Below are 72089 nucleotides of genomic sequence, written 5' to 3'. Positions count from 1 at the left end.
AAAAGAAAAAAGGAAAAAAATGGAACGTGGAGGAAACTTATTTGAAAAAAGTTGGTCTAAATTAAAAAATGGGGTCATGATTTGAATATTTTCATAAAATTTTAGGCCAGTAAACATTTTTATTAATTCTTCTATTAATCTGGCTAGAGAATTAAATGCAGTTTGATCCCAAAAACCAGGTGCTTTTACAATTTTGCATCCTTGTGTTGCTTACATTTTTAGCTGTCCTAAGTCTTCCTAGGTATATATTTTGCTTATAGAAATATAATCTGAGCAAGGTGATCCCTCCAAACCAGTGAAGTACTAGTGAGAAAGAATCGACAATGAGATGTTTGTTATTGTCAAGCCAAACCACTGAATTTGTCTCTTTGTTTTTTTTTTTTTTTTGGAAGCACATAAACATGGAGAAAAAAGCTCTGTAATTCTTTGCCAACTAAGCAAATCATTTCACAATGAAAGATGGTCCTTTTGTGTATTTACTTTGTAATTCCAAAGGCTGAAAGCTTCTTTTGTGTATTGACTTTGGTCGGAAACCAAATTGTGGATAAAAGATGGTCCTTCAACCTTAATAGATTTTGTAGATTGGGTGGGTTTGTGATAAGGGAAAAGGTTTTTTGTTTTTCCTTGTTGTTTTGAGTCCTTTTGTAAGGGGGTGAGTGTCTCTATATTGCAATTTTGTGGGTCGTTATTTTAGCGCCTCATTGCAATACAATTCTTTTGCTTATTGATGAAAAAAAATAAAATTTGCTGACTCACAATGAAAGAGCATCCACTTTCACTTATAAAAATGTAAAATAAAAGCAAAAAAAATTCCTGATTGCACTGGCCCCCCAACCCTCCATTGACCAACATTTGTCTAAATGGGTTCACAGATGTCTCTCCAAAGTAATGATCCACTCTCTCTGACTGAAACTTAAACATAGCATATGTATGAAAAGTTGCTATAAGATTTGAAGGGATACAGCAGTTCTAGCCTTTTGATTTTTAGGCAGAGAAGATCCAAATTCATGTGGATGCCAAACATGAAAAGAGTAGTCATACCAACAAGTGAAGACAAACAAAGGATGATCCTGTTTTCAGTGTGCAATCCTTGAACATCTTGAAAGAATATATTTGCTATATGATATAATTTTTAGTTTTAACTATTCAATATAAACTATACTTCTGTTCTCATTTTTAACTCTAAAAGGTAACAAGCAATATTAAGATTGCCCTGATGGGCTAGTTACTGAAGAAAAAAGGTAAAAAATATGCTGATCAACGGCAACATTTGTTTAAATGGTTATTGATAAATGTGTATTTTGTTCTAAAATTAATAGCTTGTTTATAAATGAGCTGGAGTTGAATGATTATTGTGGAATGATGTTTCTAAATTCTTTTCCTTTGCAGGTTATTTCTGAAATTATTGAAACTTCTCAAATCAATTCTATAAAGATGATAGGAGAAAACACACATAGATAGCTAGTGAAAGTACAATAACCCAATTTCACTTATGTCACACTTCAGCCAACCTCAAAGATAGTCGTAATCTTGCTATAGGACAATATGCATATTATAGGGTTTATACTCACAAAATGAGAAAGTCAATCTATTTATCCTTTGAAAGAATGCGAAAAAATAAGGCAGGGGACATTTCATGAAACTCCATACAGCATAAACTATTGCTTAGTCATAAGGGCAAGTCATTTTATATTATTTTTACAGTTCAGTTAGAAATTTCAACTTATCGAGAAAAAGAGAAATTTCCAGTAAATATATATAAAAGAAAGAAAAACAAAAACACAAATTGAAAACATAAAAAAATAACATTGTTACTTACAGATGTAAAATTTTACAAGAACAGCAGTACAGCATAACCTCCACCCTGGTTATCTGTTTTCTCTTTGAAATTACAGTGCACACCATCAATGGAAAGTTACCTTACACAGGTGAAAATTCACCCAAAAAAACAAGAGGAATAAGGTGGATGGGGGACATGGGGGTTAGTGCGTTGTGGCGATGCTGTGTGGGGATGATTTACATGCCAATGGCTAGCCTTGTCACAGTCAAATCTAAAATATGGCTCTACTCAATTTGTGATTGACATACCAGGAATTTGAGGAAGAAGAATTCTTCATCACAATCTTCATCTTCCATTCTTTGTTCTTACAATATCAAAACCACTTCATGTGCATCCATATTATTGTTTCTTTTATACAGATCAGGTGTTGTGGATTCTCATGGCTCATCCACTAAATAACACAATACAAACAGAGGAATGGAAAAAACGTATATCAAAAGGTATCTGAAAAACAATGTAAGTATTACATGCACAAGGTTGCTTACTTGATATGAACTGTCTCAAAAGTAACTAGATTGGGCTTGCAAGAGCTCAAGTTGTGCCAGTAACTTAGCAATTGTTGATTTCAATTTGGGATCGCCCTTCTGTGCCAGATCAATGAGCACTACCTGAGCAGATTCACCATACTGTACCCTGTGAGCCTCAACCCTAAAAATCCTCTCTAGTATCCACAGTGCCTTTTCTTGAGCTTTGACAGTCCCCAATTCCAAAACCTTTATAATAGGCTGAGCGCCTGATATTTTGGTAATGCAATTGATTCCATGTTCCCAAATTTCATCCTGGGCAAGAGTTGCAAGAGCACTGAGAGCAGCTTCATCTCCTTCTCTCTCATCACCTTCCAAGATTTGGACCAAGTGAGAAATAGCACCTGCCTTAAGTAAACAAAATGTACTTTTGACAAAGCAGAAACCATCGTGAATTTCACAATATGCATCGACAGAAGGAGGAACACAAAACCATCTCGATGATCTGGACTTCAGAAGAGATAATGAATTCTGTGACAGCTGAGCTAGTGAAGTTGCAGCTCTACATTTAGCAACTGGTGATCCACTTGAAAGCAACTTCACAAGCAAAGGTATTACTCCATGTTCTGCTGAAAAAAGTTGCAATTTCTTATCAGAAGGAACTGTAAACCGAATGAATACACCTGCAATGCTCTCCACTAACCAGCAGGTTGTGGGGGTTGAAGTTGCAGGGAAGGAACTCATTATGGAGACCAAAATTGGCAACAAATTTGCCCTCTTAAGAGTATCTGTCGCTTTTTTGTCATTAACTGGGAGATTGCTCAGTATGCCAACAGCAGCAGCCTTTTCACTATCAGATGTTGATAATGAGATAATATTTACAATAATATTGAGATGGGTCTCACTGAGCTGCTCTGTGAACTCAGCTGGTAAATATTTGGAGAGAGTGTATAGTAAATTCAAAGCACAAGTTCTGGTCTTAGTGTTGGTTTCACTCAGGAAGGGGAGGAGAAGCTGAATTGCACCATTTTCCTTCATTTTATTTCTAACTTTGGACGCACTGGAATGAGCAGCGATGCTATTCAGTGCCTGTAAGAGGTGATATTGAATTACAGGACTGGACAGGTTTAGAAGTGAGAGCATTTGTTGAGCCACATCTTGGTTGACAAGAATAGATTCGGACTGAGCTATCCTTGCCAGAATAGCAGATGCTGGCTCCCGAAGTGTCATGAGCACAGATGTGACAGAGAAAAGGAGCTGAAGCAAAGCAACTACGATCCCTGAACTGATCAAAAGTTGGATGTTCTCAGTCAACATGGACAAATTTTGCAATGCGCTTAAAGCAGATAACTTGGATTCAAGCTTCCCAGCATTAAACATTTTCACAAGGGGTTCAATTGCCCCATCTTTGCCAAGGGAACCTCTGCTTTGATCTGTGATCTCCATTCTTGAAAGTGCTGTTGCCATGAGAATTTTACTCATGTCAGAACCTGTAGACATGGTAAAGGAAAATTTAATCACACTCGACAATAGGAATTTCCTGAGTTCAGAACAGTGTGAGACCTTTTAGATTAGAGTGCCACTAGAGGGTCAAATTGTTAAAATCAAATTGCTAAAGGTGAAAGATAGAGAAATCAAAATAACATTTACCTAATCGGCCTTGAGAACGACTACACATCTTTAATAAAGATTTATGGTTATTAATTAAAATCACTACATATTTACAAACAGTTTCTCTGGTTATGTAAAATCACACAAGCTAAAAAAAAGGCAATATGCTATCAAATCTACCAGTCAAGCTCCAACTTCATCACCATGATCAGCAAAACACATCAAGTCAAATAGTTTTCTGTGAGCATACAACTTCTCAATCTATTGAGTCTGTGCTTTTGCCACTGTTTGCTTTCCTTCTTGGTTTCAAACAAAAATAAAATAAAATAAAATGAATGAAATACCACTTAAAAAAAAAAAAAAAATAGAAGAAAGGAATAAGGGCTCATTTTCTTAGGCCATCCACTCCTTAAGATCAAGGATACACCATGCTTGGTACATTGACCCCAGCATATATTGTGGTTCAATCAACAGAGAATAGACACCAGCCCCTAATCCCAAATGTCGTGAATTTTGAGGTTTATATGCAATTTCAAAGTTTCATGTAACTAAATCCACGAATTCATTTGCGATGACAAACTAGGACACTAAATTGGCAATGGAATCATAAAATAATTAATACACATCAAAAGGAGGGGAAAAAAAGGCAAAAGTAAAGGAAAAAGAGATGCAATCATTATAGTCACCTTCCTTTAAGTAATGCACTAATGGCTTAAAGTACCCAGCCTCAGCCATATGAAGAGCATTCTGAGTATTACTAGATAATGCGCTTAACAACTTCCCTGCATCACGTGAAGCAACTGGATCTTCTCCATTAAGAATCGCAACCAACATGACAATACACCCTTGAATTCTACCAATCCGCCTATGAACTGCAGGAAGGTCTGAGAGGTCAAGCAACAGCCCCACAGCCTCCCTCCGCTCCTCGACATCCCGAGTCAAAGATTTCACAATGGTTGACAATGAATTTGGGTCTGCCAACTTCTCCTACACATTACCTGAAAATGTAAGATCAACAACAACATTGGAACTATAATCATCAGAATTAGAATGTCATATACCTTGTTTTTAGCATTCTCCACAAGGTTGCGCAGCATTTGAATTATAGTCAACCTATTGTTTGGCTTGCTCGAACCCAATCTATTGGATAGGATTAGAACAACCCCTTCATCGTTAATCCATTCATCATCCACCATTTGGTCCCTAATGAGTGACCTCAATCCAGAAAGTGCGAATTTGAATTCTTCATCATTACCATACTTCAATTGTAGCACAACATCATCGATGTCAAGATTGATAATCTCCTCCTCTATCTCTTCTATCTCCTCCACCTCCTCCACCTCCGCCACCTCCTCCGCTATCTCGTCTTCTACTCCGAACTCATTTACAAATTCTGTTTCGCGATCAAACTCAGATTCTTCGCGGTTGGGGCTCGAGCTCGTATCAAATTTTGCATTCATCTCCTCCACTATCTCGTCTTCTACTCCGAACTCATTTACAAATTCTGTTTCGCGATCAAACTCAGATTCTTCGCTGTCGGGGCTCGAGCTCGTATCAAATTTTGCATTCATCTCCTCCACTATCTCGTCTTCTACTCCGAACTCATTTACAAATTCTGTTTCGCGATCAAACTCAGATTCTTCGCGGTCGGGGATGGAGCTCGTATCAAATTTTGCCTTCATCATTTCCTTATGCAATGCTCCAATCTTTTCTTTAACATCTACTGACAAAAAATCAAGACTAGCAGACAGAACCAGGCCCAGAGATCGCCCCAGACCTCGAGTCAATTCCTCGATTTGCTTAACCGATATTTTGGGGTTAGGGCTTTTCATCAAACCCCTAGCTCGACCAAGCTCTTTCTCCAGCGACTCCACCGCTTCTCGAATCGAAGGCGTGTCCATGACCTTGTTCTCCCTCAAATCATCGAGAATCGGTCCGAACTTCGCAACCAGAGATGCAAATTCAGCCAAAATTTCCTGCTCCGTCTCAGAGTCCTTTGACAGAGACGCAACCTCGCCGGCCGACGCCTGTCGCTCCGCCAAAAGCTCCGAGAACGTCTTAGTTTTGCTCCCCATGCTGTGAAGAATCTAGACAGAAGACTGAGGGAAAGTGGGAGCCAATATTCTCTTCTTGGTTTGAAGACTTTGAAGATAGGTTGGATTGAATTTGAAGAGAGTGGGAGTATGGTAGATTCTAGGGGCATTTCGGGGGATTTGTCGTGTTTCTGCGTTCTTTCTTTCGTTCTCATTCTTGTCTCTGGAGAAGACGAAGTCAAAGCTCACACGCTCGTTTATATCCGCCTCTTTTATATTCATTTATTTTTATTTATTTATCGGCTCTCTCTTTCAAGCGTTGCCTTTGAAAGGCGATTTGGGGAGTCTCCTGCCTGCCTGTTTTTGCGTCAACGTTATTTAAATTATTATTATAAGCTTTTAAATCCTTTTAAACTATATTTTAATTTATACACGCAGCACCCCCCACAATCACTGGCGGAGCCAACTAGTCTTATTCCCCTCCCCCCCCCCCCCCGCCGCCTGTATTTGTTTGAAGGGTTACCCTCCTTAAATTAACTTTGGCTCCGCCACTGTCCACTATTGGCATAAAGAAAAAGCTTATGGTTTAAGGTAGAGATACAAAGATCGAGGAAAAGTCGAATGTTTTGGGACCTGATAGTTATAACAGTTATACTAGTTTTTGTCCTATCATATTCTCTTTTGTATACCCTCCTTAAATTAACTTTGGCTCCGCCACTGTCCACTATTGGCATAAAGAAAAAGCTTATGGTTTAAGGTAGAGATACAAAGATCGAGGAAAAGTCAAATGTTTTGGGACCTGATAGTTATAACAGTTATACTAGTTTTTGTCCTATCATATTCTCTTTTGTATATTGGAATGTTCTCTCTTGTATGTAAAAATAGACATGGTTGATCGAACCATATTAAAATCTCGTGTACTTTTATATATAATTTGCTTTATTTTATATTATTTCCTTAATATATTTGTATTAGAGCTTCTGCATGCGCAACAAATAGTATCAAAGCTTTCATTTGCCCAAGATTAATAAAAGTATTTGAGGATAAGAGATGTACAATGATGGAGTAGGTGGTGATATAAAAGACCATGTTATATGAAAGGATTATTGCGCATGAAAAGACCATGTCATTGGATGGACCGTGAGTATGAAGAAATCATATCATAGAGTAAGGATTTGAAGGATCAAGTATTATAGACCTACAATTGGAGATAATGGATGTGCATTTAGTTTTTTTTTTTCATTCAAAAACTTAAATTTTTGCTTAGTGTGATTAGGAAAATTTTCCAATCTAGCACATTGGGTGATGACCTTGATTGTGGCTTATCAAAGGAGTTTTGTGCATTGATAAAGGTTTATATGAGGAGAAGAGATATATAGTGATGGAGTGTATTGTAGTGAAATAAAATATTGGTTTGATGAGATTTGTGCAGGAGATTGTTGGAAAATATCTTAACATATGAAAATGTGTCAGATGGCTATTGACAATATAAAAAATGGTCAAGTTAATAATAAAACCTAAATGTTTATAAATTGATGAATTATGTTCACTTGACAAATTGTAGAATCTCATCCAACAATTGTTCAATCTAAATTGAACTATTTTGCAAAGGAAGTGTAAAATAAAATAAAACTAGTGCTCTAAAAGCTTACCCTAGTTCCATTTTTTTTAATAAAAAAAATAACTAAATTATTAAATTTATGGATATTGATTCAATGAAGAAGCAAAATTACTATTTTGCCCCTTACACTTCAAGTTATTTTTCATGTGAATACTTGTTACACATTTTATTTTGTTAAGTTATCATTTCACTTATTTTTTATGCACACTTGATTTTCTTTCTTTGTCTTGTTGTTGTAAGAGTCTCATAACATCACTCTTTTAAACGTTAAAGGCCCATGATGCTAGCTGTTAAACTTCAACCTCTTTCCTTCATAAAAGAGTTATTTATTTATTTATTTTCATGCTTTTCATTGAAGAAGTTTGATTGGATGATTGAATCAAGACAACGATAAAAGAGGAGGGCAACCAATGAATGATTGGGTTAGTAGATATAATGGAAGAAATATTAGGCAATTTATCCAAAGGCAGAAACTTATTCTTATATGTTGAATATTATATCTATGTATATATATATATATTAACAAATGATTCATAATAATCCCAACACTTAGGTTGTACAACAATTATATATCACCCATGATTCAAGGCTTCTATAAAAAGGATTACATTAATGACATGTTTGGAATGATGGAATAGAAAATGAGAATAAGAAATTTGTTTTTTAGAGATAGGAGTAAAAATAAAAAATTCATTCTCATGAAAATTAAAACTCATTTTGTGAGGTTTTGATTTTTTTCTTCCATATGATATTGTGATTTACTTTCATTCCCATCTTATTTTCATTCCTATTACCACATACCAAATACACCTTCGTTGTGTTGTCCAAATTCAAGAAAATTCACACAATATGGAAACTTAATTAGACTTTGATTTCGTCGTATGAGAAAGTTAGCATTGTGATCCTCATGGAAGGAGAACTTAATCATGAAATGAGATTCCTATCATTTTTCTAACCAACTTAATGCCAAAACCATAAAGAATAAGTTTTATTAATTAAGAATGGGAAACAAAATACTCTGAAAAATCTTTAGAAAGAGATTCAATATATAGGTACACTAAATGATTACATGGATGTTTGTTCATGAATGTTGCATTGTTTTCTTTTCCTATATAATACATGTATTATATATTTTGATGGGTAATTATTTTTATATGTCCAAAAAATTGCAAATTAAAGGCTCTTAACAAAAGGAATAAAAAATAAAAGTATATCCATAGTATGAAAAGTTGGGGACTATCTATGAGGATATTACAAAAACCATGGTGGATGCTTAGTCTTCAATGTCTTAGTCCTTTAAATATTATTGGTAATGAAGATGTGGCTAGCACGGGTTTTGAGCTAATAAAAAAAAAATAGTTCAAAGATCATGCTAGCTATTTTCCTCATTATTATTAATACATAAAGATCTCTATGTTAGGGGTAAGAATGAGTCATGATCACCATATTATCCTCATAGATGCACCATGACTTATCTTGTAATAAACATATTTATTTTGATATTTTTTTTTATGAACATATATGAATTAATTTTATTATCTATAAGTCTATAATAAACACAATTCATTTATTATAGATTCTAATAGATAGAAATTAAGATTGCAAACTAAAAGGTCTCATGGTACAAAAAATTGGGGAACACATGTACTAGGATACCATAATATCATAATATGGTTTCAAAAGGTGTTGTCGTTTGGATATAGACACGACAATCTACATTTGGGAAGTCTCAATTAAGTTGCCTAAACATTACCCCAAACTTTATCTACCTTTTTCTGCAAGAAAATAAGGAGGAAATCTTAACATTAATTTCCATCTTTTTTTCTTTAGTGTATTTACCTTTTTTCTATGGTATCTAAATATAAGAAACAATTTTTCTTAGCATTGCATTTCCCTTTTTAGTAGCTTTTAGGAACCGAATATAGCCTAAAGTTTATTAATGCATGATTGAAAATGTGGCTTGTTCAAACCTTGATTTAATAAGAACATTTAACTCAAATCACATTAGTTATTTGTTCGTTGTTTTTAATATATGAAATCTTTTGTGTTAAGAGGAAGATTATGCCTTTGCCATAAAGATTTGAAAGATCAAATAATGTAGACCTATGATTAGAGATAATAGATACTTATTCAATATTCTTTCATTCAAAACTTAAATTTCTACTAAACCTAATTTGAATAAGTTTCCAATTGAGGACATTAGATGATTTCTTAATAATGGCATATCTAAGGAGTTCTATGCATTAATAAAGATAATTGAGAAGAAGTTGGATCAAAAGGCAGATTATGGAGTTTTTGTTGGATATAGCAATCTCACCAAGGGTTTATCAACCCTTGACGAAAAAAATTATAGTAAGCAACGATGTCAAATTTGATGAAGTTGCAAGATAGAACTGGGATAAGCCTGAATAAGAACAGGTTTATGCAGAAGAAAAAGAACCAGAATTGCAAGTTGATGATGTGATTGATGATAAGCTTATAAGAGGTACTAAGTCACTTACAGCAATTTATCAAAAGTGCAATGTGGTTGTGTTTGAACTTGTAGGGTATGATGAGGTTGTTAAGGATCAAAAGTGGATTGCAACAATAATGGAGGAGATCGAGATGATTTATAAGGATTAAACCTGAGCGCTGGTGGACAGACCACTACACAAGAAAGTTATTGGTGTGAAATAGGTTTATAGAACCAAACTTAATGTTGATGGTTCCATAAACAAATATAAGGCAAGACTAGTTGTAAAAGGGCATGCTCAACTATTTGGTGTAGATTTTTCTAAGACATTGCACCTGTAGCAAGGTTGGACACCATTGGATTGCTTATAGCACTTGCAACATAAAAGCAGTGGAGGATCTACCAGCTTGATGTAAAGTTGACCTTTCTAAATTGCTATTTGGAGGAAGAATTTTTTTTTGAACAACTTGAGGGTTTTGTTGTAGATCCAAAGGAAGTATACTTGTTAAAGAAGGTGTTATATGGATTGAAGCAAACTCTAAGAACTTGGTACAGTAAGGATTGATGAGCATTTGCAAAAGAAAGGCTTCAACAAGAGCATAAGTGAATTAGCTTTGTATATCAAAGTTATTAATGATGAATTGATAGTTGCTTCATTATATGTTGATAATTTGCTTGTCACGGGAAGCAATGCAGAATTGGTAAAGCAATTTAAGGTTAAAATAATGCAAGCATTTAAGGTGACTAATCTTGGAGAGATGACATTCTTTCTAAGACTAAAAAATCAACAATCATAAAAAATGATCTTCATTAGAAAACAAAAACATGCCAAGGAAGTGTTGAAGATATTCAATATGGAGGATTATAAGTCATTATGTACTCTTTTGGCTCAAAATGAGAAATTTAATAAAGATAATGGTGCTTCAAAGGTTGATGAGGGATTATGCAGGAGTATTATAGGTTATTTGATGTATTTGATATCAACAAGACTTGATATAATGTTTTCTATAAGTTTGTTGTCCAGGTATATGCATTGTGTAAGTGAGTTGCACTATAATGCTGCTAAGAGGGTGCTTAGGTGCATCAAGGGTACTCTGGATCTTGGAATAAAGTTTGAGAAAAAAATAAGTTAGGTTTGCTTGGTTTTGCATGGTTTTGTTGATAGTGATTGGGCAGGATCAGGTGATGATATGAGAAGCACATCAAGCTACTTGTTTAGTCTTGGATCAGGTTGTTTTTGTTGGAGTTAAAAGAAACAGGAAATTATAGTTCAATCTATTGTTGCGGCTAAGTATGTTCCAACTGCTGTTGCAGTCAATCAAGCCTTATGGCTAAGGAAGCTCATGACAAATTTGAAGATGCTTCAAGACGATGCAACTAAAATTTTTATTGAAATCACTGCGAAAAATCCAATGTTCCATGGCAAAACAAAACATTTTAAAATTAAGTGCTATTTTGTTAGAGAAGTCCAAAAGAATGATGAAGTGAATTTGGTGCATTGCAATACAGAACCTCCACTTGCTAATATTTGACAAAGGGACTATCTAAATCAAGGTTTGAATTGTTGATGAAAAATTGGTGTTTGTAGCAAAAATAGCAAGGAGTAATGATAAGTGCTATATTTATTGTACGATTTGGGTTAAAATAAACCAATAAGGTTGGTATTCTATTAAGAATATTCTGCAAGATTGTAGGAGCAATTTTTTATTTTAGTTTGATTTTTTTAAATTTATATTTGATTTAGTAATACTATTAGAAATTTGTTGAAGATATGTAGACAAATTTTTTGGTTTTGTTTGTTTATTTTCTTGTATAAATTCAGATTTTGTAGCAGTGAATGGATGTATTTTTTAGCCCTAAAATTTTTGTGTTTTCTCCAAAAACCTACTCATTCACTGTGATCCAATAATATGATGTATAAGTTCAATTTTCTCTTGAAAGAGGAATCTAGTTTGGATGGAGGAAACAACTCCTCTCTTAGTGGTTATGATGCTTAAAAGTCTAGAGGCTTGGGATTTTGTGAATTTGAGTCTACTGAAAGGGTTCTCCGTGCTTTACACCTATTGACTAAATTCCAATCATCAAGCATTTGGTGAACCATTGAAACTGGCATGCATGGAGCATATCTTTATATTAGAAAAGACTGTAGGGTTTTGGCTCTCTAGCTTCATCATTGAAAAATAGTCCATTAGAAAGTGAAGAGTTGTCTCGAGAGCCTCAAGATAGCCTAGATGAATCTCCCACTAGTATTCTTTAGATCATGACATCATTTCCATTGCATGGAGACCCGTCATACACTTCAAAAGATATCACCAAAAAGTTGGTGGTGTTTGAATTGAGATAGACATTAATCATTATAACCTATGCGTGTAACACAAAGAAAGAATGGTGGCTAGACATGGGTTTTTTTACCCAATTATTGACTTTGCATTAGTCTTAACATTCATTCACATGTCTTTTGGAGACTTAGAAGATTAATTTGTTTGAAGAAACGAAGATGAGCTTCATAGAGAAGAATGGTATTTAGTTCATGATGGATGGTTTATTGTGATCAATGGAGGAAACTAACACCTTAGTGTTGGGTAATCCCATTCATCATAGCATATGCCTTATCCCATTTCTAAATTCCAAAATGAAACCTACCATGGTCACAATCTCCAATATTTTCAGCTTAAGAATTCCATTGTAATGAAAGAGCCTCATTTTTCCAAATTGGTAAGCGTTATCGGGTTTGAGTGCCTTATCATGAAAAGTAAAATAGCTTGGCAGAGTTTGGTATGCCAGACAATTGACAGGTCAACTGTGTTTAATAATGAGAAATGTGTAGGAAGAGTGTATAATGAAAGAGAGTGTGCTTTTGGTGTTTTTGTTTGTCCCACATAGGAAAAAGAGCAACACCTTAAGTGGGTATATGTACTAGCCAACTTTCCTTAACCTAATGGTCTTGTGGAGAGGTGTATGGGAAGCCTTGCGAACTCAAGGAGCCCAAACCTATTTGAGTGGGGTTTCAGGCCAGAATACCTTAATGCAAGTAGTGTCCACACACGCATCCTATGAGGGGAGGGAGGTCTCACCTTATGTGCACCTGCGAGTTCAGCTACTTTTTACAAAATTCAAAATGAATTTTTTTTTTTAAAAAAAAATTATTTCTTTATTTCCTGTTTGACTAGTGGGTTGTTTCTTTCGGGAGACTAAGTAGCCAATCTCAAGTTTTGTGCGATAGTGGCTCTGTGGTTTCGATTCTATAGGAGAGACTTGTTGGGACTTTTCTTATAAAAGCATATCACCCTCTCAATTCTCAACACAATCATTCTATGTTCTTCCCCATTCTCTATTCTACATGTGGAGCCTTTCTGCGTTCTTTGTTGCATACCCCTACATTCGCCACTATAGTAACCTAGAGTCTACACTGACCACTGCAACAGCCCCGAGCATGCACTCTCCACTATAACAACCACGTTCTTCACTATGGTTGCTACACTTTCTGCACCTATCTGGAGGATTTGTTAAAAACATGAGCTATATAATTCTCGTCTACAAAGTGCACCCAAGGTGAGATCCACTGGCTGTTGAATCCTGGAGGTAGGCCACTAGTTCCCTAGTTTCCCGAGATTGTCTTCAAGGATGGTAGATCTACTTTAAGGACAATGCATCATCACGCCTCAGTCAACCATACCGATTAGTTTCCATTATCTCTGTATGTTCTTTAATTTCATGTTTTGGGCTAGATCAATTCCAATGCTTTCTTGATACCCTTAGAATAACAATCTTAAAGTAGATCAATGGAAGTTTCTCTAGTTCACTCACATCCTGACACCTTTATGATTGATTTCTTCAATGTGACATTCTTCAAGAAATGACATAAAAGGGTCTTCTTGACAATAAATGTAGTGAACTTAAGACATATTTTGACTGACCCAAAACCATAAGATAATTCTAAACTTTTACCTACCTGGGAAATTGGAAGTAAACAAGTTAGGCATGCTATTCTTAGTACTCTTACAAACAAATTATTTGTTGTTTACTGTTAGTACAAAATTGCAAAAGAAATTTGGGATGCAATGCATAAAAAATATATCTTGGAAGATGCGAGAACTCAGAAAATATGCCATAGGGAATTTTAGAAAGTTCCAAATGACCAAGGATATAGATATATCATCTCAAATCCATGATTACCACTTGTTGATTAATGACTTAGCTATTGAAGACATTAAATTACCTGAATCTTTTGTGGTTGGTTACTTAGTAGAGACTCTTCTAGAGTCTTGGAAAGACTACAAAAATAACATAAAACATAAAAGGAAACAAATGTCCCTAGAAAATGTCATAATCCATATTAGAATTAAGGAACAAACCAGAATAGGGACAAGGTTGAGAAAGCTAAGGAGCTGTCTTATAAAGCTAATATGGTAGAAAAAAAAAACTAAGCCTAAAAACAATAGGTCTACAAAACAAACCTCTAAGACCAAGCCCAATGCAACAAACAAGGTCCAAAACCCAACTATTAAAAAGAAGGATAATTGTTTCGTTTGTGGCAAACCTGGACACCATGTAGCTCAATGCTGCTAGAAGAAAAGAATTGAGAAGACCAATTCAAAGGCAAACCTGGCAGAGACAAAGGTAATCGCATTAGTAGTCTTCTCTGAGGTGAGGATTGTCACCAATGTGAAGAACTGGGTGGTAGACTCTGGGGCTACCAGGCATATTTGTGGCAACAAAGTACATTTACTTCTTATACCATGGTAAAGGAAGGAGAAAAACAAGTGTTCATAGGCGATTCTAGATCTTACCTAGTTATTGGCAAATGGAAAGTTCTCTTCAAGCTAACCTCTGGAAAAGTGCTCGCCCTTAGTGATGTTCTTCATGTGCTAGATATTCGCTAAAACATGGTGTCAGTACCTCTACTTGGGAAAACAAGAATAAGGATCTTGTTTGACTCTGACAGAATAGTTTTAAACAGAAATGATGTTTTTGTTGGCAAAAGTTATTGCAATCAAGGTCTTTTTATGTTGAATGTTTCAGAAATTATTAATAATAATGATTTTTCTTCTGCTTACTTAGTTGAATCTTGTGATATTTGGCATGGTAGACTTGGACATGTGAATTTTTTTTATGTGAAAAAAAATGGTTGAATTGAGTTTAATTCCTAAGCTATCCTTAGAAAACCATGGAAAATGTGAATATTGTGTAGAATAAAAAACCACAAAGAAAACTTGAAAATCAATAAAAAGAGAATTAGAACTACTAAGTTCAATACATAGTGACTTAGGAAACCAAAAAATACAATGATCAGAGATGGTAAAAGATTCTACATAACTTTCATAGATGATTACTCAAGGTATACAAGGATATAGCTTTTGAGAGAGAAACAATGAAGCAAGAAATGCTTTCATCAAGTACAAAAATGAAGTGAAAAATCAACTAAGCAAGAAAATCAAAAGGCTTAGAAGTGATAGGGGAGTAGAGTATGAGTCCAACCCTTTAACTTTTTTTGTAAAGATCATGGGATCATTCACGAAACTACTCCTCCTTATTTCTCTAAGTCCAATGAGGTAGCAGCATAGTTGTGAAAAGCGCGCCTAGGCTCCGGGCAGTGCGACGCCACTCTCTAGCACCTCGCCTGAAGGCAGGCAATGCTCCTTCATGAATGCGCCGCTTAGGTGTGCAAAGCACTACACGGTCGCCTGACTCACCTCTGACCAAGTACGCTCTCCTTTTTCTTGTTCTTGTTTTTTTTCTTCTTCTTCTTCTCTTCTTCAATCGCCGTCGGGTTGTAGAGGACTAAGGACTGAGAATCCTTTTTTTTTTTTTTTAGGACCAAAACGACGTCATTTTGACCCTGTTTTCCCTTTCAGCCCCATTTTCTGGTATTTTTGAACCTGACACCACTCCTAAATCATGCCCTAACTCCAACCTTGCAGTGGAGAAAGGAAGAAGATGAGGAAAAATATGAGAAAAATAGAGGAAAAATAGTCACATACCTTCCAAAACCTCGATATTTTTCTCTTTTCTTTACTTTTCTACATTTTTTTCCATTCTTATCTCATAACTCTCATTGATAATTTTTTTTTTAAATATAGATATTGTATTTTGACATGAAAACTTTACTAAATAAAAATAAATAAACAAAAAACACTCATGTGCATATTTTTTGTTAATGTGATATGCATATTTTTTTTTTCAATTTTTTTCTTAATTTAATTATAATTATTTTATTGTAGTATAAAATTATAAATATAAATATTGTATATTGTAGTATAAATATAAATATTGTATTTTGACATGAAAATTTTACTAAATAAAAACAAACAAACAAAAAACACTCATGTGCATATTTTTTGTTAATTTAATATGCATTTTTTTTTTCAATTTTTTTCTTAATTTAATTATAATTATTTTATTGTAGTATAGATAATTTGTTTGCAAGATAGATAATGAGAGTGAAACTCAAGTGGACTTTAGTGCAAGTAGAAAAAGAGATCCCAGATGGAAGTATGCTCATTTGGTTAATGAAAAAGATTTGAACACCATCATATGCATTTTTTGTGATAAAGTAACTAAATGAGGCATATATAAACACAAACAACATCTTGTTGGTGCATATAGAAATGTTAAAAAGTGTAGAAAATGTATGGAACATGTTAGATAAGAAATTGAAGAATATACGAGTTCCAAGAAAAGTCAAAAAGAGCAAATGAATATGGGGAGCGAAGATGTTAATGAAGATTTGTTTGAGTTAGAATATAAAGATTTTGGTGAGGAGATTAATAGTAAAATGAATGTCACCAACATTTCTAGTGAATGTAGTAACCGAGGAGGAAGTGGTGGTAGGATGTCTTCAAAAAAACCAAGACAAAAAGGTCATATGGATCATTTTTTCACTCCTAATGCAGAGATGGTTGTTCAAAATCGAAGGAGTGTGAAGATGAATCAAACTACCATCAATGATGCCTACAAAAAGAAAGCAATAGAAAGAGCTTGTATGCTTATCACAAGGTGGATGTATGAAGCTTCTATTCCATTTAATGCAGTCACATATCCGAGTTTCCAACCAATGATTGAGGCTATTGGCCAATATGGTGTGGGTATGAAGGGACCAACTCTTCATGAGGTAAGAGTCACTAACCTTAAGAAAGAATTGGTTCTCACAAATTTTATTTATGAAAGATCATATGGTGGAATGAGGAAAAAATGGATGTTCAATTATGTCGGATAGATGGACTGATAGGAAAGAGAGAACTTTGGTGAACTTTTTGGTTAATTGTTCAAAGGGAACCATGTTCATGCAATCTATTGATGCTTCTTTAATGATTAAGACGGGAGAAAAGATGTTTGAGTTACTTGACAAATGGGTAGAGTAATTTGGTGAGGAGAATGTTATTCAAGTTATAACAGATAATTACTCAAGTTATGTGATGGCAGGTAATAAATACTATTTCTTGGATTTTTATTTACTTTTAAATTTTGAATTATTTATCTTGAGAACTTATGTAAATTTATTATCTACAATGTCACATAGGGAGGTTGTTAGAATTAAAGTGTCCGCATTTGTATTAGACACCATGTGTTGCACATTGTCTTGACTTGATGTTGGAAGATATTGGAAAGCTACCAAACATCAAGAGGATATTGGAGAAGGCTATATCACTAAATAGGTATATTTATAATAGCTCAGGGTTACTCAACATGATGAGGCGGTTTATTGGACAAAGGGAAAATTGCTTAGGCCTGCTAAGAATCGGTTTGTAACTGTTTTCATCACATTATCGCGATTACATGAACAAAAAAACAACTTGAGGAAGATGTTTACAAGCTTGGATTGATCATATAGTAAATGGGAAAAAGAGCAGAAGGGGAAAACTATAGCCAACATAGTTCTAATGCCTTCATTTTGGAACACTATTGTGTTTTGCTTAATGGTTTCGGGTCCCCTAGTTTGTGTGCTTTGTTTGGTTGATGGTAAAAAAGAACCTCCTATGAGATACATCTATGAGGCCATGAATAGAGCTAAGGATACAATTGTGAGAAGTTTTAATGGAAATAAAGATAAGTACAAAGAAATCTTCAACATCATTGATAAGAGGTGGGATATTTAGCTTCATCGGCCTTTGCATGTAGCAGAGTACTTTTTGAACCCGGAATTCTTCTATGATAAATGAGAAATAGATCATGATGCAAAGATTATGAGTGATTTGTATAAATGCATCTTAAGGCTAACAAGAGACCCTACTAAGCAAGAAAAAATTGTGGCCGAAGTGAGTTTGTACACAAATGCCCAATGATTATTCGAGAATGAGTTAGTTGTTAGGACAAGGAAGACTAGAACACCAGGTTAGTTATTTAGTTTTGTTTATTTAAATGATTAGATTGTATTTTTGCTAAAATAGATGAATTGTTTCACTATTGTTAATATCTATACTACAACTGAATGGTGGGTTGCATATGAAGCTTCAGCTCTAAATTTGCAAATGTTTGCAATGAAAGTCCTCAACTTAACACATAGTGCATCAGGTTGTGAATAGAATTGGATCATCTTTGAAAATTTAAGTGACCAAAATAATTACAAGTAATAGTCTAATAGAGTCTTGAATGTAACTTAAAGGTTAAAACTTTAAAATATATTTATGAGCTTATGAATTTTTGCAGATTCATAGCAAGAGGAGAAATAGGTTAGATCATCAACGTTTGGATGATTTGGTATACATTAAGTATAATCGAGCTTTGAAGAGAAGATACAATGAACGTAACACCATCGACCCAATTTCTTTGAAAGATATAGATGATAGCAATGAATGGTTGATAGGTGGAAGATGAGGTTTCTCATGGAGGTGCATAAGATGATTTTGTATTTAATGATGATAATTTGACATGGGGTGATGTTGTTAGAGCTACTGGAGCTGAGGAGGCCAGGTTTGATACTAGAGCTAGAGTTAGAGAAAGCTTAAGCATAATACCACCAATGAGGGGGATAACTTCAAGTTCTAGAACTTTTCTTTTTCATTCACTAATAGATGAAGATGAAGATGGAGACATGGTTGATTCAACAGATGAAGAAGATTGGAAAGACTACAAATGTGATGATGGAAATGATGATGATGATGATGATAATTTTGTTGATTTAGAGGACGGGTGATGATTGCTTGTTGTGGACAAATTTGTTATTTAAGTGTTTTTTAATGATGTTTTTGAATTGTGGACAAATTTCATGTTTTTGTTTGGAAACTTTGGATTTGGATATGTATTAGGCTATTAGCAATATGGATTTGGATTTATTTTTATGCTTAGAGTTCTTTATTTTTATGTTTTTTGTTGATTAAATTGAAGTTTTGGATGATATTTGATGATTTATGTATTTAGGACAAATAAATGATTTTTAAATTTGATTATATTATATAAAAATATATATGTAAATTAGGGTGTGCCTCACTTCACTAAAGCTTGCGCCTTAGGTGCGCCTTGCCCCTCAGGCTCCAGGATTACTTTGCACCTTGAGCCTTTTAAAACTATGGGTAATAGAAAGGAAAAATATGACCTTAAAAGAAATGATGAATGCAATATTGGTAAGTTCAAGAGCACCCTTGAACTTGTGTGGGGAAGTTATCCTCTTCGCTTGTCATATACAAAATAGAATACCTTACAAGAGAATTGTTAAAACACCTTATGAGTTGTGGAAGGGTTATGCACCTAATATAGCACGCATGAAAGTGTGGGGTTTTTTGGCTAAAGTTCTTTTTCTTATTAAACCTAAAAAATGAAAACTAAGTCCTAAAACCTTTGATGCAATGTTCATTGGCTATGCAAAGAATAGTGTAGCATATAGATTTCTTGTTGTTAAGTCAGAAAACGGTCTTGCATAAGTAAACACCATTATAGAAACAAAGAATGTGGATTTCTTTGAAAATATCTTTCCTATGAAATTGAGTGGTGAACAAAAAATTCATAAAACAATTAGAGATGACTCTATTGAACCATTTGAACCTAAACTAAGAAAGAGCAAAATAGATAGGAAAAAAAACAAACCTTGGAGATGGTTTCTATACCTTCCTAATAGATGAGGACCCTAGAATAGACAAAGAAGCTATAACTTCTTCTAATGCACCATTATGAAAGGAGGCTATTAATAGTGAAATCTAATCAATCATGTATAATCATACATGGGAATTAGTAGATTTACCTCCAGGTGCGAAGACTATTAGTTGTACATGGATTTTTAAATAAAATTCAAACAAGATGGGTCCATAGAGAAGCATAAAGGAATAATGTAGATTACTTTAACATTTTTGCCCTTGTGACTAGAATATCCTCAATTAGAGTACTTATTGCCCTATCTTCTATTCATAGCCTAGTGATACAAAGAATGAAAACAAATTATCTCATTCAATCATCACAAGTAATAATAAAAAGGGAACATACATGCATCTCTTGGCCATAGGATAATGGCAAGACAGAAAAAAAATATGTTAGCACACCCTAAATAAAAATATAAGCATGCTTATAAGATTATACTTTGATACCAGTTGTTGGCATCTTAGATCTAAGCAACATAAGCAATACCAATTTATAAATAATAAAAAAAAAATGATCTTTTAGGATTTAAGTACTAGCCTTTAGGTTTGGATGTTCCCAAATCTTAAATTCCAAGTGTTGAAAACGACCTTGAAGTTGTTGAAAGTCTTGTAAATCCACAATCTTCTACTCAATAACTCAACCTTGTTATTGGCACACTTTTGATGGGTAGGAAATGAGGATGAAGACTATGACTCTCTTTTTATCTAGATGGTAGAAAACAAAAGTTATGGAAACCTTAACCCCTATGGGATATTTATAGGGTTCCTAAATGGGCTTAAGTGACTTGAGCCCACATGGGCTTAGGTTACTTAATCTAGCCCAAAATGGGTTTTAATTGATTAATTAACCCAATGGGGCCTATTAATTAATCAAGTAACCCAATCCAGAGACTTTGTTCACTTACCCCTATGCAACCTTGCGTAATTAATAAAATGCACTTATGCACAAAAGTGAACCTAGAGTCAATCCGACCATCATAATCCATGCCAACAAGGTATATAAGCTCAGAGTGGGGACCACTAGAACCAATAGGAGTACTAGTTTCCTCAAAATCCAATTCTGAAGTTGATTCAACATCCTATTATAGAGAATCAACAGAACTCCAATATCCTATGTAAATAACAATGAGACATTATGTGCTCAGGTCCGTGACCTGCTATCCATTATATTCAATCTCCTCATGAACTAGTGTCTATAGTCTAACAAGGTGAAAAATATCAGCCTTTCAAGACTACCTTTACTATCATTGAGTTACAAATCTTCTTATTAATTGTATATTCAATTGACATGTTTTAGTCCACAAAGAGCTTATGTCAAGTTCCTCTTAAGGAACTACTATAGCCATGTTTCCATGAAGATACATTGTCTCAATTCCATGAGATATCATGGTGTCTTTATTGAGAATACCTATTAATACCAGTTTTCATCAATAGTGACCCAATCCATAGGAAATATATGATCAGCTTACAATCTCACCCGTATGTCAAACCTACTACTAACTTTAGCACAAACTCAATATTCTCTCAAGGTTGAGAAACAACAAGATGTAGCAACTTTGTGAGATCATGACTACTTGATAGCCTTAATTCATGACTCACCATAGCTCCTATCCAATGTATAACCATACACATTAGTGCGCTCACCATGGGAAGCTCATCCCGGTAGCTAAGACCAACCATGCCTCCAATTAGGAGGTGGTGTGCTACAACCTTTAATGGGTTGCCTAGACCCACAAACAGGTTGTGAACAAGTAATATATTTGCAAGGAATCCATGACTTAGATTTTTTGTGTAACTCCTAATGCACCTAAGTAACGTACAATGCAAAAGATGCAGACAAGAATGCTCATAAAGTATAATACATAGAATAAGGATAAATAAAAGTAAAACTGGAACATCATTAAATAAATAACTAGTTTCAAATTTATTACATCATCTCATGCTTTTAAGGGTTTTATCGTAACACAAAAAACTAAACCATTTTCCTTACTTTGAGCTAGCCATTCTATAAAGTTTGTCATGGTTAAAGAATGATCATCTATGTAAAGTTTGACCCATTCCAAAAAAAAAAAAAAAAACCTCACAAAAGATAATTTTTTGTTTTGATTGTTCCAAGTTTTACAAGGCCTTTTTGTTTCTTTCATTTCACAACATCTAAAACATAGACAAAGGAGTTACCCTCTAATTTTTTTCTTTTTGTTTCTTCCCACAAAAAATCCATACCAACTCAATAGAGTGCATCACCCATACCACACCAAATAAAAAGAACAATTACTATAAAATACTTGCTTTAAGGCAATATGAGAGCAAATGATTAGTTGATTCTTCTTCTATTTTGCACATATAATATCTCTTCAACATTATCCTTTTCTTTTTAAGTTGATTGATCATCAAAATTCATCTCCATGTTGCTTCCCATGCAAAAAAGCTTAACTCCACAAGAGTATAATAATTCCACATCAATGGAAAAATAATATCTTTTTCCAAGGATTAAGGAGTCATTAAAGGTTTTCATAAAAAAAAACCTTTCACATTTGACTTCTTCAACCCTATTTTATCATCATTTTTATCTCTTAATTGAACTTGTTTATAGTTTCTGAAGAAAAAAAAAAGTTGTCATCCCAATTATGGAATTGTCTTGAAAAGTAAGGGTCTCACCAACCTCTTTCCCCTAACTTGCTCCCATATTTTTGCTACTCATGAATCTTTTGTCATGGCTATAGAAAATAATGATAGAAAGGCCTCTTCCAAATATACATCTTCACGCCATTATTTTTCAAAATTTGATCATTCTTCCATTAGCAATTGTTAGCCCAAGGGTTCTCCTAATCGGGTTTTTATGATAACAAACCATGGTTAAGTGACTGATTGGTTTAATGGTTAAGAATCTCAAGCATAAACTCGAAAATTCATCAAAGGACCAAATGGATACAAGATCGAGACGCTTGGAAGACTTGTGATCATAGGAAACTAATGTAAGATGAATGCATGAGTGCACTTAGGATTTTCACACGTTTCATGCAACTTAGAAAACTCGGTTTATTCTTTAAAACTTATTTTTCATTAAAACCCGAGTTTTTAACAAATGTACCTTAGGCAAAATGTTTTATAATAGGCTTAATAATTCACCTAAAGACCTTGCTTAAGCGTTAGAAAAGAAAGGAATTGAAAAAGATAGGTTTTCGGGGCCAAAAGGCTCAACCGGTTGAGGCTATGGCCAACTGGCTCAACCAGTTGAGGAACCGGTCGACCGGTTGCCTTCATTCTGTTGAGGGATGCACAAAAACTTTCTCTATCTCCCAGTGGACTTTTATTCCTGGTCGAGGTGATTATCTTCCCGGTTGAGGTCCGGTCGAGGCAGCGGTAACCTATCAAGCATTAAATGCTCCAATGGCTAGTGAACCGATCAACCCCTAGCTCGACCGGTCGAGGTTACCTTTTGTTGTTTTTGACTCCCGAGCTTAGAAACCAATAAATTGAGAGCTCCACTTCATTTATTGATAAGAGAACACTTGCAATCAATTGTCTACCTACATGTTCTTGATCAAAAAGCTCTCATTTCTTTCTTAGTGCATTAAATCATCACTTGCATATCCTTTAGTGCACTCTTGTGTGTTATCCTAACTTTGTCTTGTATTTGAGCTACCCTTAATCTAGGTTGAGGGATTCTTTTTTGTAAAATCTGAGTGTTAAAGCCTTTAAGAGGTTTGAATCTTGAAGAGACTGTGTAAGAGCCTATTGGAGTCGGAATCCAAGTGTAAGAAGATTGAAAACTTGGTTGAAGCTTCAAGTTAGTGGAACCCTTACTTGGTTAGGAGATTGAGGAGAGTGGACGTAGGCAAGGAAGTGTCAAACTACTATAAAACCCGAGTTTGAATTCTCTAACTCTACCTTTTTATTTTGTTTATATTGTGCTTGAACTTCTTGTGATTGAAAAGATTTAAAAAACCCAATTCACACCCCCCCCCCTTTTTGGGTGTTTTTCTTAACTAAGCATAGCCTTTATTTTCTCACCAATTATGAAGTGGGATCTCCTTTTATAGATTTCCACTCATTTTTAATTGTCTTCCGCACGCCCAATATATAGCCATCCTTCACACCTTTTGACCACCATCCACCTTCTTCTTCAATTGTTTGAGTTATAACTGATTTTTATAAGGACTCCCTCTCAATTGTAAATTTCAAAATTCACTTGCCAAGGAGAGCCTTATTTAAAGAAGGGTGATATGTAATGGCAAGACCCCCATATGTTTTCTCCAAGTAGGTCATTAATCAATTTACCAAATGGTTTTATTTTTATTTTTATTTTATTTTATTTTATTTATTTATTGTTGTTGCAAACTGGGTCTCACCCCAAAGGAAGTTTCTTTGGATATACTTTAATCCTAAAGCTTACTTTTTTGGGGATAACTAATAGAAACATAAAATAAATTGAAAGACTAGATAGGGTACTTATGATTAAAGTGGATTTCCCTATTTTAGATAGATATCTCTTTTTCCACATAAGGAGCCTTCTTGAATATCTCTTCTCCACTATGTCCAAGATCCTTACTAATTTAAAGGGAACTCCTATCAATAGCCCTAAATAAGTAAAGAATGAATGTCCTATCCTATAATCAAGAGTAGCAGCTAGTGCCTCTCATTTTCAACACCCCAATCAAATTAGCTCATTTTTATTCAAAGTAATTTTCAAACAGGAAATTGTTTTGAACGACATGAAAGTCCTGCTCAGATTTTCCATTAATTGCTTTGGACTTGTGTTGTAGAAGATTAGGGTATTGTTAGCAAACAATAGATGGGTCACATTTTTTGCCCCACATTGCATCTACCACCCACCTTGAACCAAGAGATGAACCCTCATTCCTTAGCCTTCATAGAATCTAAGAGCTTCTATGGCTAAAATAAGGGGAAAGAGGGTCTCTTTGCCTCAACCTGTTGGAGCTCTGAAAAAATCCAGTCAAAGCCCATTTACTATAATGGATGTAACATTTTCTGAGCAAGTAAATGATATTCTAAAAATGGCATATCATAGGGGTGTTTGATGGTTCATACTTGTGAAGCAATAAAAATTTATCAAGTGGCACATATGAGCCTTTTCTGTTGCATATGCTAGGGTTCAATCCCAATCCTCCCACCTAATGCTTGATGCCCATCTGGGTCAGATGTCATATGCTAGGGCATTATGTCTCTAAAGCCATTCTACTCAGAAAAGTGCTATGTGACAAGGCATTGGCATTGCCCTGATACTCGACACTGTTATGGGTTAAGAGCATAGCTCAGAAAACCTTTAACAAAATGGGCGTTTGCAGGCAATAGATGAATGGACCATAACAAGCCTTTCATTTTATCTAGTAGAGCCAATGTTTAATGTTTTTCACATTACCAGTGATTACCATTGAATTTTTTATTACATGAGCGTGTCTTTCTTTGCTTTGTGTATTCAACTGTGGTTTTTGGAGCTAGTTGTTGGATATTTTGGTAATTATGGGCCTACATATTAACACATTGTACATTAAGCTATCTTATATTTGGGCTTAATTAAATATGATCAATTAAGTTAATGATGAGCCTTTATAGCATCTCTATATATATGGACTATATGGGCTTTGTAATGTGTAGAGACTAATTTATAAAAATAATAAGGGGAATAAATAGGGTTATGGTCCCTAATCTAAACGAGATGAGATAAAAAAAAATGTTAATTATTCACATCCCATCAGTGAGTGATTTCAAGGCTAGAATACTCATTTTAGACATGGAAGATAAAACCCAAGTACATAATTTCAATGAATTCAGATATGTCTTCCGATATTATTATCCTATAGATTTAACATGAGATTTTGACATATATATTGTGTAGTTGATAAGATTTTATAATCATTATGGATGATTTGTGATTTCCCAACAAATGGTATCAAAGTCATTCTTGTTAAATCTATTAGGTTTTAATTAAAGTTGTTTGGATGAAGTTTTTTTTTAATATGATTCCCATTCATTCATCCACATTTTTTTATGGGTTTGGTTGTAAGGAAAATTTTCTTTAATCCAAATTCCTCATATTTTCTATTGAAAATAATTTTTATAAATCATTTTTTCAATAAATATCAATATTTTTATCATAAGATATTTTCTCTCGGATTGTTTGTATATTTTTCAAGATAAAATATAAGTTTTGTTTTTTAGAATTTTGGTGATAAAGATGAAGTGGTTAGGTGATAATGACCTTTTTTTCGTCATTATCTTGTTACTTTTGATAAGTCTTTTAATAAGGTCCCTTAAACATTGGGCTTAAGTCTTTTAATCCATAAGGTCATTTGGACATTGGGCCTAAGTCATTATATTGGGCCATTTGGATTGTTGGACCCAAGTCTATTTAAGTTTGGTCAAGTAATGGGTAGGGTCAGACCTTTAACTGACCTATTTGACCGATCTAGTTGGATCTTTGATTGACCCATTTGATCGACCCAATTGGACTTTTGACCGACTCTTTTAACGACTTGTTTGACCGATCTAGTGAACTGTTGACTTTGACTATTGACCAAAAAATAATAATAATAATAATACTTTGCATGTTTAAAATCCAATATTTCAATATAAATTAAATTGAAATTATAGGTCACCAAAGTGACCTCTATTATGTAAATTTATTTATCTTGGAGTATGTGGATTTTATTTTGGAATTCTATGAGTAGTATCTAAATCTATACATAAAATAATCGACCCAAAGGAAGGTTATTCTTGGCCAGATTTTAGACACTTATGGTAGTAAATATATGATATTTTGGTGATGTCCATGCATGCAATAAGTCGATCCAAAGATAAGCATATTGTTGGTAGGATTTGTTATCAGTATTTATTAACTACTTTTTTTTTTAATTTTTTATAATAGTACCATTTACAAATTGTTATTTTTGTCTGAAGACTAAATATCAATGTTGTGTTAGGTATATTATAAGAGCCCATCTTATTGCTTTTATGTCATATGCATACATGTAGTTAATTCTTACATGCTTAAAGTAAATGACATTGTTGTTTCTTGTGAGCTTATTATTTTATTTTGTATACAATTAATGTTTTTGTTATATCTGCCAACATAAACAACATTCTAGTGCTTAATGGCACTAACTTTGGAAAATGGAAAGAATGTATTATTATTTTACTTGGGTGTATGGATCTAGACCATGTAGTTCGGACTAAACGACCTCCTGACCTTACTAATGACAATACTGCGAAACAAAGGGATAACTTTGAAATGTGGGAACATTCTAACCGCATGAGACTTATGATCATGAAGCACTTTATTCTAGATAGCATTAAGGGTGCAATGCCTAAGGAAGAAAATGCTAAGAGTTTCCTAAGCCAAATAGCAGACTGATTCATTGGATCTGAAAAGGTCAAAACAAGCACCATTTTGTCTAAGCTTATTTCAATGCAGTACAAAGGCAAAGGGAACATAAGGGAGTACATTATGAAAATGTCTAATCTTGTTACTCGACTGATGACACTAAAGTTGGAGTTGTTTGATGACATCCTTGTGCACCGGTCTTGATCTCGCTCTCTGCACAATTTAGTCATTTTCAGATAAGTTATAATACTCAAAATGAAAAATGAACCTTTAATGAGCTCATTGCTCAATGTGTGCAAAAGGAAGAGAGATTGAAACAAGAAAAGATAGAAAGTGTTCACTTAGCTACTACCTCTCCTGACAATGTTGCTAATAGGAAAAGAAAAAAGAACGATAATAGTAAAGGAAAATGAACTGTAGGTAGTGGGACCTCACAGCCTAAGGTGCAATAGAAACAAGATAAAGTTATCACTTGTTTCTTTTGCAAGAAAGGTGGACATGTGAAGAAGGATTGTCCTAAGTATGCAAAATGGCTCATAAAAAAGGGTAAACTTCTCAAGTTTGTTTATTCTAAAGTTAACTTGGCTTTAATACCAAATCACACTTGGTGGATAGATACAGGTGCAACTACTCACATAAGTGTGACAATTCAGGGTTGTCTAAGGAGTCAAGTGTTAATTGACGCTGAAAGATTCATTTACATGAGAAATGACAACAAAGCTCTTGTTGAGGTGATTGATTTATTTAGATTGCAATTAGAATCTGGTTGTTATTTGGATTTGGATGAGACTTTTTATGTAGCATCATTTAGATAGAATTTGGTATATGTTTCTAGTTTGGACAAATCTGGTTACTCTTGTTCATTTAGAAGTGGAAAAATGAGTATTTTTCATTATTCTAATATGATTGGTACACGTTCTTTGATTGATAATCTATATAAATTGGATATTAATGTCTCATATATTAATGAATCCTTACATATAAGTAATTGTGGTGCAAAGCGTAAATTAACTTATGAGAATTCTTCCATGTTATGACACAAGCATTTAGGGCATATTTAAAAAAAAAAATGATTCAAAGACTTGTGTTAGAAGGAATTCTTGATTCCCTTAACTTTTCATATTTGAAAATATGCATTGAATGCATTAAGGGAAAACATACAAATGTCAGAAAAATTAGTGCCAACAGGAGTTCAGGTGTCTTGGAATTAATTTATACTGATATTTATGGTCCATTCCCTATGGCTTCTTGGAATGGTCAATAGTATTTTATTACTTTTATAGATGATTATTCTTGTTATAGATACCTATATTTGATTCATGAAAAGTCTCAATCGTTGGATGTTTACAAATCCTATAAAGCTAAAGTTGAAAATCAATTTGGAAAGAAAATTAAAGCTGTTAAATCTGACTATGGTGGTGAGTAATACGATAGATATGATGGATCAAGTGAACAATGTTCATGCCATTTTGCGAGATACTTATAGGAATAGGACATTGTTCCTTAGAACACAATGCCAAGGACTCCAAGTCAAAATGGTGTATCTGAAAGACGAAATCGGACCTTGAAGGATATGGTAAGAAGTATGATAAATCATTTTACTTTGCCAAAATCACTTTGGGGAGAAGCCATAAAAACTATAGTTTATATCCTTAATTGAGTTCCAAGCAAAGCAATAGCTAAAACCCCATGTGAGCTATGTACTAGAAAGAAGCCTAGTATTAGGCATCTTCATGTTTGGGGTTTTCCAGCTGATGCAAGACCATATAAGCCTAACGAAAGAAAACTGGACTCAAGAATAGTAAGTTGCTACTTTGTTGGATACTCATAAAGGTCAAGGGGTTTTAAGTTTTATGATTCATCGAGCAAATCTTTTTTGAGACGGGAAATGATAAATTCATTGAGGATGTTGAATATGGTGGGAGTAGTGGACTCAGGAGCTTTGTCTTTGAAGATGATTATGTTATTATTCCTATAGTTGCAACTAAAAATGATTAGGTAACTATGATTGGCATTATTCAGGAGGCAAATCCAAAAAATCTAGACACTCTTGAGTTACCTCCTACTCATAATGAAGAACCCTTTTCTATTCATGAGGAGGAACAACAACAACATCAATTGGAAGTGCCATTAAAGAGATTTACTAGGGAGAGAAGAATGGGGATTCTAGATGATTATATCTTATATCTCCAAGAACATGAGTTTGATATGGGACTAGAAAATGATCCAATATCTTTCAGTCAAGCAAAACAAAGTGTAAACTCCCAGAAATGGATAGAAGCCATGAAAAATGAGATGAAATCAATGAAAGACAATGATGTTTGGGATCATGTCGAATTGCCTGAAAGAGTAAAACCGATTGGTTGTAAATGAATTTATAAAACCAAGCAGGGTTCAAAAGGCAATGTCGAAAAATATAAGACACGTCTAGTCACCAAAGGTTTCACTCAAAAGGAAATCATTGATTATAAAGAGACTTTCTCTCCAGTTTCAACGAAAGACTCTTTTAGAATCATTATGGCACTTGTAGCTCATTATGATTTGGAGTTACGTCAGATGGATGTGAAGACTGTGTTTCTCAATGGTGACATTGAAGAAACCATATACATGGTGCAACTAGAGAATTTTGAATCCGAAGAGTCAAAATATCTGGTATGCAAATTAAAAAAAGCCATCTATGGTTAAAGCAAGCATCTCATCAATGGTATCGAAAGTTTGATCAAGTGATTACCTTTTTTTGTTTTAAGGAAAACATTGTTGATCAATGTATTTATCAAAATATCAGTGGGAGTAAATTTATTCTTCTGGTGTTATATGTCGACAATATTCTGCTAACAAACAACAATATAGACATGTTGCATAAAACAAAGAGATTTCTTTTAAATAATTTTGAAATGACAGATCTTGGTAATGCATAATTTGTGTTGGGCATACAAATTTATCGAGATCGTTCTCGTAGTATTCTTGGCTTATCACAAAAGGCATATATAGATAAAGTGCTTAGTAGATTTGGCATGAAGGATTGTGCACCAGGAGATACCCCTATTGCTAAGGGTGATAAATTCAATTTGCTTCAATGCCCAAAAAACAAAATTGAGAAAAAAAAAAAATGGAGAACATCCATTATACATCAACAGTAGGGAGTCTCATGTATGCTAAAGTTTGTGTGAGTTCGGATATTGCGTATGTAGTTGGTATGCTTGGCAGATATTTAAGTAACCCAGGAATGATCCATTGGAAGGTAGCAAAACAGGTCATACAGTATTTGCAGAGAATAAAAGATTTCATGCTTACATATCGGAGATCTGATCATTTAGAGATCATAGGATATTCCAACTCTGACTTTGCTGGTTGCATTAATAGCAGAAGATCCACTTTTGGCTATGTTTTTATATTAGATGAAGGAGCTATCTTATGGAAAAGTGTTAAGCAATCACTCATAGCTACTTCCACCATGGAAATAGAATTTATAACTTGTTATGAAGCATCGAACCAAGCAATATGGCTGTAGAATTTTATTATTGGATTATGTATTGTTGATGGAATTGAGACACCATTAAGGATAAATTGTGATAACAAAGCTGCAGAATTATATTATAAGAACAATAGAAGCTCATCAAAATCAAAGCATATTGACTTGAAGTTTCTGGTTGTTAAGGAGAGAGTTCAGAGTTTTCAGGTGTCTATTGAACATATTAGTAAAAACTTCATGATTGCGAATCCGCTTACCAAAGGTGTACCACCTAAAGTGTTTCATGAGCATGTAGCTCGTATGGGTGTGGTTCATCTTGGTGATATGCTTGTATAGTGAGAGTTTGTTGATTAATGTTCATTAATTAATGACATGTTTTTCTTATCAGACTTAAGTATTATTCTTATTTTGCTTATTGAAAACTCTAAAATAAAGTGATATTCTTTCAATTGCAGTTTTGCATAAAGTTTGAAAGTGCGTTGAACTCTTTTGAGTTATAAAGTTAAACCAGTTGGAAATAGGCATGATATGAGATCACATTACATGAAATTTTCATGCTACACATCCATACTTGATCTATGTCGTTGATTGTATTAATGTGGTGATCATTGATGGGTCTAGTTATGAAACATATAATGAAGATCGCTTTGATTCTATACTAGTATAATTAATGGACCAGATTGTTTTAAGATGGTTATAGTTAAGATAGCAAATATTAAGCTTATTTTTGTAATGTTCAATTGTTTAATGACATATGTGGCCCAAGTGGGAGATTGTTGGACATTTTGGTAATTATGGGCCTACATATTAACACATTGTACATTAAGCTATCTTATATTTGAGCCTAATTAAATGTGATCAATTAAATTAATGATGAGCCTTTAAAGCATCTCTATATATATGGACTGTATGGGATTTGCAATATGTAGAGACCAATTTTATTTTATTTATTAATGATGGACCAATAAATAAAATAAAAATAATAAGGGGTATAAATAGGGTTATGGTCCTTAGTCTAAACGAAAGGAGATAAAAAAATTTCTAATTATTCACATCCCATCAGTGAGTGATTTCAAGGCTGCAATACTCATTTCAGATGTAGAAGACAAAACCCAAGTACATAATTTCAATGGATTCAAGTATGTCTTCCGATAATATTATCCTACAGATTTGACATGAAATTTCGACATATATTGTGTTTAGTTGATCAGATTCTATAATCATTCTATATGATTTGTGATTTCCCAACACTAGTAACATGTGTCTTATGGTGCATGCAAGGTGTCTACTAATAGTATGATTTGTCTTTCAACTGCTTCATTTGTTTGGAATTTCCATTGGCAGATGGATTTGTTTGGCTCCTATATACATATATATAATTTTTTTTATGTGAATTGGAATGAAATGAAGGGTAATCATGTATATTTGGGTGTGTTTCTGGATTTCTCAGTCTGTAGTACTATCAAACACTTTAGGTAGTGTTTGATTATTCTCACTCCTATTTGTGATGCTTATAGATAGAAGGGGGAGAAGGGTGTGGTTTGATTATCAAACACTTTATGGTGATATTAGACTAAGGAGAGGTGATTAAAATGGAAAATTTTGAGAACTTGTTGTACTAGACTCGACTTGTGGACCTTGAATTGGGCCTGAATCTTGCCCCAAACCTTCACCACTGTCTCAGAAAATAACCCAAATGTACCTTCTTGTGTTTCATGTACCATACTTATACCCTTATATGTCGAATGGGTTATTCCTCAGTCTCAAACACAAAATGCTTTTGGGGTTGAATTCCTGCTCAATTGTGTTTCGACAGGCATGAAAGCTTATGTTGAGCCAAGCATGGGTTTATTTAGTAATTTTAAGGTGGGTTCGGTCCAGAAACTAGGCCTAGAAACTTAGCGAGTGAGTCAGCATAAGTTGTGTCTATACCCACTTGGACGAGAGGATAGATGAGCTATGATTGGGCCCGAAATTCGAGTGAAACCCTAGACGCTACCATTAAATCTGATCTGACCCAAACTACCATAATGTGTCAGCCTAAAAGTCCATTTGACACTAAATTTGGAAGTGTTTTTACCTAAAATTTGTTTTTGAAAAAAATTAAGAGCCCGTTTGATTGTGATTTTAAGAAGCGCTTTTAATATTTCTAATACTTGAAAATTTTATCATTCAAGTGTTAGAAATGGTAAAAACACTTTCTAGAATCACTCTCAAATGTACTCTAAGAGTGTGTTTGTCAATGATTATAGGAAGTGTTTCTAATCTTTTTAACACTTGAAAATTTTCATATTTCAAGTATTAGAAATGGTAGAAACACTTCCTAAAATCATTGTCAAACACACTCTAATTTTTTTTTATTTTATAAAATTTAAGAAATATTTTTAAAAATCTGAAAAATTACTTTTAAGGTTGAAAATTCATTTATAATGTTTTTTGAAGAAACATTTATAAAAAAAATTCTTCTAAAAACACTTCCAAAGAAAATACTTTCGCTAGAAACACTTTGAATAACAACACTACCAACCACAATCTTAGAGTGTGTTTGGTAGTGATTTTATGAAATGGTTTTAACCTTTTCAATACTTAAATGATAAAAATTTTCAAGTGTTAAAAATATTAGAAATGTTTCATAAAATCACTGTCAAACGAGTTCTTAATCTAGTTTATTGTCTCACGAAGTGCATCCATCATAAACATTGTCATTCTTAAGCTACTACTATCGATAATTATTCTCAGAAGGTAGAACCAATGATGAAAATGTCAATTTTGAAAGATATATGGGTAACTTGGTTTTGCGGATATATTAGAAATATTAGTGAATATTTTGACATAAAATATTGAGTAAATAAAAAATTAATCAAAACTTATGAAATGTGAGAAAAATTTTAAAAATAAAAAATAAAAAATAATATACATGTTCAATTTTTTTTCCTAAAAAAATATATATGTATAATATATTTTGTGACATTTTGTAATAACATACCGAATTTTAAAACACATTAAATTTAAAAATATAATATATTTAATTGGAATAAGTTTTTTCATTTAAAAATATTGATAATTTTATTTATAAATTTATAGTTGTTTTGGATTAAAATATTATACAAAAGGTATTGTAAGATGATTAAAATTGATTTATTTATAATAATTTTATTTTAATTAATTTATGTTATATATATTAGCCTCTATATGAAAGCTTCACAAAACAAGAGATTTGATCTGGTGGTACAAGCGAATTAGAGCCTATTAGACAGTGATTGTAGGAAGCGTTTCTTAGCCCTTCTAACACTTGAAATATAAAATTTTTCAAGTGTTAGAACTGCTAAAAACGCTTCCTAATCACTACAAATGCACTATTAGAGTTCGTTTGATAGTGATTTTAGGAAACACTTTTAATATTTTTAATACTTAAAAAATTTTATAATTCAAGTATTAGAAATACTAGAAAAGCTTTTTAGAATCACTACTAAATACACTCTTAGAGCCCGTTTGGCAGTGATTTTCAAAAGTGTTTCTACCCTTAAAAACACTTTTAAGTGTTTTTGGGATGAAAATAAGGTGTTTGGAAAATTTTTAAAAACACTTCTGAAAATCTGGAAAAACGCTTAAAATGATTTTTAGAGAATCACTTGACAGGTGTTTTTTTTAAAAAAAAAACACTTCAAATTTTTTGAAATATTCCAAAAATACCCCTAAGTGATTCTCGATACCTCCATTTCCCTTTCACTTACCTTTCTCATTCGTTCTCCTCCTCCGTCGCTTTCCATCTGAAAGGCACTCCACTTTCATTCGACATCATTTATCTAATCGAATGTAACCCTCTATTCTTTTCTTGTTTTTCTTTTCTTTGTTTTTAATGTATGATTGTCTTGCAATGTTAGTTAGGGTTTTGGGTTTTAGGATTATTTGGTTAGGAGGAAAGTATGAGAAAATGAAATGGTAAATCAATAGAGCAGTCGAGTCTCATTTCCCAATACTTCTCTCTCTAAAACTCTCATTCTCTATTCTGGTTCACATATGCAATTGTTTTGTTTAGGGTTTTTGGTTCACATATCTGTAAACCACATGTCTTTGATGTGATCGAGATCGTCATACATAACCCAGGAGTAGAGGAGGATCCAGCTTGTGGACTGCTAATCGATTCCGTTGCTTTCAGGGCTCTGTATCCTTCCAGACCTTCCAGTAGTGAGTTTTTATGGTTTGATTCGTTTGAATGCATATAAAAATATTGCATACTGCATACACATTATTATTATTATTATTATTAACCATTTGGTACAAGTATATAGTAGTTATGGCACTATGGTCCCCTGCATTAGGTCCCCCCCTTATATATTGGACCACTTGTTTCAGATTGGGGCTCATCATATAACTATTTGTGGGTAGGTTTGAAGGCCCCATTTTCCACTTTGCCTTATAGGTATTTGTCAAGGTTTGCTCAATTCTATGAAATACTGTGAACCCCAATTAAATTTTTGGGATGATCTGGTTTTGTTTTTTCACTCTTTCTGGTAAGGAACACCTTCATACATGCATTATTGCATTTCTAGGAGTTGTAATATGGTGCTCGATATCTCTCATTTATAACATTTCAGACTCTTTTTTGAGGTGGGATGATCCCGCTTATGTCGGGTAATGGGTCGCCCAAACAATGACTCCCAAGGGTATGATGTAGATTGTCATTAAAGACACTCATACTGGAAAATAATCAATTTTTAAATGAGATGATCAAAATTTGGACCTTAGGTTGTCTCTTTGAATCACACCCAACAAACAAATTCATGAGACACAAGTATATTTTTCGAGTGGCTAAACCTTCGCATTCTTTCTTAATTCAATCATCGCATACTTCTTCTTTCATTAGGGTCATTTCAATTTCACATTTAGGTCGAGACCCATTCAAGACACAGACATAGAAAAGGGGAAAAACAACATTATGTATGAACAAATTGCCTTGCTATTTACCTTTAACATGATTGTATGGAAGCCCAGCTTTAATTCTTGTAAACCTTTAATTTTTCTATATTATTTGATATTGGGACGATCACTTCAAATTTCTTCCTCATGAAAAATACCACTTACCTTCGAAGTTGGTGTGTGTAAGAGTAGTTCTGAAAATCCTAGAACAAATAAATGTTGCTGGAAATCCAATAGAACAAAATGAATGAAAGAAAAAATATCCATGCAGCACGAACACTTCTAAAGTGGAGGTGTAGACCCTCAATTTTGTCCCTTTAACACATGTCTTTAAGTTCGTTTTCAGTGCTCCACAGTAGTCCCTTGGTGGCCTAGTACTACTCACCACTTACCTTTTTCTGAGTCACCTTGGAGACTTTGGTTAAGGGATTATTTGATCCCTTATTGTGACCTTTGGCAGCTCTAACTTAGACTTAGACTTTTCTTGTTTTTTTTAGGATAGCTTTTAGATACACTTGGCCCGTTAAGCACCACCCTAGGCCCACTTAGTCTCATCATAGGCCCATTTAGGCACACTTGGCCCATTGGACACTTTTGGCGTGACTTGTATGACTTGCATGGTTACATGGCTTTTGGGCTCGGCTTTTTGTTTATTGGTTTATTTTTTATTTTATTTTGTTTTATTTATTTATTTATTTATTTTTATCGTTTCCTAATTTATTTACTGGCCTATCCTTTTATTCAATTATTTAACTTCAAGAATTTCATGTTTTTTTTGCAAGGAAACTTACCATTGGAGTTTAAGGAAGGTGGGACTCTCCTTGAAAGGTTTTGGAGGGGAATTTGAAATTGGGAAGATTGCTTTTGATTGGAAGATTTAAAAAAAAAAAAAAAAAAAAAAAAAAGGAGGAGAATTTTCCTTTTAGGAAACAAATTTAGGTCTTGAGGGGATATATATACGTGAGAGAGGAAAGAAAAAGAGGGGGGGGGGGGGGGGGGGGGGGGGCTTTTTTTTTTTTTTTTATTGATAGTGGGAGGAGATTTTTTTTTGGAGGACACGCATAGAGAAGGGGTTGGACAAGGAGAGGTTTTTGGGAGAGTAGATTTTTGAGTCGAGAGAAAGGTGCAGCAGCCGGAAACCAAGCAATTAGAGAGAATATTGTGCAGGTATATTTTGGGATTTTGCTATATCACCATCTAGTTTTAATATCCCCTGACCTGGTTTTCTAAAAATTCATTCTTGTTGTTTGGTGTGGACGCAAAGGGCCACAATTTGATTTGTTAAGACTGATTTGCTTGCATACTTATGCTATTCTAATCTTCCTTTTAATGTCTTTTAGTTCCATCTAAAAGTAATCTGAATATGGGTTTACTTTGGAATTTGATGTTGGGGGCCTTGTCCCCGTTTGTGTTCCAATCTCACTGTTGAAATACCCACATTTTGTCTTCTTTTCTCCTGTTTTCTTTTCTTTTCTTTCTTGGTCTTTTTTTTTTTGTTTTTCTGTGCTTATGTATCTATGTTTCTTTCTTTTCTTTACCTTGGTGTTCCCGGATATGGAGACCATGACGACAGGAGTATTTTATGAAAGGTGAAAACTTTATAAAGGCTATGTAGAATGTGGGCTGTTTGTGGGGTTTTGGCACGTGGTTGCAGATTGTTGAATCAAATTGGGTATTTCTTCTTCAAGACAAGAAAGTTGTTAAATCGGGCCCTAGGTGTGACTTAGTTGGATTCAGAACTTGCTTCTATTTCTGGGTTTCTCTGTTCGTGGTATTATGGGCTGGAATCCTGGCAGGTTTTTCCTTGTCTCGACAGTGACAATACCTTCAATCAAAACTACTATCATGGAGGAATAATATTGCAACACCATTAGTATTATCCAAGCCAACAGGATATATAGAGATGATGAGTGATCCAGTTGCAATCGTCTGTGGGCATAGCTGTGAGAGGAAGTCGATTCAAGAAAATTTCTGAAGAGAAGAGAAGACCTGCCCCATATGCAGAGAAAGACTCAGGTCATGGAGCTTACTCCAAATCCTTTGCTTCAAAACTCTATAGAAGAATATAAGCAAAGAGGCATGAACTTAAAATTCCAAGCTGCTCTTCTTGGAATCACCCCCAATGACCACTCTATACAGAACAAAGCCTTGGAGGAGATGCAAGTTCTAATGGAAAGGCCACGCTATACAGAAAAATGTTGCAGAGAAAGGCCTCATCTCAAAATTTGTGATCTCTACTTCTGCAGATCCAGAAGAGCCACTAGTGTTCAAAAAAAAAAAAACTATATATTGAGAACAGTCCAAGATACCATGTAACATATCGTTTGAGGTGTTCAAGAATCTTAGATCAGCAAGGTCACATAATTCATATGGAATCAGTCCATGGAGGAGGTTCTCAGAAATGTCCAAGCACTGAAGTTGTGAGAGATGGCCAAAGTATTCGGTTATACTACCAGTAAGTCTATTGCTATGCGGATCCGAGGAAGTCGGGTAAAGGCCAATAAGGTTAGTCAGTTCTGAGAAAGAAAAAATTGAACTAGACAGATGATTGATGCTTAGATCCATATCAGAAAGGCTTTGTAGCATGCCAATTGAAACGAGTGGTGGGATCTAAGTTGATTTCGAGATTAAAGCAGAATGGTCCATCAAACACCTTTTTTTTTTTAATAATTAGCAGATTGCAAAGCTATCAACAAGGGTCTTTTCATGCAAGTATCAACAGTTGAATCATTAGCACCTTCATGCTTCCAAACTCTACTTCTAGCATGGCCATCTCAACGCACACCTCTTCCTCCATTTTCTTCATTGAGAATTTACAGTTTTGAATTGATCTTTCAAACCCTTTTTCAACTGAATAAATTTAGCTTTGAAGATTCATCAAAATAACTTTAGTTTTCTTTAAAAGTTCCTTAGGAGCTTCTAGGTATAAAATCCCAACTTTGACATGCTATTCGCTGCCACTTTCCTTCGGGCATGCACTTTCATTGTTTTATTCGATTTTCAACTGATTTTCCTGATTTTTCTTAATTTTTTTCTCAAGCATGAATAAAATTCATGATTCCAAACAATGGAATTCATAGAACCAACTCATGCGAAATTAATTAGGGCTTTGGTGGGGGCCCGACATTCACGATACCTTCTTCAATATTGTTTGCTTGATATGTTGATTTTTGATTCTTCTTGATGATATACATGAATTTGTTTCGTATTTATTGTTGAGATGTTCTTGTTTCCCATAGAGGAGTACTAGCTTGCTATCCAGGTACACTCTCTTCTCATCTATTTTTTAGAACTCTATGGGCTTGTATGTCATTGATGACCATATCCATATTTGACATGATTATTGGATGTCTTGATATATGCCTGATTTGCTTGAATAAAAACAAATGTTGTGTGCTACATTTCTACACTAACTTTTATGTTTTATGATAGCGCTTGAAGAGCAGTCCAGGTACGTACCCTAAATCTTTTTTTTCATGATTGTGATTAGTTTTCCTGCTAAGCATACTATTTTTCGAAATCACCCTAGCTCACTTAAGTATCCATGATTAACCATTTAATTGCCACGTTTCCCTCAACTTAGTCAGTAGAGACCTCTTTAGGGCTTAGAGGGGTGCTATCTCCTAGAGGTACCTTCCCAATAAGTAACCTGATCCCCGGACCTAGACTCGGGTTTTTTTTTTCAAAGACATGCTTTTCCAACAATTATGGAGTCACATTTTAGGGTTTTTCTTTCTTGTTTTATTTTCCCTTTAAAATAAAAATAAAATAAGTGGCGACTCCAACTTTTTCCAAAAATTAATTTTTCACAAATAAAAAACGAGTCTCACCGATCGAGTGGGGGACGCACGTGAAAAATGCGGGTCCACAGAAGGAATGCCCTTGTTGGAAACAACACTTAATTAGACACTCGTCGGATGTATGGACCATTTTATAATAATATTTGCTTTCACATTATGTGCAGGCCTATTCAAGTTAAATACTTGGTGCACATGTTAAAAAAATGACTCAACATACTTCAACAAATCAAAAGGATAGAGGTTCAAAGAAAAAATTGTTGTAAGAGCAGAGTAATGTGAGTATTGTATATGTTATTTATGCATAGCTTCTTGTTCCAATTTATGCTAATTGAATTAATCTATCTTCTATATTTATCATATGTAATGTAATTATCTACAAAATAAGAATAGAGCAGTGGGATGGGAAAGGAGCCTATTTGTATGGGCTTCCTATTACTTATCAGGAAAGGAGCAGACTGATAACTTTAAATTTGTGGCCTTGTATTTGTATTTGCATTTCTGATATAAATGTATGGTTAGATGTGTGGTAAACTACATTTAAGATATTATTTGTTGTTGATCATCTGATAGTATCAGTTATAGGCCATCGAACCAAGTTGATTCCTTGAAAAATTATTAAAGAAATGTTTTGAAGTGTTGAGTCCCATGCTTGTGATGAAAGATTAAATTGAGTACTTTGGAAAATTAAAAAGGAAATACAATTTAGGAGAATTACACAAGAACCTTGAGTATTGCAGTATTATATGTTCCTATCATGGTTACTTCTAGCCTGGTTCATATATATAAATAACTTGCTGCTTGAAGCTTTGTTGAGCTATGCCTTTTCTTGCCCAAACAATTAAAGGAAATGTTCCTTCTAGATACTTGAAGGATTTATTGTGAACATTATATTCAGTTGAAAATATTCTTCTTTTTCAAAGAGGTAGAAAAGGAGAAAAACATATTTATTAATGTATTTCTTTTTTTATTTGTGTGGATGTCTTCTAATAATAATGATCAAAATTTTGATGATGAAAGCGGCGATGAACATGATTTTTATCAATTGGTGCTTGCGGGTTGCGCTGCAGCTGTAAAACTTACTAGTTTCAAAGAAAAAAAAACCTTACAGAACTTCTTCCCACACAGGATACAAGTTTGTAATGGATGTCTTAAATGGCCATGAAATTAGGTGTTTTGAGCAATTTAGAATGGAAAAACATGTGTTTATGAATTTATTAGAAACACTTACTAAAAGGTATGACCTAAAAGAAGGTTTTGATGTGCCCTTAACAGAGGCCTTAGCAATGTTTCTCACTACAATAGGTCATGGACTAAGCAATAGGATGATTCAAGAACGATTTCAACACTCTGGTGAATCTGTTTCTAGATGGTTTGAGATTGTATTAGATGTTGTTTGTCTTATGGCCATGGATATTATAAAATCAAGTGATCCACAGTTTAAGGAAGTCCTTGATAAAATAAGAAATGATGATCGGTATTGGCCATATTTTAAGGATTGTATTGGGGTAATTGATGGAACTCATATACCTGTTGTGGTTCCTAGAGATAGACAAATACCATATATTGGTAGAAAAGGCATGACTACCCAAAATGTTATGGCAGTATGTGATTTCAATATATGTTTCACATTTGCATGGGCCGGATGGGAAGTTGTTGCTCATGATGCACGAGTCTTTTTAGAGGCATTAAGAAGGCCATAATTGGGTTTTCCTCATCCACCTAGAGGTTTGTGAATGACAATATCAAACTTGTTTTTGTGATCAAATTTTTATTATCTAATATATATTTTTGTTTTTGTTTTGTAGGTAAATATTATTTGGTCTATGCTGGTTATCCTCAAATGAGTGGATATTTAGGCCCTTATAAAGGTGAGCATTACCATCTTCCAGATTTTCAACGAGGTAGTTCACCTAGAGGTAAAAAGGAAATATTTAATCATAGGCATTCTTCTTTGAGGTGCACAATTGAGATAACATTTTCCATTTTGAAGAATAGATGGAGAATGCTATGACAAATGCATAGTTTTCCTCTTGAAAAACAAGTAAAGATTGTTATTGCTTCAATGGCTCTTTACAACTTCATAAGGATTAATGCTATAATGGATATGGAATTTAAACCTTATGATGATGATCAAGGGTTGTTTCCACTTAATGAAGAAGAGAGTAGAGTGGATTCACTTGTTGAGGAAGATGGTTCACATCATGCAAGAGAGATGGAAGAAGAACGTGATCGAATTACAAATCTTCTTATATCTCATTAATGTTTAATTATGACTCTAATATGTAAGAATATAATTTTTCCCCCTTTTTTGTTATGAAAACATTTGTTTTCTTATTTACTTTTAATTAGAATTTTTTTTTTTGAAAAATTAATAGGTAATCATATATTGTTTTACCTTGAAAATTATCTTTTATTCAATGTTCTTTTTTTATTTTTATTTTATTTTATTGATTTAGATGTTTTTTATAAATATTTTTTTAAATTTTATTATAGTGATAAAAAAATTATTAATTTTAAACTAATATATAATCAAATAATTTGTTATATCATGATTGATATTTATTTATTAATCTAATTCTTCTTGTAAAAAATTTATTTAAATCATAAAAAAAGATTATTTTTAGTTTTTTTAACAATATAAATGTATATATGTCATTTTTGGTAATTTATTAATATCAAAGGTGTTTTTATATTTATACAATATATTATAAAAAACATTTGAAAATCATTTTTTCTAATTCTCAAAAAAGTGTTTTCCAAGGAAACAAAAGAAAACACTTTTAAGAAAAACGTTTTTTATTAGAATCACTGCCAAACGGGCTCTTAGAATGTGTTTGACAGTGATTCTAGAAAACGTTTTTAGTTTTTTTAATACTTGAAATATTTTTTTTTAATATTAGAATTACTACCAAATGAACTCTTAGAGTACGTTTGAAAGTGATTTTAGGAAGTATTTATAATATTTTTAATACTTGAAAAATAAAAAATTCTAAGTATTAAAAATGGTAGAAATATTATACCAAACTTTTAGAACCCATTTGACAATAATTTTAAGAAGTGTTTTTAAATTTTTTAACACTTAAAAATTTTTATTATTCAAATATTAAAAATGTTAAAAACGTTTTTTACAATCACTATCAAATGCATTCTTAATTTTTTTTTAGAAACACTTTTAAAACTAAAAACACTTCCTATTTTTTTTAAAAACACTTTTTAAGACTAAAAACACTTTCTATAATCACCGCTAAATGAATTCTAATTAGAGTTTGGGTTATAGAACTCGGTCAAATTCATTGGGACGAAGTTTAGAAAAATGAACTTCATATTTGGATATAACTCGGCTGCCTACATGCATCAAACCCACTCGGGGTTGTACGGATGCCATTGGTGCGGATTAGATCAACCTGCCAAACAAAGGCTCGCGAGTCGAATTAGTCCAATGAATCCAGGACCAAGAGCATACTCGCAGCTGAGCCCAGTCTAATTAACCATATTTCCAGAACCTCTTCAACTCTATTCCGCCTGTTGACACTTGATAGTAGGGTTTACAACATGGAGCTCGCCAACGCCCGGAGCGCACTCAAACGCAAACGAAACGACGCCATTGAACCCTTCGACAACGGCACCGCCGCCGCCGCTACCACCGACGTCTCCTCTATTGACCTCTCTCTCCTGGAGGCCGTAGAGAAGTCACAAACCACTGTGGAAGTTCTCGACCTGAAAACCCTAAAAAAGCTGGTCCTCGCCTTCGAGCGCCGTCTCCGTGACAATATCGAAGCCCGGTTGAAATACCCGGATCAACCCGATAAGTTCGCTGACTCCGAAATTGAGCTCCACGAGGAGGTCCAACGCCTTAAGACCCTCGCCGGTGGGCCTGAACTTTATCCCGATTTGGTCAATCTCAACGTAATCCCTTCTATTCTCGGCTTGTTGTCGCACGACAACTCCGACATCGCTGTCGACGTCGTTGGGCTCCTCCAAGACCTCACCGACGAGGACGTGTTGGAGGACAATGACGAACCGGCTAGGGTTTTGGTGGACGCGTTGATTGAGAACAATGTGTTGGAGCTTCTGGTTCAGAATCTGACCCGGTTGTCGGAGTCCGACCCGGATGAGATGGCCGCGGTCTATGCTACCCTCTCCACCCTTGAGAATTTGATTGAGGTGAAGCCAGCTGTGGCGGAGATGGTCTGCGAGAGGACTAAGCTGATGCGGTGGCTGTTGGGAAAGATAAAGGTGAGGGAGTTCGATAGTAATAAGCAGTATGCATCGGAGATTTTGGCCATTTTGTTGCAGAACAGTGCAGCAAATCAGCGGCGGTTGGGGCAGATGAATGGGGTTGATGTGGTGCTTCAGGCGGTGGCAATGTACAAGTCACGGGACCCAAAGACGGCAGATGAGGAGGAGATGGTGGAGAATTTGTTTGATTGCTTGTGTTGCTTGTTGATGCCGTTGGAGAATAAAGAAAGATTCGTCAGAGCTGAGGGGGTTGAGTTGATGATCATTATTATGAAGCAGAAGAAGTTGGCTTATGGCTCCGCCATAAGAGCACTTGATTTTGCGATGACAAAGTATCCACCCGCATGTGAGCGGTTTGTGGATGTGTTGGGCTTGAAGACTGCATTTGCGGCTTTCATGGGTAAGGCAAGTGCCCAATCCCCTTTTCATTTTTGTAGGATTTGTGTTTAGGTTTATGCCTTGAAGATGATATCCTGTAAAGCATTGCATGTTTAATGGAGTTTGTGGTGATAGACATGGGAAGTTTAGGACTATGGGACTTTGGATGATATTATCAGACTACTTAAAACAACTACAACAAGTGTAAAGAAGAATGGAGATAATGGAACCCCTCATCTTAACTCCCAATAGGCTCTGGACTACTTATCCAACTAGCAAAAGCAACAAGCACAAGGAACAATCCAATCCACTTTCACTGTCTTGATTCAAGGCCTTCCTTATTGTTTGTTGTTTAGAGGATTCTTGTTGTCATGATTTTAAGCTTTGTTGAAGTTAAGTTTAAGAACAGTGCCTTTAGATGTTCCCTTTCTACAAACTGCATCTAAAATTTTTCCATGACTTGCTTGGAGACTAGATTGTTATTGATGAGTTGCTTTAGTCTTTTTAATCAGGATCCTCTCAGTGATCTTCTATAAGTTGGTATGTTATTTTCTTGGAAAAATGGATCAATAAATTCGAAACCAAAACATCTGCCAATCAACAACAAAACACCTTCCTACTTTCATCCACCCTGTTGAACACTTGGAGGTAGAATTCTCATTTTGGTTAACAATCCCCTTCTAGCAAGATTCCCTAGAAAATTTTATCAAATTCCCATTGTTAATTCCTAAATATTTAGTAAATTAGCCATAGTATTACTGTTTGGACCTAAAGCTTTATTTCTAACCTCCTCTTCCTGGGTTCAAACCCCCTCTAACTCTATGCCTAGCAGTACCCTTGTGGGGCACGACCCTGAAAATTACCTGAATCTCCTTCTATTGAGACATTTATCCCCTAGAAGGACACCTAACTTTTGTTGCAAAGACTTAAAGTTGGTTTTTTTTGGGCTCTCACATTAACAACTTTATAAGGAAGTTTAGAATTTGAATTACCTTCTTTAATTCATTAATATAGATTTTAACCTCTAATCAACTTCCTCCTTGAATAGAGGGGTCTTGAGATCCCCTTTAAGGGAATCCCGACTCTCTTTTAGACAACCAGATAACCCCGTAATTTCCTTGTAAGCCATCAATTATTTTAATCTCTTTAAAACCCTTTTATATTTCTATAATCCCTAGCGGTTTTTTTTAGTAGGTAAAAAATATATTGTATTAACAAAGCCTAAAAAAGGCACATTAAGGTACAAATGATGTATGCAAAGGCTAAAAAACCTAGAAATGAGGTGAGGTGTACAAAAAAAAAAAACCACAACACATTACTTAGAGCCTAATCACTCCACAAAGTATATCATGGACAATAAACAATCATTTAAAGACACTCTAACCAGTTCAAACAAAATATGCATGAAGGATTGTTTAATTACTTGGTCATCTTTTTCAATATTATCAAAAGCTTTCCTATTTCTCTCCTTCCAACTGGTCTCAAATAAACATAAAAGGAGCAACTTTTCAAGCCTTTTTGCTCAGAAGGGTTCAGTCGGTTGAAAGGCTTGAAGAATGCATCAAAAGAGCCACCTCTCACCGAAGAGTGCATCGCCCATTGAACCCTAAAAAGGACATAAATCAGCTGTCAAAGAATCTTTACTTTCGAATATTGAATGAGGATGTGGTCAATCTTTTCTTCTTCTTCTTTGCATATGTAGCATCTAATTTGGGATCATCCGACCCTTCCTTTTAAGCTAATCCAATGTTAGTATCTTGCCCCATATAGCTTCCCATGTGAGAAATTAACCCTTGATGGTACCCATGCATTCAAAACTATGCCAAAGGGAAATGCCTCCACCCTTCTATATGATAAAGAGGGATAGAAAGACTTAACTAAGAAATGCCACTCTTTGTGTTCAACCAAACAAAATTATCTTCAATGTCCATAATAATGGTCTGCTTTTGTAACCTCCCAAAGAGGACTTCTATCTTGTCTAACTCCCAATCATGAATTTGTTTTATAAACCTAGGGTTGCAATCTAAAGGCCTCTTTATTCACTAGTGAGAGGTGTTTAGATATATGAATCATGAGAGATTTGAATAAATTTCTTTTTCTGCATATCCAGACAGCTACAATCTATGCAATTTTATAATCCTTTGTGCATGCTATATAAAAAAATATAAATAGATGGTCAAGTGTATCTCTATTGTTCAACTACTCTTTGCTCGATTTTTAAGCCTTTCAACCATCAAGATTTCTATCTAGTGTTAATATTCTTTCTTGTAAATTTTTCTATTAATTTATACTTTCTAAAACTTGTTTCATATTGTGAGCCAAAAGAAATACTTCAACAAGAGGGGTTTGGATTTTCTCATGTGATTGCTGAATCAGGATGTTTGTTAGGTTGTAGCAATGCATGTCCTGATGAAAGGGACGGAGGATTTATTGTCATAACATAGGTGCATAAACTGATCCAAAAAGGTAATGTAGTAGGTGCATTAGACAATTTGTGAATATTTGCAAACATTATTTATAACATTTAGGACTTGTTGATCAGTTGGCTTAAGTTTATGTTTACTAGTTTGAATTGAAATTTAAAAATCTTGGAACTTTAATGGATTCTTTTGTTGCTCCTTGTTAAAAAGTTCTTTCTTTCTTTCATATATACGTTTATCATATATCCTATTACTAAATTTACCCATTTAGGTTTCTTGAATTGTGACATGATAGTTTATTTTGAATGGAAAATAACTGTAGGTGGTGAATTGCTGCAGCCTATATGAAAGAGAAATATTGCTATAGCTGCTTTTTCTCTTTATATATCTATATATAAATCATTTTTTTGCATTTTCCATATGCAATGGCCATTCCTTTCTACTACTCTATCTCCCTCTCTCTCTCTCATGCCTTTGTGTGTGTTTGTGTGAGTCCATGTCTGGACATGCTAATCTCATGAGATGTGAAAATGGTTTTATTGCAAAGTACTAGAGCACCAACATTTTGTGAATTTTATTTTCTAAAGTTGTGATTTTTTTTTTTCAACTACTTAAGTGAAAGTGAGTGTTGTTTTGGTGGTGGAGGAGGTTCAATGAGGAGGGACAAGTGTTGGAGACTTCAAGGGAGGAGTTCCTTATGGAAGATTGGTCTTCTAGTAAATTAGTTGTGATCATTAAGTGTCTGGACATGCCAATGGAGGGTTACGAGATTGGAATTTTGAATCTTCTTAGAAAGTTGAAAGCCAGTAAGGAAATGAAAGGTAGGGAGTTTGGTAAGAGGAGGAATAAAGTCTCTTCAAAATTTACCTATCAAAAGAAGAAAAAAAGAGTCTCTTCAAAATTTGAAAGATAATTAAAAAGATTGGAATGCATGGTGAACTTTTTAGGGGCAATAGGCAGTGGGAAGGAAGTTGACAATGGAGGTTGGGATGTAGTTCCAGTTTGTAAATGAAGATAAAAATTATCTCTTGGAATGTTAAGGGGGTGAATGACGGTTACTTATTGAAAAAAAAGGGTGAATGACGGTGATAATTGGCCTCTAAGAAGGAGAGTGAAGATTTCTCTGCTGGGGGAGCTCTCCCGTTGTTTGACTTTGAGGATATTTTTGATGTTGAGAGAGTGCTCCTAAGGGGTTTACAAAGGTTTAAGGAAAATGTGCTACATATGGATAGGTGGGGAATCTAGAGGTAGGATGCTATCAAAAAGAAGTTCTCATAAAAGAAGTATGTGCGAGAGTAGTGAGGCTCCCTCTACACCTTTGGTGTGGGGAGATTTTCAGATAGATAGGTGATTGTTGTGGGGGCTTTGTAGCAGTGGATGAACTGAAGGGAACGTTTTTTTTTTTTCCAAAGAGTGTGATTTGGAACCCTCGGGTGCCTTCCAAAGTTAGTTTTTTTGTGTGGGAGGCTAGCTTAGGAAAGATTTTTACAATTGATCAGCTCCAGAGAAGAGAGTGGTCTATGGTAAATAGATGTTTTCTTTGTAAAGAAGAGGAAGAATCCATGGATCACATCCTCCTCCACTATGCCAAGGTTAGTGTTCCTTGGAAGTTGCTGTTTGCTCTTTTTGGTATCCAATGGGTGCAAGCTGCTACAGTTAAGGAGGCTTTCCTAGAGTGGCATGGTCCCTTTGTGTCAAAGGTCGTTTGAGAATGAAGAGCATTCACATCATTATTTGAAGATTTCTTTCCTAAGTATTTTGTTTTAATGGGTGAAGATGTACATAGAGATAGGTTCGATGTCTTTATTTGATTTTGTAGAGTGGTTGGATTCTTGTTAAGAGAGAGTGTTGTTTTTGTGTTCTCTCTGGTTCAATGTGCTTTTTGGCTTGTTTTGTATATACATTTTGTGTACTTTGTTGCCTCATTTTTGGCGCTTTTTAATATAGTTGCATTAGTTGCATTTGTTGCATTTGTTGCATTTGTTGCATATGTATATATATATATATATATTTTAATTGCTTGATTTTGTCCAATTGGAAGGTTATGATTTTATGATTTATTCATGTCTTTTTTCAGATTCCTATGAGCAAGAAGAATAAGAAAGAACGCTACCAAGAAGAGTTAGAAGAGCGTATTATATCATTGATTGCATCATTATTTGGTAAGAAGGCAAGTGAATATCATGACTCATAGTTTCTTATTTATATAAATATTCATATACTCTGAAGAGGAATATTGTCTTCATCATTTTGTGCTCAACTGGTAGAATTTCATTACCTAAATATAGAAGCATGTAAATTTGTATTATATTGGATTTATTCATTAGCATGCACTATCCATTAGTTTCATAGTTTGTAAGTGCATTCTTTTCATCTATAATGATAACAGTCAATTGAGTTTATCGGGTATGTCCTTTGCAGGTGGAATCTTGAGGGGTTCTAGAAGGGATAGATTGTTAAGTAAGTTTGTGGAAAATGAGTGTGAAAAGATAGACCGTCTTATGGAACTTTACATAAGGTGCTCACTGGCTCTTTGTTTCTATCTTTTAATAAGTGAAATGACTTCTTGAATTGCTTTAGTTTATACTTATCAACAACCATGTCTCCTTTCTTCCCCACACCTAATGGTAGAACACAACTACAAAACACACGCAGACACACCTCCATCCACCCACGCACCTCTGATGGGGAGCTTTTGTGTAAGGCTTATATTAGAATCTCATGAACTTTAATCCTTTTCAGATATTCGGACAGAGTTAAAGCTGAGACCAAAAGGATGAACCAACTTAAACTTGATGATTTAGAGGTTGTTTAACTTTTCTTTCATAGTTTCCTTTTTGATTAGCATAGTAAGAATATAAATCCATTTTATGATGACTTCCTCTTTTATTTAGTGCTAATGTTTGTGCCTTGCATTTAATAGATGGATGAAGATGAAAGATACAATCGACGACTAGAGGCTGGACTTTACACTCTTCAGGTTAGTGGTTTTCTTTGGACATGTTCCTATGAACACTAATTAATTGGCATGAATTTGCAGAATTTTCTAGCTCACATATGATAACATTGTGCTACTTTATTTATAAATAAGAGTATAGAAAGAAGCCACTAAGCTATTGTAATATATTCTACAATGAAATGTGCAGGTAAGGGAATTATTTGTAAGTCGGAAGTTGAGAAGGCTTTTGATCATGTCAATTGGGACTTCTTATTAGTAGTTTTGGATAAAATGAGTTTCGGCCTTAAGTGGATAAGTTGGATCAAGTGGCGCATGTCAATGGCCTGTTTCTCTGTTTTGGTAAATGGAACCCTTTCTGATTACTTTTAGAGTTCTAGAAGGTTAAGGCTAGATGATCCTTTATTTCCATATTTGTTTAACCTAGCTATGGGGGCTCGTTCTTCTATTCTAAATAGGGAAAGCAGGGGGGATTCATGTCATGTATCTCAATTAGGGGGAGAGGAGGAGATGGACTGGAGGTGTCCCATTTACTATTTCCTGATGACACTCTTATCATTTATGATACCTCAAATGGGAAATGTGAAGTACTTGAATTGGACTTTCATGTGGTTTGAGGCAATCTCAAGCATCAAGATCGATTTGGAGGGAAGTGAGTTAATTCCTAATGGGGAGATTGCTAATATGGAAGAACTTACTAGTCTTGTGGTACAGAGTGGGAACCCTTCCTTCTAGATATCTTAGTCTTTTGTTGTAAGCTCCTTTCAAGTCAACTCAAGTGTGGGATGTGATTGAGGAGAGATTTCAAAAACAATTTGCTATGTGGAAAAGATAATACTTATTAAAGGGAGGAAGACTAGCTTTGATTAAGAGTACCCTTTCTAATTTGCCAATTTACTTCTTGTCCCTCTTCACTATTCCTGGCAAAGTAAGTTTGAGGCTAGAAAAGATCCAAAGGAACTTCCATTGGGGGAAAAACCCTTGAGAGCAAGCCACATTTGGTAAATTGGTCACTAATTTGCCAAGAGAACCAAAGTGGGGTTTTGGGTATTCTACCTTTAGCAAAGCTTTGCTTGCAAGTGACAATGGAGATTTGCTTGTGAGAGTGACTCCCTTTGGAGGCGGATAATTTCAAGGAAGCATGGGAGGAAGTGGGGGGTATGGTGCTCTAGAAGAGTGAGGACAGGGTATGGGATGGGAGTGTGGATGGCTATTAGAATTTTGAAGTGGATGGGAAGACTTTAAACTTATAACGATCTTTAGGGTAGAACATGGGTAGAGAGTAAACTTTTGGATGGATAGGTGGTGTGAGGAGCGAGGATGAGCCCTTAGATGAGGGCTTTCTCCACGCTATTCTCCATTGTATCTACCAAAGATATGCATGGGTAGCTAAGATGTGGGATGGCCTATGAGGATGATTTCTCAAGATGGTCCATTGTTGGAGTCCCCTCTCATAAGATCTCCCAAGGGATCAAAGAGGAAGGAGTCTTTGGTTCCTTAAAGGGCATTGGCCTACTCTTCTAATGATTTGTCCATTTCTAAGTTGGTGGCATTTAGTTGGTTTCTAGGCATGTTAATTGAGGGGTTTTAAGCAAAGATATTAGCGCTTATTAGAAAGGAGGCATGGGGAAGAAGACGAAGGTTCCAACAAAGAAGAGGAAGGCCTTAACATCTTCAAAAATTGAGAAGGAACTTTGAAAATTAGAATACTTTATGAACTACAAAGGAACAAAAGGAAAAGAAAGTAGGAATGGAAAGGATGGTTAAGAATTAGGAATGATGAAAAGAGACATCATCGATGGATTTTAGAATTCTTTTTTGTAATTTAAGAAAGGCTAATGATGGGGATAAAAGGAAGATTATTTAATCTCTCATTAGGTCTTAGAAAGTTGATAAGGCATGTTTGTGGGACATAAAGATAAAGAAATGTCAATGGAGTTGGTGAGGAGCCTAGGGGTAGGAAGACTTTTAGATTGATAGTAAATGCTTTGGGGGCAATTAGTGGTATTGTGGTCTCTTGGAATGATAAAGATTGTTGGAATTAGTTGGAATGGAAATAGGTCGAAAGGATGGGTGACCATCATTTTATGAGCCTCATTTACCCCTTCACCTTTGCACTATGAGTTATCCTTTGCTAGCCAATTGGACCATTTCTACATATGTAGCCTTCCACACCTTTCTCACCTTCACTTTTATTCTAAGAGGGGCCTTTTGGTGTACCTTTATACATGGGCAAGGCATTTTGGTTATGGACCTCATGACCCAAACATCTTAGATATTCATCCATCATGATCATTAGAGTCATTTTGCTTAGCCATTTTCATATCATTTGGATTCTAGTGACTCGATCCACTTTCTGCGTCCCTAGTTTCACTTTTTGGAGATTTTGGTTCTTATGGATACATCCCTAGTTTTCGCTGTTAGGAGATTTCGGTTATAGCAATCATGTCCCACATTCTTTGCTTTTAAGAGATTTTAGTCATCTTGATCATGCCCCTAGTTTCACTTTTAGGAGATTTTGGTTATCGTGGCACCTTCCTAGTTTTTTATTTTTAGGAGATATTTGTCATCGCCTTCACATCCCTCATTTTATATGCAAAAGATGGGATGCAGTCTAAGACCCAAACTACTTAAAAGAAACTTTAATAGATGAGAAGCAGTTTGAGCCCGAAATCACCTAAAAGATAGAAACCAGGAACGCTGGTGTGATGACTGCAATTTCCTAAAGAAACAAAATTAGGGATGCGGTCACAATGGAGGAAATCTCCTAGAAGTAAGAATCAAGGATGCAATGTTTGAAATCCCCTTACACATCTACCCACTAAAAAAATGCTGCATGCACTCTACCCTCTGTATCACCTCCTTTTCTTGTAATTGGATCCACATTATGTCTCCCACCTCAAACTGAGCCTTTCTTTTCACTACTGTGGCGAACACTCCCTTCACATTCCAAACTATTCTTCCCACCATTGTTGAGGATCGTCCTTCCAAAAGCGCTTTCTTAGACACTAAAGCAGGAGGACTCACCTAGATAGGACGGTTTACCCCAAGGCCTTTCTTAGTAGGAACACCAACAAGAACTTGTTTGCTTTCCCAATACACATGGCACATTGAAGGAAACGACTTGGCTCTGTTATGGTGCAATTCTAGAAGGTATCCCCTTCCCATTTCCTTCTAAACCTTGCGGTGGGGTTTTCAACATTCTCTCTTCTGCAATGTATGCTTTGTGTCTGTTTGCCTTTTGTTAATATATTCCTTGCTTATTTATCAAAAAAAAAAAAAAAAAAAACATTCTCTCTTCTGCAAGCTTCTACTCCTAACAACCAAGAGCTCCGCGAACTTCATCAAATTGAGGAACATCTACCTCTCTCTAGATCTATACCTTTTCACCATCCCTTGATCTCTTCAATAGAAAATTCATAACTTGGATTCCACTCCAAACCAGGCCTTTCTACCAATGGTCATGGGCTTTTTGAATTTAATGGATGTCAACACGACATCTATTTCTAATTCCTTTTTTGATAGGTAAAGCAAAAGTACCTGGCCAGCTGGAAAAATTGGAGTAGATATAAAATTTCAACAGGTAGACCCTAGACATAGAATATGTATGCATGTGTGTGTTTTAGGTTTGGTTTTGTTTTGTTTTGCTTTGCTTGTGTTGTGTATGCATGATTTATAGTACATTGTGTGGTGCTTTTCTTATGCTCTAAAGGCACATCACTTTCTTTTCAGTGGTTTTTTATGTGTTGGTGAGGCTGTCAAGCAATAGTCCATAAGAAGGAAAGTTTTGTTGTTGAAATGATCAAAATGTTTAAGGTTCAACCTTCACATTTAGCCTGTTAAGGAGTTGTCTTAGATCCAAAAGGCCAGAAGTAGGAGCCAAATTGCTTCATTTGTTTATGAAAATTCAATTCCATCTTTGTTGCATGAAGTATGGAGTTACATTTCTGGATTATATTGTCCTTAATGAGTATGGGTCTGCTTATGGATTTTAACGGGGTGCTTTTCTAAAAATGAAAATGATATGTGATAAAAAAGGCATGAATGTGTCACATGTTTTTATGAACAAAAAATATCATCCTTTTGGATCTGGGATATTCTAATTCCAGTTTTACATGGACTAGAAAAATGGTTGTGGTCTGAGCTTAGCAATGATGGCTTGACAGAGTATTAGCAATTTTGGTTTGATGAAATTATTCAGTCATGGTCTTCCATTCTGTTGTCTCCAAAACCATACTGAAAGTTAATCATGATAAGCTAAGTCACTTCTATGAATTTCATCCCAAGATCCTATATTTCAAATCTTTTTTTTTTTCTTTCAATTTTAAGCATTGGATTTTGTTGTTCTGCTTAGAGCTTTCAATATTTTCCTCGTTAATGCGTAAACCTTTTTATCCTGCAGTTGATTTCAATCATTTTGAGTCATCTTTGGTCTTCTGAGTAAGTTTTTGCTTCCAAATTATATTCTTATCTGTTTGTCTATGTGGCGTTATTTACATATTTGATCATGATTTTGCTTGATCCCTTTGTTTGACTTTGCTAATGCTTTAGGAATCCCCGGATGCGAGCGAGAATTGAACTACTACTCAAGCAGCAAAGAATTACCAAAGAGGACATCATAGATATACTTCAGGTAATTTTTTGATATTATTAACCATCTATTTATTATTTTGTTTTTTTTGAAGTTTATTGCATATTTATATTTTATAGATGATGGTCATGCTTTTGAAGTTTGATATTGATGTAAACTGGGTAGTCATCAAAGTGGTGATAATTCATTCAGTTTGGATCTTTGGTTAAATTGTCAAAAACATTCATTATATAAATTTTATGGAAAACAGTTTTTAGTAATAAACCAATTTCAGTTATGTCCTTTTGGACTTGTTTTAATTTAATGTATAGTTTTTACCTATAAAAGAGAGTAATAAGCAAATTTCTTGGAAGAAATTGTTATTCCGTTATGCATATGACTTCTAAAAGTCAAAAATTGCAGGATATGTCTTTGGCTATGGACATGAAATAATTCAATAAGAACTTCACACAATCAACATAGGCTTTAAGTGCTGAGTTTGAATGTAGGTCTTTAGACTCTAATTGTTCAGGACATATCCAAATCAATTTGATTCAGTAATTCTCTCTCTCTCTCCCCCTCCCTCCCTCCCTCCCTCCCTCACCAATTACTTGAATCATCCACATGTTCCCTTTTTCCATGCCGTTTTATTTAGAGCCGCATGCTGCATAAAATCATTTGCTGTATGTCTTTTCCTTTTCCCCAAGTTTGATAGGCAGGCAGAAGACATGATCTGAATCTTCTATGAAACCCATAAGGGAAAGGTTAGCTCTCTAAGAGCCAAAGCCATTTGAAAAAAGGGTTTTAGGAGAGACTCTTTCAACAGTTGATACGAATTTTCCTTCTTGGAAATTCTGTTGTCGTGCTTGTTTCATATACACCAAAACAAGAAAAAAAGCACCAAATTCCACATTTTCCTCAGATTTTTTTTAATTGCATTTTAGTTCTGGTTCAGCTTAGAGGAAGCAATCTGAGTGGATTTTGGAAAAATCCATTGTAGATGAAATAAAGCTAGAACAAGGTCTCAAAGCTTCCAGGCTTTGGCACTATGAACTAGAATATGACTAGCTAACTCCTTCACCTAATACAAATAACACATGTTGACCAATGTCCATTCTCTTTTCATCAGCTGATCAACTGTCAAAATCTTCTCCCAAATGGCTTCCCATATGAATAAGCAACCTTGGAGAAGATTTTGGTATTCTAGAATTCCAGATCTGTGTAGCTGGAAACTTCTTAAAGATTTCAGAACTTGGAGAAAAATAAAGAAATAGAGGCAGGTGTCATACTTGGGATCCTAGAAGCTTTGGCAATGAGAGCCTCATTCGTGATAGACACCTGGGTAATCAATGCCTCCATGACAAGAAGGTGATTGGGGCCCCAAACGTCCACCGAGATGTAGAGGACATTTTGGGTTTGGTGTCTCTTCACAAAGAAGAAAAAGCTCTAGATTCCACCATGGACCTCCAACCCTCTCTTCAAATTAAGGGTTATGGGTTCCTCTGCTCTTTGGTACACACCAACTAAGGATGAAAATATCAATTTTGACAAATATATCGGTAGTTGAGTTTTATGAATATATTGGGAAATATCGGTGAAAATTTTGATAAAAAAGGGGGATGAAAATTAATCAAAACTCATAGATGTTGGGAAAACTCCAAAAAAATAAAAAAATAAAAATAATGCTAGGAGATAAACAATAATACATGTATTGAAATTATTTTAATGAAGAAATTGATACATGTATGATAAATTTGTAACATTAGGCAATAATATATTAAATTTGAAAACATATTAGTTTTAAAATGATAATATATTTAGTTTAAATGTATTAAAGAATAGAAAACAAACGATGATATATATATATATATATATATATATATTTAGAATATTGAAAATTTTATTTATAAATTTACATTTGACTTATATTTAATTATTAGACAAAAGACATAATAAGATAATTAAAATTAACTTATTTAAAATAATTTTATTTTTAATTAATTTATAATATAACATATAAAAGATACTCATAATATGTGTATTAATAATTTCATGTGCAAATGCAATACTAAAGAATATTTCGTCCAACAGCATGGGCCTTTCATCGCAAACACAAGGACCTGGGTTCAAACCTTGGTCATGTTATGCTTTAAAGTGTTTTCTTTCTTGTTCAAGTTAATGCTTTAAATTGTTTTTATCTCGTTCTAGTAAAAGCAATCCCACATGAGAAACAAAGAAGAAAATAATCGCCTATTTAATGAGGTGGGGTCCCCTGCATTGTCAAATATGACTTGTGGGCTGTGGGGCTGAGGCCCATCACTTGGCCCAGTACCCATTAATTTAGAATTTTGGTATTAAATGGAAATGTGGTGCTGATGTAGCACTGAAAAAATCAGCCATATTACCGAAAAATCGGTAAAATATCTATATATTGCCAATAAGTCGGCGAAAAATGGGAAAAAAATTCCAAAATTTCGGAAGAAAGAGATATTGGCCCCACTTATCGTGTCAGGGCTGTCTGATACCCAATAAATCAATGAAATATTGCTGATTCATCCAGATGTTTTCATCCTTGATCCCAACAACACGGGGCTATCCTCTGGACTGTGTGGCTGCCCCTCTAAAATAGTTGGGCCCAGCCTACAAGAGACTCTCCCTCTTTTTCAGGCTTGCAAGGCCCTGACTAAGAGAGCCCATTGTGACTTTGGCCCTCTACAGAAAGGTGGGGCTGGCCCTGGCCCTCATATGCGCCTATTGAGGACTTTTATGGTTCAGTTTGCTTTATCAGACTGCTTCTCCACACTTGAGCCTACATCATTGTAAGATGCCTTCTCATCCTCCTTAACTTCACTTTGGGTAAAGCCCATCTTCCTGTCAGGCCTGCAGTCACCCCCGGGCAGATTTTCCCTCCATCTATAGCAAGCCTTAGGGGACCACTGTATGTTCAGCATTATGTTGCAGAGGGGATTAATTTGTGGTGCCCAGCATTACGTCTTAAAAAATTGCTGGTGTCATAGCCTGTTTTACAGCATCTTCCTTTTAACTTGTTGGATACTGTATGTTCAAATGATACCCTACATGCACCTCCTCACTTGTTCCATTCAGATTAAGTTATGGATGACATCCTATATAAACATGCAACATGTTGCATGGGTTCAGATGTAGGTGTTGGGCTTGTGTCTAGGTGTTTGATCCTTCACACAAATTTTTGATTCGGAGATTCTGCTAAAAGGGATCTTAATAACAATTATGGACACTTGGAAACAATATAAAAGTGCAAATAAAAATAAAATAAAATCAACTAGATATTAATAAAAGACAAAGATATCTGTGATAAGAACTCTCCATTTTTTGATAAGCAAGCAGAATATATATAAGAAAGGCAAATAAGCCTCAAAGCATACAGGAAGTATACGAGGCTACCACCCCCTTAACAAAAAAAAACGACCCAAACCCTATTTGGAGGCTAACCACTCCAAGAAACCTAATAGGGAATTCGACTCCATAACCATGTACACTTTAGCCCACCCCCATACATTGTATACAAACGAAGTTTTTAATTTCTGATAATCCAAAACTTCCCCCTTAAAGGCTAGCCTATTCCTTTCCTTCCATATAGACCAAAAAATGAATAACGGGATTGATCTCCACACTTTTTTCCTTTTTCTCCCCACAAAAGAACCTTTCCAACTACTAAGGACCTCCTTTACAGATTTTGGAAAGACCCACTGTACACCCCACAACGCAAGAATGATGTTCCACAACCCTTTTGCCACTGTACAATGTATTAGTATATGATTGATTGTTTCCTCTTCGCACCCACACAAGAAACACCGATTAGGTAAATGCCACCCTCTTCTCTGGAGCCTGTCCAAAGTGAGGACCTTCCCCCAAGTAGCTTCCCAAGCAAAGAAAGCAATTTTGGTTGGAACCTTGTCCACCCAAACATTGCTATGAGGAAAATCCACTCCTTGGGTATTTGTCAACACATTATAAGCTTTCTTAACTTTAAACAGTCCGCCCTCGCCTTTCTTCCAATAAACCGAATCATCTTCCGAGTTTACTTTGTAATCCCTCAACACAATTAAGAGATTGTCCACCAAGCCCAACTCCTAGTCATTAAAGTCCCTTAACAGCCTTAAATTCCACCCTCCTTGGCCCCCATTCTGGTCCCAGCATTCCTCCACTGTGACATTTCTATGGGCAGCCATGGAGAAGAGATTTGGGAAGCCTTGGGACAGCACAATGTTACCACACCAACGGTCAGTCCAAAACCTTATTCTATTGCCATTTCCCACCTTGAAATCCATATTTTCCCAACACCAAGTGGACTCCTTCAAGATCTCCTTCCAAACTCCAACTCCATACACCCCGTTTGCTTTCCTTGTTCTCCACCCAAACTCTTCTTGCCCATACTTGGCCTCAATCACTTTTTTCCAAAGTTCCTCCTTAGCACGCGCAAATCTCCAAATCCATTTACCAAGGAGAGCTTTGTTCAAGACAGCAATTTTCCTTAGACCCAATCCACCTTTTCCTTTATCCGCACACACCATCTCCCATTGGACTAAATGAACCTTGTTCCCCCCATTGGCTCCACCCTACAAAAGTCTCTTTGAAGCTTTTCCATCCTTCTTGTCACTGACTTAGGCATACGGAATACCGACATTTGGTACAAAGGTATGCTGGACAGCGTACTCTTTATAAGAGTAATTCTCCCTCCTTTGGATAAATATTGACGTTTCCAAAGAGCAAGCTTTCGCCTCATTCTCTCCTCCACCCCATCCCATACGTAAGAGGCCCTATTTGGCGCCCCAAGGGGCAGCCCCAAATAAACAGTAGGCAGCTGCCCCTCCCTACACCCGATTTCAGCCGCCATTTCAGCAACCCCTTCCACCTCCCCTACCGGAAATACCATACTTTTATCCAGATTAATCTTCAAACCAGAGGCTGCTTCAAACCAAAAGAGGATCCAGCTCAAATGCAATAACGCCTCTTTCTTTGCCTCGCAAAAAACAATCGTATCATCCGCAAACAGGAGGTGAGTTATATTGACGGCCTGCTCTCTTCCTCTCCATATCCTGCAGCCTTGGATGAAGCCCCCTTCAGCAGCCCTTGTGATGAGCACGCTTAGTACTTCCATTCCCATGAGAAATAAGTAGGGGGAAAGAGGGTCCCCTTGCCTTAATCCTTTTGAACTTGAGAAGAACCCCGCTGGAACCCCGTTCACCAGCACTGAGTACTTGACAGTGGAGATACAACTCCACATCCATCCTATCCATTTTGGTCCAAACCCCATCTTTTGCATGACCTTTAGTAAAAAATGCCAATTGATGCTATCATACGCCTTCTCGATGTCCAATTTGCATATTATACCTTTCTCTCCCCTTTTTTGCCAAGAATCTATGGCCTCATTTGCGATTAAGGAACCGTCAAGGATTTGTCTCCCTTTGATGAAGGCATCTTGAACAGGGGAAATCACCTTTCCTATGACTTTTTTGAGCCTATTGGCCAGCACCTTAGCCAATAATTTGTATAAGCCCCCAATCAAACTGATTGGCCTGTAGTCTCTTAAATCCTCCACCCCCCCTTTCTTCGGCAGCAGCACCAGAAATGTATGATTCAGACTCTTTATGAATGAGTTCTGTTCATGGAACTCCTTGAAAAAACCCAAGATGTCCTCCTTGACAACCTCCTAGCAGCTTTGCCAAAAAGCCACTGTGAATCCGTTCGGGCCCGGGGCTTTATCCCCATTCATCCCCATTAAAGCTGCATGGATTTCAGTCTCAGAAAAAGAATTCTCAATGCCAATTGCTTCTGAAGGACTGATCTGTTTCAGTGAGAGGCCTCCTATGTCCGCCTTCCACCCCGAATTTTCCGATAGTAGCTGCTGATACGCATTTGCTATACCTTCCCTCATATCTTGTTCCTCTGTGAATCTCACCCCATTTATCTTAATTTTAGCCATGGCATTGACTCTCCTACGGGCATTGGCCATGCGGTGAAAGAACCCCGTGTTCCTATCCCTTTCCCTTAACCATATTTCCCTTGATAGCTGTCTCCAATGCACTTCTTCCAACAACACCCACTTTGCATAACTCTCCTTAGCTTCCTTTTTGTGGCCCAGCTCCTCCTCTGTTAGGTTTCTCTCTTCTTCCACTGAATCCCACCTCTCCACTTGCTGAAGAGCTTCAGCTTTGTTTTTCTCTAATCTTCCAAAAACCTCCTTATTCCATATTTTTAACCTGTGTTTCAGCCCCTTCATCTTAGTCGCTAATCTGTAGCTCGGCCTGCCTCTAACCTCTATCCCTTGCCACCACCCCTCTATCAGCTCGTTGAACCCTTCGGCTTTGAGCCACATATTTTCGAATTTGAAGGGGGACGGGCCTCTCCTTATCCCTCCACCCTCTAGCAGAATCGGGAAATGATCCGACGTTGGGCGAGGCAGTCTTCTTTGGTGAACCCTACTGAATTGGTCTAGCCAACTAGGAGTCGTTAGAAATCTATCCAGCCTGGCCCGCGATTGATTATTAAGCCCCCTGCTCCAAGTGAAAGAACCCCCTTGCGAAGGGATATCAACAAGCCCTAGGTCATCTATAATCTGGGCAAACCTCCTCATAGTTGAAGTAATCCTCCCAATTCTATTTCTTTCAGCTTGGAACAGCGTTGTATTGAAATCTCCTCCTAAGCACCACGGCTCCCCCCATATCCCTCTGGTTGCCCCAAGCTCCTCCCATAAACATTCCCTATCTTCTCTGGAAAAGGCCCATAAACCCCCGTGAAGACCCAGAATGCTCCATCTCCCTCATTCCTGAATCTGCAGGAGATGGAGAATTGTCCCTCTTCCACCCCCACCATCTCCAACGATCGCTTGTCCCAACAGATCAATACACCTCCTGCCGTCCCCATAGCATTCAAAACCTTCCAATCAAGAAATCTCCCCGGCCCTAAGCTCCTCACCACCATTTCAGACATCACCTACACCTTCGTTTCTTGAATACAAAATAAATCCACCTTATGTTTTCTGATAACTGATTTGATAATTCTCCTCTTGGAACTATCATTCACGCCCCTCACATTCCAACTCAATATTTTTACAGTCATTGGATACTTGCATACTGGTTCCCTCTACCCTGAATAGGGCCTTTTTTCTTAGAATCCCCCTCATAGTTAATAGAGCACTCCAATCTCTTAAGCTCCCTTTCAAACCTTGAAGAGTCCAACAGACCTTTACCTACAATCTTTTCCTTCCTTTTTCTGATTTTGCCCAGGAAACTCAGAATTTCCTTCTCCAGGCCTTCCGTAGAAAAACCTAAGAAATGACTGAATTTGATCAGACTGCTCTCCTCCCAATTCAGGTGCTCTTCCTTTCTACCCTCTTGGAACTCCGTCTGATCTGCTTTCCATCCCAAACTTCTTTCCAGAGGGTCAATACTGTTGACCTCAACCAAATCCCAACAGCCATCCCTTCTCTCTAATAGTTCTACTTCATTTGGTCTTTGTGACCCACTACCAAGCAAAACCCCCTCCCTACGGACCCCAGAATGGTCGTAACCCTCCCTTTCCAGAGACCGACCAAAACAAAAAGAGTTAGAGGAAGAAGACCCTTGAGCCCTGAGACCCCCCATATTTACATTTAAGACATACCTCTCTGCTTCTTTCTCTAACATCCTTTCTGCTCTCTGATACATTAGGTCCGTCTGATTTTTTCTCTCCGTTTCCTCCTCTCTGCATCTAATGAACTCGCAGTCCATATTGTCGTCCTTATTATTACCGTTGGACCCAGAAGAAAAGGTTCTTAAGAGGGGCCCATCATCCACTAAAGAAGACTGGAGTATGGTGTTTTTCCCTTTTTGGTGTTGGCCCAGCCCAGCGTCAGCACCCCGCCCCAAGCTTTTAATTGAAAGCGGCCCATTCTGATCCCCCTTTGGATCTTCACGGCTTGATGTTAAAGAGAGCCCACAGGCCCAGTCCCTCTCCTTGCTTGAGCCCGCAGGCCCAGTATACGAACCAGACCCCCGCAAGCCCGCATGTAGCTGCGAACCCACAGCTGCAGAACCCACTTCCTGCGTCAGGCGGCCCGTCCCATCCACTGACAGGTGCTGCGCCTCGCACCCAGCGCACGCCATCTCCTCCACTCTCGGCCCGGCGCGTGGGCCTTCATCACCCCTACCCTCACCACTGGATCGATCCCTCAGATCACGCTTCCAACCCTTTTCCAGCCTTAATGACGGAACCATCTCCCACCATAAAGATAGGGAGTAAGACATCCCTTCAACCCCTAACACCAGCGAACCAGGGATGTTCTCGCCGTCCGATCTGATCAGAATCCTCGCCCACTGCAGATCCTCCATTCTCTCCGTCTTTGGGTCGACGTCTAGAAACCCGCCGCAAGCGTCTCCCACCCTTCTCAACACCGACGGAACCCAAAGCGATATTGGTAGCCCCACTATTCTCACCCACACTTCCCTTCTTACCTCTCCTTCTTCCATACACCCCGATCTTGGATTCCATCGCTCTAGATCCACTTGAACTCCTCCCACCGTCTTCTGACCAGAAAGGTGAACCCTTCTTGCTTCTTCCGCGAACTCGAATTCCAGTAGAACACGTCCTCTTACCATACTCACAATCCCCATTTTGCCTTTCAATCCCCATGCCTTTGCCATTTCCCAGCCCAAATTTTCCAGGTCTTCCTCTTTTGTTTTGCTAGGTTTCCAATTTCCAATCAAAAAATGTTCCAGTCTGCTGATGTTTCTGTTTAGCTCCTCCCGATCCACCTCCACTCTAAGGATATTGGTCTCCAAATTCCCCCAACCCTTCACCGTGTCCGCAAATGACCTTCCCTTCGCCATTTCCGACTGCAGCCTTCCCACTGTCCCCTCTTCTTCCTGTTGAACCTTTTTGCCAACAAGGATATCCATCTGGCGAATAGTCTCCGCCATCGCCGTCCAACCTCCTTTGGCCCCTTTGCCCTTCGGGATACAAATACTGTATCTCTTCAGTTCCACATCGACGACCCCTAACCGCAAAAAGCAACCCGCCCTGTTATAGGCGCGCACGAGAGAGAAGCTTCGCCCTTTCTCCTTCCATCCCTTTTCCCAATTTCCTATCTTCTCATCCTTAATGCACTGCAATAGACCTTCCATGAAAAGCCCTACGCTGTCCAACCCCAATCGCACCCAAGACGAAACCCCATTCTTACTTTCCGTTATGATTAGGGTTTTTCCTCCCCTTTCCACCATTTCCAACTCAAATGTCTTAGATTCCACCCCGAACTTGCTCGTCTTCCTCTTCCTCCTGTTTTCCGCGCGACGCGCACTCCCATCGCTGGCTATCTCTCTCGCCCCCTCGCTCTTAGACTCTCTCACACTCTCTCCCCTTTCCATTGACTAATTATGTGTCAAAGAAATGTTGAGTGATAAGAACTCTCCATCTTTTATCTTTTATCCGTATCTTTATCTTTTTTATCCCTAAATATTTTTTATGCACCTTCCAGTGTATTTTTTCAATGTAATTGTTTGTATAGAAGTTGAAAAAAAAAAAAAAAAAAAAACCTATAAAAGACAAACAACCTGATCTGGAGAGTATTAGTACCCACACCCATACACTTGTGATGTGTTGGAAAATCTGAAACTAGCTTGGGTTATCTAGAAACTTAAAAAATTTTCAAAACAGTTTATTATTTAGCCAATAAAAACATGTTTTAATTACAGAATTTTGGTTTAAGTTCTGAAGAGTGCTTTCTTTCTCCATTTTCCTGATGTAAATGATATGTAAAAAATCTCATTCTTCTTCCTGCAGGAACTGATATTCCTAAATGCATTAGATTTTAAGTACAGTACTGATAGACTTCAATAGTATTTTGATTATACTGTGCAACTTTTGCTACTCTCTCTAGTTTGGGCTTCCCACACATTTCTGACCTTTAAACATCCTTCTCATGATAAGCAACATAATGCTTTCACAGGTCATCTCTCCCCTTAATTTTAAAGAAGCAACTCCTCCACCTTAAAAGGGTGCACACAAGTATATGTGATGTATACAAGAAGTTCCATCAGGCAAGCAAAAAGGAGAGAGAACAAAAAATAACCTGCCTCTATCTACTTCGAGGCCAACCAATCTATAAAGCTTATTATGGACATGGAATAGTCATATACGCACACTAAAAGTTACACATAATCCCAAAAGGTACACATAAAAGAAGATTTGATTTCTTGATCTGACTGTTCAGTGTCTTTGAATGAACTCCTATTTCTTTTCATCCTCACATCCAGAAAATACACAAAGGAGTGGCCTTCCAAGCTTTCTTCCTCTTCTCCACAAAAGAATCATGGCAACTGAGAAGCTTTCTTCTTACTGAAGAGTACATTGCTTAGGTCAGTCCAAAAAACTAGTTGTCACAAAATTCTTGCTTTGCAGTAGTCTAGGAGCATATGATCAGTTGACTCCTCTTCCCCTTTACACATGGCATCCGTTCAGTATACTCCATTCCCTTGTTTTGAGTTGGCCTAGCATTAAGATCATTTCGCCTACAGATTCCTAAGCAAAGAGGCTCGCCTTCATAGGAAACCCAAGGGTTCCACATTGTGCTTGTTGGGAAAGCCTCACTTCTTCACTATGATAATGATTAGTAGTTAGATTTAAAAAAGAATTTGCCACACATAGTTTCCTTCCAAAAAAAAAAAAAAAAAAAAATTGATGCTGATTATAGTCTTCTAAAAAAGGTCTCCACTCCCTCCAATTCCCAATCATGCAACTATCTGTGAAACCGGGGATTCCCCTGTCCCTCTTCTCCAACTTGCTCCCACATCTTTGCTACTTGAGTGTCTTATCAGCGGCTATAGAGAATAGCACCGGAAAGGATTCTACCAAAGAACTTTCCTCACACCAACTAACTTTCCAAAATTTTAACCTCCTTCCATTACCTAGTATAAAATGTGTCTTATTTTTTGTATCACCTCTCTTTGCAACTCCCCCTTTATACATCATCTCCAAGATCTAGTGGTCTTCCTGGATTATATTACGTAGCATCTTCAGTAGTGAGTGAAGACTCACTTTTGCACGTATCACACTTGGATCAAAATATGCTACTTCTAAGCATTTTTGGCTTAATATATCTTATAACATTCTTTTCACTTAATAGCAATTGAAGTGTATGAAGACATGCCTACCTTAGCATCAGGAGCACAATTCTACCTAGAATTATGTGATGCTTTGTGTCCTTGAGATATGAGATGCAATTTTTATTGAAGATTAAAGATATACCTGGAGTGATGTACAAGGAACCTTTTTATTTTGTTTTATTTTTTTATTTTAATGACTCCAAGAGGGTAATGTTCCACCTAGCTTGGTAGTTAGATTTGCTGGCTGTCACTTTGTCCTCAAAAGTCATTTTCCCTCACCAAAATAGCTTTATGATGTTCTTGCTGGTTTCTTATCACTTCATTATCATCATGGGAGGTTTGAGAGAAATGATGATTGGAAAAAAATAATGAGGTAAAAGGGTGGGAAAGAAAAAAAAAAAAAAAAGAAAACAAAATAAGTGGAGATAAAAAATATTCTCCTATTTGCTCCAATTTTTACCCCTCCTATCAAGGGAAGTGAAGAATTTTGAAGTGTAGAAGTTTCTACATAATACCATTTTATGGTGAACCAAATAGGACCTTGAGATTTTTTTCCCCATATTTTCCTTTTTATGTTACAATTATCCTCTGGATAGTCACTTCAGAGGTGACTCATTCATTTATTTTCTTGGCCTTGATTGGTTCTAAACATTACTTGTGTGGCATTATGGAACTTCTATGATAAAGAAGTTATTTTGTTTGAATTCTGATGTTTCAAAAATTAAAAATAAACTCATTTGAAACAAAAACCTGAATTATAGTCCTTTATTAATGAGTGATGAATGACATGTTCTTCTGTGATGGTCAGTGATTGGAATGTGTATCAGGTAACACTGATGAATATGTGTGCATGTGTTGTGAATTATAGGAATATCATGACAACATTGGAGATGTTGATGGACCGGAGGAGAAGGAGCGTGCACAGGCAAAGATCCAAAAGTTCATCTTAGCCTTTTGACCAATTGAATGATTCCTCGCAGTTCAAACCTTGAAAGAAGGCTTTTGGTTCAGGCAGGCATGTAATTTATATTATCGTTTATTTGAATATACATTGGTTGAGGGTTAGGTTTGAAGTGGATGCATCAGTGATGTGATATAGTCATACTTCGGTTTGGTACTGATTGAGAATATGTCAGCTTAATATGGTGGCATCACAACCGGACTTGACAATTTTTGGAATTGACGCAATTTTTATCTTACATGAGTTTTACTAGTTGATATTGTAATTGTGTTGAAAATGCAAGGAGGCCATGTCATGGTTTTCAGAAGTAAAGACATTATATAGAGGATTCAAAATAAAGACAGATTGGGCTGAAATGAACGTTTTCAAGGTTCTATTCTACGATGATTTAGAAGGTGCATAGCGCACGCCCTACCGGCCTATTTGACCGATAAGTTGAAAGAGGCAAGTGAAGGAGCTAAAAACAAAAGGAATGGATCCCAGGGGGTTCCATCTTTGTCACATACCGTATAAGAATGGAAGGAAGGAGCTAAAAAGAGTAGAAGGAATTGACTTCCATCATTGTGAAATGAGAAATGGCCGTCTCTAAATTGTGGTTGCATGGCGAGGGCTTTGTCCAATTCCTTCCAGGTAACGTGTAGCCCTGTAAACAAGAGGGGCAACTACTTACACCTCATATTAACACCTTTGGAAGGAGAGGAAGTTGTCCAGTTTGTGCCTCCTGTTCGCAAAGGATAATTTATTTGTTTATTTATTTATTATTATTACTATTAAAGCTTCTGCTTAGGAAGGCCCTCTGCACTCCTTCCTCGTGGCATTAGGTTGCTTCATTTTAATCCATTTAAAATTGACTAAGCCTATGTTTGATCCTCAAAAAACTAAAAGGAGAAAAGGTGGGAAGTAAAGATAAAGGGCAAAAATAAAAATAAAAATTATTTGAAGTAAATAAAATATTTTAAATGTATTTTACTTATTTTAACTCTTTTATATGAAGATTAGATGGTTTAATTTAATTTTTTAAATATTTTTTCTAGTATTTTTTTCTTAGTACTTCTCAGAACCATAACTTGAGGGAATTGCTAGAGTTCCATATCGTCCGTTCTTAGTGTTGAAGCCCCTTAATAATCTGCTGGAGTAGAGGGAGGCAGAATTTGGAACTCTGCCCCTCTAGATACCAAGAAGTAAGAGAGGATCAAGATCTCTGTAGGAGGGAGATATAGGGAACATCAATGGAACCCCTCCTGTTAAGAGAGGAAAATAAACAGACCTATGGATATAAATGGTTACTTGCACACCTAAGAGCACTAGTAATAGGTGAATGTGTGCCTCTAGCAGCATACTAGGTCAGAAACTAAACGAATGAAGTCATCAACCTTGCTCAACTCAATAATATGATGAGAGTCCATGAAAACTGGACATTCTTGATTCATAAAATACAATTCAAAAACATACAAACAAAATTCTATTTTCCTTTTGTCTTTTCAAACCCTGATCTACAAGATGGTTGAATGGCATAGTAGATGCATGTAGTTGTTCATCTTTGGCCCTTGCATGGGGACCAATTAGTAGACAACAAAGCTCGCGTGCAAAATCCACCATCTCGGAAGAAAAAGGGGAATATAAAAGGAAGGAGACTAACACAGGGAGAATGAAAATGAGGAACTGCCGTTGAGGGTGATAGTGAAATAAGGGACATAGGTAAGAGCATATTGACCTTAGTTAACCAGTACAAAAGTATTAGAAGAAATACAAGGGGCAGAACGAAGGCTTACTTGGGCTACCATGGAAAGAAAGCATTGTGGAGCTTTAAGTGAAGAAATGCTGCATAGGACGATCAAGGCTGTATAGTGAACCAGGGTTCAAAGTATAGGCCGAGTCGACCTATCCACCTCAACACTAGTTGCAGTAAGTCTGATACTGGGTATGATGAATCCAATTATGAGATTCTCAATTTCAAACCATTAAAATATTCAATTTTAACCATCATGCCAAGATCAATATACCTCAAGATCCTCCAAGTCAATGCTTAATACCGCGGCTTTGAATCATGTAGTGAACAAATGAGAAGAGGATTGGTCATTGATCAAGGAATGGGGAGTAGATGGATGGCTAAATATATGATATAGGGACTGACTGTAGGCGTGGGACAAGAAAACAGTCATGAGGAATGCAAGTTGTTTAGGCACAAAATGGGATTTACACAAGGGATACTGAAAGTGGCATGGGCAAATTGAAGTATGAAGCAATCCAAGGCAGTGACGTCAAGAGGAGGAGAATTAGTAGGCACGATGCGATTGAATGGGAATGTAGGATGGAATATGTTGGGAATGTCATATTTTTAGTAATAATATTTTAACTAGGTTCAGTCTTTGTATATATTTCATTAGGAACAAAAAGATATATGGCGGAGAATATACTTCCCCTCCTTTGCCTATGAGTAGGTGCTGTATGCATACAATGGACTTCAATCTTGCACAATAAACATATTCTTTATTTTCCATGGTTTCTTAACTATCTCCAGGCAGTCTCTTGAATTATTATTCCTACTAAATTATGAGAATTAGGCGTTGTGCCTCTAAAAGCCGATTCAGAGCTTAATTCTTGGAGGGTGTTTCAGTGGATTGGGATTATCTACCATTAGAATACTAGCATTAGTGGGGTTAGACATGAAAAAGAACTTAAGTCCTTTACTAGCAAGAGTATAGGCCTAAAGGTCTTAGACTCACATGCGTAGGAGCTTATCAAAATCAAATTGATAAGATTCGCCCATTTGACTACCATAATGTGTCAGCCTAAAAGTCCATTTGACATTGAATTTAAAAGTGTTTTTACCTTAAAAAAAAGTGTTTTTGAAAAAAATTAAAATTTTGATAAAATTTTAAAAATATGAAAAATTACTTTTAAGGTTGAAAATTCTCTTATAGTGTTTTTTTTTTCTTTGAGAAATGCTTACAGATAATTCTCCCAAAAAATAGTTCCAAAGAAAATACTTTCACAAGTACTACCAACTGCAATATTAGAGTCTGTTTGACGGTGATTTTAAGAAGCGCTTTTAGTATTTCTGATATTTGAAAATTTTTATTATTCAAGTGTTAGAAATGTTAGAAATACTTTATAGAATCACTCATAAACTCACTCTTAGAGTGCGTTTGACAGTGATTATAAGAACTGTTTCTAGCATTTTTAATATTTGAAGAATAAAAATTTTCAAGTGTTACAAATGTGGGAAACACTTTGTAAAATCACTATTAAACGCACTCTTAATCTAGTTTATTGTCCCACAAAGTGCATCCATCATAAACATTGTCATTTTTAAGCTACCACTATCGATAATTACTCTAATAAGGTAGAACCAAGGATGAAAATGTCAATTTTGAAAGATATATGGGTAACTTGATTTTATGGATATATTATAAATATCAATAAATATTTTGGCATAAAATATTGGTGTGTAAAAAAATAATCAAAACTTATGAAAATTAGAGAAAAAACTTTAAAAAGTAATAAATAAGAAATAATATACATGTTCAATTTTTTTCCTAAAAAAAATATATATAAAATGTATTTTGTGACATTTTTTAATAATATAACTAATTTAAAAACAAATTAAATTTAAAATTATAATATATTTAATTGGAACAAGTTTTTTCATTTAAAAATATTGATAATTTTATTTATAATTTTATATTTGTTTCGGATTAAAATATTATATATAAGGTATAGTAAGATAATTAAAATTGATTTATTTATAATAATTTTATTTTAATTAATTTATTTAGTATATATTAACCTCTATATGAAAGCTTTATAGAACAGGAGATTTGATTTAGTGGTACAAGCAAACTAAACCTATGCTTGAGTGCTTGGGTTCGTCGAACCTCCTGGTTGGTGGTGGTTGCGCACCTTAGGAACTCTCTCCATTAGCATCGAAGGTCTTATATAAGCTCAAGGGAGGGAAACAAGAAGACAAAAAATGGTGGTGAATATATTGAGGAACCCACCTTAATGGGCCATGACTGTGACTCTGTGGTCTCTTTGATAGAAGTCGTACTGTATGTTTCTCAGGAATTGGTATCATATGTTTGAATTGGTACAAGTTTCTAATGAACAAAAATAATCTAAACATGCTATAACAATCATTAAATAGCAATTAGGTCATAAGCGGAATTATAAAACGATCGAAAACGTACCTCCCACCATTGTCATTTTATAGGTTAAAATGTGTTTTTCAATTTTCAGGTTTCAGGTACTTCTAAACCTTTCTCAACCTCCACTTAAATGGTGTTTTGAAAAACCGAAAGATATTGCAGGCTTAGGAGACCTTACCCATTAGTGTTCTGCCCCTTTTTAAAGACTCTCTCCATCACGGAGTCTGCTGCATAGAAAAAGGGGTAGTGATGCGATGAGCATGAATCTTCGTTCCTAAATTGATGGAATGATGTGGACCACATTCCGAATCACGTCTTCGGTTTATTACCGAAGATCCAAGAGAAATAAAATCCCAACAGTTTCAAGATTAGTTACAACTAAAGAATGGTTAGGTTGAAACCTTTTTATACAATCCAACAATCCTATCTCTTGATTAACCTTCTTCCTCACCTGCAAAATCCATAAAACTTGAATATGTTTGATCAAACTTAAGACTAGTATATAATTCGCACATTCATTACTAGCCCATTTTCAAAATTATGGGATGTAATTCCTTTTTGTCTCATTTAAGCACGGAAGGGAACTGTGCAGTAGCCACTAATATAAGAAATAGAATGTCTAGAATTTTTAGCTTGCATTGTCATGGAGGTTTAGGTTTAGGCTTTAGATTTTTGGTGTCTAAGAGTTCATTTCAAGAACCTTGGGACAAAAGTGTCCACACGCATCAACATTTTGTTAACTTAAATTCTATTTAATAACTTTAGTGCTTAGGGTTAATACTAAACAATCTTATATAAGATTGTAACAAGATGAAAGGTAACCGTTAATGAGGGGTTAGCAAAAGAGCATGAATCATGCTACACTACGAAAATGAGATCCAAGATAGGAACAAGTGAACAACAATTCTAGGCCTGACCCATCACCTGTCCAGATGCACAAACAGGACACTGAACAGATGCAAGTTGTACGGGTTCGTGTATGTGCACTCAAGGTGGTGCCACGCAACAATGATGTGTTTGGCCACACAAGTTGAAATTGAAGCACTGTTGGCATCTGTAAAATTTCTTTTCTAATCTTTCTAAAAGAATCCAAAGTAACTCTCCTGCAGCTTCAATAGCAGTTAACCATTCATCAGGGTGTGGAACGGCACCAAGTGGAGGCTTTATTACAGGAGCATCTCTTCGTATCATTCTCAGACTTCTTGCTGCCATCAAAGACACAGATTGAAGCTCATATCTCCAACTTTTAAAGCGTGTAAAACAAAGGAGACTTTCTTTAAAGAAAAATGGGGAGTATAAGGGCCCATTTGGCCGTGGTTTTTAAAATTTGTTTTTAAATATTGTTTTCAAAATAGAGAACAAAAAACAGTTTTTCAAAACTTTTTAAAAGCAAGGGGTGTTTGGCAAGATGTTTTACAAAACAGTTTTTTAAAACAAAAAACAAAAAACTTGTTTGGAAGAAAGAATTTGTATTGTTTTTAAAAATAAAGTCTTACTTTTATTTTATAAAATTTTTAAAAACTTAATTTATAATGATATGAATTCAAATTCAAGTTAAGTCTTATTAAAAAATAAAAATTAAATATATGATTATGCATGTTTTAAAAATAAATATATATATTGTTTAACTATGAAACAATTTTTTTTATTCTAGTGAAATAAAAATTACTAT

General features: G+C 35.6%; 2 protein-coding genes across 4 annotated transcripts; one reads left to right on the top strand and one right to left on the bottom strand.

Moving 5' to 3' along the window:
• Nucleotides 1–1759: 1759 nt before the first annotated feature.
• Nucleotides 1760–6176, bottom strand: LOC117928967 (U-box domain-containing protein 44-like). Of its 2 annotated transcripts, XM_034849127.1 has the most exons (4): nucleotides 4977–6176; nucleotides 4602–4902; nucleotides 2326–3794; nucleotides 1760–2231 (listed from the first exon to the last, which is right to left on the bottom strand). In XM_034849127.1, the coding sequence occupies exons 1-3, from the start codon at nucleotides 5988–5990 to the stop codon at nucleotides 2341–2343; spliced, it is 2769 nt and encodes a 922-aa protein (XP_034705018.1). In that variant the 5' UTR covers nucleotides 5991–6176; the 3' UTR covers nucleotides 1760–2231; nucleotides 2326–2340. The 2 variants fall into 2 exon arrangements, with proteins under 2 accessions (XP_034705018.1, XP_034705017.1); XM_034849126.1 differs by having other exon boundaries at nucleotides 1760–3794.
• A 36813-nt stretch (nucleotides 6177–42989) lies between these two features.
• Nucleotides 42990–66546, top strand: LOC117928633 (beta-catenin-like protein 1). 2 transcript variants are annotated; one of them, XM_034848575.1, is made up of 8 exons: nucleotides 42992–44269; nucleotides 48740–48824; nucleotides 49084–49180; nucleotides 49405–49468; nucleotides 49586–49642; nucleotides 54021–54058; nucleotides 54170–54251; nucleotides 66177–66546. In XM_034848575.1, exons 1-8 carry the CDS (start codon nucleotides 43178–43180, stop codon nucleotides 66264–66266), a joined length of 1605 nt encoding a protein of 534 aa, XP_034704466.1. In that variant the 5' UTR covers nucleotides 42992–43177; the 3' UTR covers nucleotides 66267–66546. The 2 variants fall into 2 exon arrangements, 1 of the variants encoding a protein (XP_034704466.1); XR_004653591.1 differs by lacking the exon at nucleotides 54021–54058 and having other exon boundaries at nucleotides 42990–44269; nucleotides 66177–66242.
• Nucleotides 66547–72089: the final 5543 nt, after the last annotated feature.

Source organism: Vitis riparia, chromosome 13 (genome assembly GCF_004353265.1).
Source record: "Vitis riparia cultivar Riparia Gloire de Montpellier isolate 1030 chromosome 13, EGFV_Vit.rip_1.0, whole genome shotgun sequence".
In the NCBI taxonomy this organism is placed as follows: Eukaryota; Viridiplantae; Streptophyta; class Magnoliopsida; order Vitales; family Vitaceae; genus Vitis; species Vitis riparia.
The sequence above is the reverse complement of the archived record's forward strand: the minus strand, read 5'-3'. Positions and strand labels throughout refer to the sequence as shown.

Coding starts and splice junctions, on each gene's coding strand:
- LOC117928967 (XM_034849126.1), bottom strand. CDS start 5,990: ATGGGGAGCAAAACTAAGACGTTCTCGGAGCTTTTGGCGGAGCGACAG. Junction 4,903..4,976: donor TGGAGAATGCTAAAAACAAG/GTATATGACATT, acceptor GGTAATGTGTAG/GAGAAGTTGGCAGACCCAAA. Junction 3,795..4,601: donor AGTGCATTACTTAAAGGAAG/GTGACTATAATG, acceptor CCATGTCTACAG/GTTCTGACATGAGTAAAATT.
- LOC117928633 (XM_034848575.1), top strand. CDS start 43,178: ATGGAGCTCGCCAACGCCCGGAGCGCACTCAAACGCAAACGAAACGAC. Junction 48,825..49,083: donor ATTGATTGCATCATTATTTG/GTAAGAAGGCAA, acceptor TGTCCTTTGCAG/GTGGAATCTTGAGGGGTTCT. Junction 49,181..49,404: donor CTTATGGAACTTTACATAAG/GTGCTCACTGGC, acceptor AATCCTTTTCAG/ATATTCGGACAGAGTTAAAG.